This window comes from Erythranthe guttata, chromosome 7 (assembly GCF_056151865.1).
Source record: "Erythranthe guttata isolate IM_541 chromosome 7, IM_541, whole genome shotgun sequence".
Taxonomy (NCBI): domain Eukaryota; kingdom Viridiplantae; phylum Streptophyta; class Magnoliopsida; order Lamiales; family Phrymaceae; genus Erythranthe; species Erythranthe guttata.
In genome coordinates this window covers 13187452-13259540 of record NC_142539.1, presented here as the reverse complement: position 1 = coordinate 13259540, position 72089 = coordinate 13187452, and the positions used below count along the sequence as shown (strand labels likewise).

The 72089-nt window shown below is 37.1% G+C and overlaps 4 protein-coding genes and 2 long non-coding RNA genes across 9 annotated transcripts; 3 read left to right on the top strand and 3 right to left on the bottom strand.

The window, feature by feature from the left end:
- Positions 1–7028: 7028 nt before the first annotated feature.
- On the bottom strand, positions 7029–8035 carry LOC148769741 (metalloendoproteinase 1-like). Its single transcript, XM_088820323.1, has one exon. It carries the CDS (start codon positions 8019–8021, stop codon positions 7029–7031), a length of 993 nt encoding a protein of 330 aa, XP_088676449.1. The 5' UTR covers positions 8022–8035.
- An 18104-nt stretch (positions 8036–26139) lies between these two features.
- LOC148769740 (MATH domain and coiled-coil domain-containing protein At3g58270-like) lies at positions 26140–27260 on the bottom strand. The gene is made up of 3 exons (XM_088820322.1): positions 27055–27260; positions 26821–26963; positions 26140–26297 (listed from the first exon to the last, which is right to left on the bottom strand). The coding sequence occupies exons 1-3, from the start codon at positions 27258–27260 to the stop codon at positions 26140–26142; spliced, it is 507 nt and encodes a 168-aa protein (XP_088676448.1).
- Positions 27261–36412: 9152 nt separating this feature from the next.
- On the bottom strand, positions 36413–38252 carry LOC105953882 (ubiquitin C-terminal hydrolase 12). Its single transcript, XM_088820321.1, has 5 exons — positions 38146–38252; positions 37569–37738; positions 37215–37488; positions 36969–37117; positions 36413–36579 (listed from the first exon to the last, which is right to left on the bottom strand). The coding sequence occupies exons 1-5, from the start codon at positions 38250–38252 to the stop codon at positions 36413–36415; spliced, it is 867 nt and encodes a 288-aa protein (XP_088676447.1).
- A 1490-nt stretch (positions 38253–39742) lies between these two features.
- On the top strand, positions 39743–41169 carry LOC105953883 (F-box/kelch-repeat protein At3g23880). Its single transcript, XM_012977564.2, has one exon. The coding sequence runs from the start codon at positions 39743–39745 to the stop codon at positions 40889–40891; it is 1149 nt and encodes a 382-aa protein (XP_012833018.2). The 3' UTR covers positions 40892–41169.
- A 1665-nt stretch (positions 41170–42834) lies between these two features.
- On the top strand, positions 42835–44440 carry LOC148769739 (uncharacterized). 2 transcript variants are annotated; one of them, XR_016032282.1, is made up of 3 exons: positions 42836–42976; positions 43515–43588; positions 44004–44440. It is a non-coding gene; the product is annotated as an uncharacterized LOC148769739 (long non-coding RNA). The 2 variants fall into 2 exon arrangements; XR_016032281.1 differs by lacking the exon at positions 43515–43588 and having other exon boundaries at positions 42835–42976.
- Positions 44441–45043: 603 nt separating this feature from the next.
- LOC148769738 (uncharacterized) lies at positions 45044–56248 on the top strand. 3 transcript variants are annotated; one of them, XR_016032279.1, is made up of 4 exons: positions 45044–45140; positions 54739–55193; positions 55271–55358; positions 56006–56248. It is a non-coding gene; the product is annotated as an uncharacterized LOC148769738 (long non-coding RNA). The 3 variants fall into 3 exon arrangements; XR_016032280.1 differs by lacking the exon at positions 45044–45140 and having other exon boundaries at positions 54650–54976; positions 55067–55193; XR_016032278.1 differs by lacking the exon at positions 45044–45140 and having other exon boundaries at positions 54650–55193.
- The last annotated feature ends 15841 nt before the right edge of the window (positions 56249–72089 follow it).

The following is a 72089-nucleotide window of genomic DNA, read 5'->3' as shown; positions in this document are numbered from 1 at the left end:
TATTTTGGTTAAATTTGTATTATTTTATATAATATCTATGAATATTTACTTATTTTGGAATTTTTTTATCGGTGTCTCTTAAAAATAATATGAGATGATGCCATTAATCTCCAAAATATTTAAGTGCAATGCATTAAGATTTTTTTGTCATGCTTAAAATATGATAAAACTATAATATATATGCTATTTTAATTAAAAAATTATCAATATAAACTTATTTTTGCTATATCTTGTGAACCTAAAAAATTTTAGTTAGCCCCCCCAATATTTTGATCCTGGTTCCGCCCTTGCACACGGGTGTAGTACTAGTTTACCATTCAAATTATAATGATATGAAATAATTTGGGGCTAATAACTGTCAGTACCTCTAAGAAAAACATGACAAAAAAAGACGCAAACCTTTTAAGTAAATTATACAAAGGCGAAATTTGCTAGACACCCCTTATTTTGGACTTATATAGGTAGAAATCCTAGTTGCTAGATGAATATAGGTATAGGTCCTTTGACCAAATAAAATAATATAAATAAAATAAAATAATTAGTATATAGAAAACAAATCTCAAAAATCACTCATTCTCTCTCTCTCTCTCCAATCTCACGTTTCTCTTACCCTATATTTAATCATCAATCTCTCTTTGTATCTCACGCGTCTCTCTCTCTCTCTAGTTCTTCTATGTTTTTCTTTTCTTTTTCTTTATTTTTTTTTTCTTATGAAGAAATATTATAGAGAAGGAAAAAAAAAATTATGAGATGATTTTTTGGTGAAATAATTAAAGAGGACAACAAACATCCCCTCCCCCTCCCAAAAAAAAAAATCAGAAATTCAAAGCCCTAGCCAAAATTGGTATTGAGTTTTTCGTATGTAGAACCTTCATCGTTTGTTGTTAGCAATTTTAGTTTGCAGGTTAACTTCGTTTGTTGTTTGAAGAACTGCGTTGGGTGTGGAGATTCGATTCCTCTAGTTTATAATTTGTAAGGTATGTCTTAAGTTACATTTTACAAACACTTCGTTTAATGTTTTTGTTGTTTGCAACGAGTTCGATAAGCAATTTTTTTGTTAATGTTTTTTAATGATGCTAATTTTTTTTCAGTTTGCTGTTTGCATTTGATGAAGTCTTTAGTAGTTTGTTGCTTGCAATTCAATATAGCAAGTTCTGCTGATTTTTTTTACAGTTTGCTGTTTGCATTTGGCGAAGTCTTAGGTGGTTTTTTATTTGCAATTCAATTAATGCAAATTCTGGAAAAAAAACCAGTTTCTTGTTTGCATTTGGCGAAATCATAGGTATTTTGTTGTTTGCAATTCAATAATACAAATTCTAATTTTCAGTTTGCTATTTGCTGTTAACATAGTGAGTCGGAGTTCATGAAGTCATAGGCAGTGGTGCAACGGCGATGGAGTTTTTAGAGTATGAGTTTGTAAAATAAATAGTATTTTTTTTAACGAATTAATTTAATTTTTTAGTTAATATTTGGAAGAGAGATGTTTGGAAATTTGTTTTGATAGAGAGATCTTTTGGGATTTTATTTGATTTGATTAAGGGTATTTTTGCCATAATATATATTATTAATTAATTAAAATATGGAAACTTTGACTTGGATTTATACACATAAATTATAATATGGAGGGACCTATAGCAAATTCCCCGTATACAAAATGAAATAAGACACATCACAAAAATTGATGTTCCAATGCAACAAAATGATGTTTAAAAGGCATTATCCACTAGAAAATATTGAAAATATATTTTGAAGTATGAAATATAGGATACACTACAATTGATTGAAATGATACGAAACTTGTTATTTATTTAAATTTTTGTCAAATCATTTTTTGATTTATATTATGTTCAATTAAAACTAATATATATATATATATAATATATATATATATATATATATATATATATATATATATATATATATATATATATATATATATATATATATATATATATATATATATATCCCTATTTTTTTAATAATAATAATACCAACATAAAATAATATTAATATGTAGGAAAATCGAAATTTTAAGATCAATTGCAATTTTTTGGAGAATTTTTGAAAATTGAGAGAAAATGTGAGGTATAAATGGATTTGTAGAGAGAAAATGTTAAGAGTATAAATGGATTTGTAGAGTTTTGGAAAAGATATAAAAAAATTGATGATTTTGGGAATCGAACCTATGACTTTTCATACAAAATTTTAGCTACTTACCAGGTCAATTGTCAATTATTTTCGATTAATTATCACGTATAATATAATATAACGATATATATATGTAGGGAATTTTTTTTTTTTTTTAATTTCAAGGGTGTGGAGCTGCACACCCTAGACTTATAGTAGATCCGTTGATATTATGAGTAAAATACACACAGGAAATATGCAATACCCCCTCAAATGGAAAATATTATGAGTAAAACCCATTTGACTTTTAAGACTTTTGCCTACACCCATATTCTAATTTTAATTAGTGAGACCTCCTTTTTAAGATGGGATAAGACATAATTACCCTTAACAACAGTTTTTAAAATAAATCAAATATATATTTATAATATTTTTCCATAACAGTTTCCTTGTTTGTAGTTGCACATAATTTTCTCTGCGTAAATACGTAGGCGTGATTTTGGTAGATATAAGCAAGTATTTTTGGGCGAGATCGAGGTGCCCAGTCGTCGTCTTTGTAGCGCTATGTGCTTAGTGTTGAAGAAAGGTTGCATGGAAAAGATGAGAGATTGTTTGGAATTGTTTTTTTTTTTTTTTTTTTTTTTTTTAAATTTAGTCTATGGATTATAATGTTTGGTTCACAATTTACGAACGTTTGTTTTGTTTAGAACAAAATATATGGGTTTGTGTCGTTCGAGTTGTATCTGATTTCATTTTATCTCGATTTACAGAGTAGTCATATAATAGTCATATTCTCACTGTTCTGTTAATAATTATGCTATGATTTTCTCAACGTGAATCCAAAGGCGTGATTTTGGTAGATATAAGCAAGTACTTTTGGGCGAGATCGAGGTGCCTGGTCGTCGTCTTTGTAGCGCTCTGTGCTTGGTTGTTGAAGAAAAGTTGCATGGTTGTTTGGAATTGTTTTTTTTTCTTTTTAATTTAGTGTATGGATTATAATGTTTGGTTCGTAATTTACGAGCGTTTGTTTTGTTCAGAGCAAAATATATGGGTTTGTGTCGTCCGAGTTGTATTTGATTTCATTTTATCTCAATTTACAGAGTAGTCACGTGATAGTCATATTCTCACTGTTCTGTTAATAATTATGCTACTACTGTCTGTTAATTTTCACTGTCAATTATACTGTTATACAAAGCATAGTCACATAGTAGTCATATTCTCACACCTTTTGCAGGTTCTTTGGGCTTCGAATTTCACCTAAGGACTTTGAGCCACCTCTTTTCTAGCCCATATATTTTCTCTTGTTGATAAGCCATTTAGCCACCAATCATTTTTTTTTGCTATTTAACACGTGTATTCTGTAATTTAATTTTGGATAAATTCTACTTTTCGCTCTTTACTTTGCTCGATATCAAAGAAAATACTCACGTAATAGTCATAATCTTATTGTTCTGTTCATAATCATGCTTCTAATGTCTGTTAATTCTCACTGTCAATTATATTGTTAAACAAAGCATAGTCACATTATAGTCATATTCTCACTGTTATGTTAATAATCATGTTTTAGTGTGGGGAAAGCTAGTTGGCCGAATACAGTCATATTTGTACATTGTAAATCATATTTTTTTTTGTCAATAATAATAAAATGTCAATACTAATAGCATAAGAATTAATAAACATTTAAGTATGCTTTTTGATGCATACAAAAAAAAAAAAACACAATGAATGTGACTACTTCAACTCTAATCCAAACAGACAAAAAACTCGTTTGCGTTTCGATGATGCGTTCTTCTTCATTTTCATGATATAGATTTGAATGTGACTACGTCAACTCAAATCATAACAGTATATGACTAGTAATGGGCGAAGGATGGATGCTGCTGCACCAAATGTGTTCGATTTTAGTATGCAATTGCAGTTTTGAGCGTGGGATTTTTCGATTTCGAGGAGTTTTAGATTTGGGGGAGTTTTCATTTATGTGCGTCTTCTTGAGTGATTTTCTGTGATTTGATTTATTTTTTCTTAAGTTGGAAGCAGTTGTTTTAGGGAAAGTGGATATTAATGCTAATTAATTGGGATTTATGTATCCATATTGTTAGGGATTTCGAAAATCTGATTAATTGTTACAAAGCGTGATAATTATTGGAAGGGTAATATTGGGAATAAAATTTCTAGGGGTTTATCGCAAAGAAATAATTATGGTATGGGCATATCACTATTTATTATCTAAATGAGTGGCTTATTGCTAATGACCCTATATATATATATATATATATATATATATATATATATATATATATATATATATATATATATATATATATATATTAATTGGTCGGGTACCCATCACTTTAAGGGTAAAATCATAATCATACCAAAATCGTGACGGTTTGCATTGCTTTTAACAAAACCATTATTAAACCCTAACGGTTTTGGCATCGAATTTTAATCGGAGTGGATACCTCATCAAGTATAATATTCATATAAATGGTATGCATATAAATTATAGGGAAAATTGCACATCACTCCTTAAAAATTTCTAATTTTCGCACTTTACACCATCAAAGTTTTAAAAAGTAAATGTCCCCTTCGAAATGTTATTCTTGTTGCACATTGCCCCGATAGTAAAATTTCGATGAATTATTCACTGGCATTTGAGTATTTTTGTTGCATATTGCCCCTTTATAAGTTACTTTTGTTGCACGTTATCCCTTAAAAACATTATCTTTTTGCACATTGCTCCTTTAAAATGTTATTTTTGTTGCACAATGCCCATAAAAAATTGGCTTCTGGGGCAAAATGCAACCAAAATAATATTGAACGCAGATTATCCAGTATTTTAATTTTTAGGGTAGAAAATGGAAAAATGGGAAAATTGTAGGGGGTGAAGTGCATTTTGTCCTAAATTATATACTCGATTTGTGTAATTCTATATTTCTTCATCAGTGTGTATGGGCTATACACACACACACACGTAAGGGGAGAAATAAAATGGATTAATTACATGAACAAATCAAAACAATTAATTGAGGATTAGCTAAATCTAATCAAATTACTTAATTAAATGGGCTAAACAGTTGCCCGAATATTTAATAAAACAAAAACTGAGACATTAAAATTACTAAGTTTGTTGTTAAAAAAAAATCAACGCCGGCGACTAGAAAGAAAGAGGTTCAGAAAAAAAAAATTCAGAAAAAGAGATGTTTTTAAAATATTTTTAAAATGGGGTGAATGTGATATTTTATTAAATATGGGTCAATGTGCAATATTGATAAATTTATACCTTAATGAATGTAAGTGATTAGAATTATATCATGAGGGCTATTTTAGCCAAACATTATGGGGCTGGATTTATTTGCGAAACTGTTTTTCATTTTTGGACGTACACATTTAAATCATTCTCATTTGGGTATGCAATTCACCCATATAAATATTCAACAAATATAATATAACTTTTAGTAATCTATAAAATTAGGAGTAAAATGCAAAACCCAAACCACTCCAAAAATCCTGAACGCCAAAAAACCGCCAAAAATTAAGTGGTCAAAACCCCCGATAAGTGATAAGTGTTTAATTAAGTATACTCTACCCTTTTCATTTTTATTCGTTGACCGCTCGCGAAAAGATAAAAAAACCTAGATAAATATGTCCAACTTCTAGAATTTTATAATCCAAATAAATTTTTCAAAATTTTCAATTCAACCCGTAATATTTTCAATTAAGCTCTCTTCTCCATTTGACATAATAACACTATAACACACAAATACACACTCCGATTTTAATCTCTCTGGCCACACACACCTCACCCCACCAATGCCGCTGCCTCCTTCATATCATCAGAAAAATCTCAAACCCACTCGAGATTCAACCCATCCGTCTAAACCTTCAACCCCGCCACCGCCACCGCCACCGCGGACCACGAATTAGCGGCGGTGAAGACGACGATTTTGAGAAGAGTTTACGGTGGGTTTTGTTATTTATAAGAAATATTTTTTATAGCTAAAATGATATTTTGCTTTTGGCTATTTGGTCAAGGTCCATTTTGATAGTTTACTTGGAGAGATTAGAGTCTAATCCGTAACGGCTATACGGTGAGTTCGCCGGAACTGCGTCGGAACGGGCCGGAAAGGGAACGGTGCTCTCCGTTCCGAAATCCGTAACCAGAACGGTTTTCACCGTGACTCACCGGAACGCCGAGAAAACGGTTGGATGGGCGAGATGGAGCCACGGAACGGACATCACACGGCTGGAACGGCGCAGGGGCATGAAAAAAGAATTTGAAAAAAAAAAACAAACCAATTTGAGTAAAAAAAGATAAGAAAAAAAAAACATAAAAGAAAAAAAAAAGGAAATAATAAGATGGTGGTGGTCATGTTGGAGAATGAAGATTCCCAAGAATCACGGATGTTTGACATCACTTTCAATTATAGCTTACACAATTCTAATTCGGTATTCTATGTGGTATTAATATTGCTTGTATCTTCAAAATGTTCTTTGTAATATTTATTCTTGAAATTCTAATAATATTTTGCATATTATTGAATTGTAATGTTGTTATAAAAAACATATTTGAAATATATTGTATTTTTTTAGAATTTTAATTAAATGTGTCAGTTCCAGTCGCGACGATGCAACGGAACTGGAACGGTATGTCCGCGACAATGCACTCTTCCGTTCCGACGAACCATGGATTAGAACCTAGGGAAAAAAAAACAATATATGAATTATAAAGTTTACTTTTTTAAATCTCATAAAGAGAACTTCTTAATACAAATACATTACAAAGTTTATTTTATTAATTCTCACAAAGAAAACGTACCCTTAGTACTAGGGAAGTGTTATTGCCATATATTTATCTATGCATATGGATATATATATAGAGATAGAGATAAAGAAGTCTTCTAATTTCCCCAGTTTCGATATAAAGCTTTGATCCCATTGATATCATCTTCATTGAAATTTGTTTTGTTCATTCCATAGTCAAGATAGGCGTACATGATCGCAGCCTTAACGTCGGAATGCCCAAGCCCGAGAAGGTGCCCGATTTCATGCACCGCTATCAACTCCAAGTCCATAGTGTCTGGTGCGGGGCCGTCAGACCATTTCTCATCCGCATCGTAATGTAATCTCCCATTGGTAGGACCGAACGCATGGGCTGTGACTCCACCGGGCCCGTCGAACGGGTGTCCGTCCCGATGGGACCTTTTGAAAAATCCGATCACTAGATCGGCGGATTTACCGCCTAGGGCCCCCGAGAAACTGAAAGCGCTGATGGATTGCCACTTCTGGAAGGCCCGCGAAACGGGGTCCACCGCGATCTCGGGAGTGTTGGGAAGAAACCGGTAAGTGAGATTAGCTTTGGACCGCGGCCATCTACGGTTTATTGGGACGATGAAACTGTAGTGAGACACTGTATGAATATCGTTTTGTGAGTTCGAGTAGTTATTACCCTTATTAGGTTGCATGGTGTTGATACCATTAACGATATCAGCATAGCCACATCGAGGGGTGGTCATTTTGGATACTGTCGTAGCATCTAGTACACCCGTGGGGGCAATATGGTAATTTTTTTGGTAGGTTTTGATGGCAGATTCTAGGGCATCGTTGAATTCGTCGTCGTGGGGCTCGACGACGTGGTTTAGGTTAATTAGGTTTTGGTTGTCGAGATAACCAAATTGATGGAGGTAGTTTTTGATCTTGTTGATGCCTTCGATTTTGTTTCCCTTCATAGAACCTTCTAATTGATTGATGAAATCGAAAGCGGAGCGTGGTGGTTTTTTGTCACCGATTGGCGGCATCATCTCCCTCTTGGCGTCGCCAAGTATCGGAGAAAGTAATATTAGGGAAAAAAGAGAGATGGAGAATAAAAAGTGATGAACAAGTTGAAGTGCCATGAGTGAGTTTTAGTATCAAGAAATATATGGTGAATGAAGATGGTTTACAATTGTTATTATGATCTCTATTTATAGACATATATTTGCATGCATGGGAAAAAAGAGGAGGGTGGAAGAAATTAATGCCATCGTACTTGTGTGTGATGGTAGAAGGTTCAATTAATGAATAATATAGCACGAAAAATTTGTAGTTAGGCCGCCGTACAATAAAATCAAGTTACTCGATATACAGTTCTAAAAATTCGTTGAAACCTCGTTTGAGTTTAATATATGAATATCATATTTTCGTTCGATAGCCTTTGATGATCGACTAGAGCTTGTTTAGGGGAAACAAATCGTAATAAATGAATAAAAAAATTAGGCTACTCGAGCTTGATGGGAAAATTACAGTTTATGTCCCCAAACTTTACCACTAAAACGATTTATGTCCTCAAACATTTCAATCCACGAAATATGTCCTCAAACTTGCCACTTTTGATCACTTTATGTTCTGCCGTTAACGTCGACAGCTAACTTCGACAGAAATAGCACGCGTGGCTCACGTGACGTCTATATGGCCGATAAATGTCGAGTTGTACAACCCCCAGTGCCTACTTGGCCGACAAAACATGATGTGGATGCGACACGTCATTCTTCTCCCCTATTTCTATTCTAAAATCCCTAATTCTCCATATCCCCAATGAACCCGTAAATCCAATCTCTAAAACCCCATTTCGAATCCTTCAATTGAGGTGAAATTCGAAAAAAGCAGAATCGTCTGTGAATCCATGGCCATTTTTCCTGGTGTTTTACCAGCAAAATAGCCCAATAAACAAATGTCGAATATTTCCTCGATTTCACTTTCATCTTGGGGCTGAAATATCATGTCTTCTTCCACTTCGTTGGGGAAGTCGGGGAGCTAGAATCCATTCTTAGGCACTCTATTCTTGGTGAAAAAAGAATTATATGCAGATTTGACAGGTGCTGCATGTTTTTTTTTTCCGGAATTGGTTCAGACATTTTGTCGAACAGCTTCAGGGCAGGTTCTGAAACTGCTGAGTTGGGTAGAATTTGTGCCATCTTCATATCCTTGTGCTCGCTTCATCGAGACCACAAGGGGCACAAGCATCAGCAGACGAAGAATCACACGTTTACCTTCTTCCTCTCGATTGCAGGCATGTGTTTGCACGTGAATCTGTTGTTCTTTGAGAAGGGAATTCAAATGTGAGAATGTTTGGATTTTTTTATGGGTTTATAAGTTCGATTTTAGTATGGGTTCGAGCAAGAATGCAGATTGGATTGAAAATTTGGGAATAGATTGAGGTGATTGAAATTGTGAAATGTGGGAAAATTAAGGTTTATGGGAATGAAGCGTGATTTGGGATTTGGGATTTGGGATTTGAGAGAGTGAGTTAAAGGAAATTAGTATATTCTTGTGCCACGCCAATATTTAATATTCAATATATTATTCCACGTCACATTTAACGGTCACATAGACGTCACGTGAGCCACGCGTGCTATTTCCGTCGAAGTTAGTTGCCAACGTCAACGGCATAACATAAAGTAATCAAAAGTGGGAATTTGAGGACATATTTCGTTGATTGAAATGTTTGAGGACATAAATCATTTTAGTAGTAAAGTTTAGGGACATAAACTGTAATTTTCCTCGAGCTTGAATCGTTTGGGTTCGATTATAGTTCATACTTCATTCGACCTCGACTCGATTGCTTATCAAATAAAGGTCAAATAAAATTTTGAAGGAGAAATTAGCCGGAGGTCCCTAAAATAAATTTTCTATATTTTATAAGGACACAAGCATTTTGTCATTTTCCGAAAAGCCCTTGTGGGCTCCCCTCTAACGGAATCGCTTAGGAAAACTAACAGTAACGGCGACACAATGATTTGCAATTATGTGTAATTATGTGTGTGCGCCTGTGTGTGGCTGTGAAGAAATTTTCAACGATGGCAGCGGCGGGGAGTAGGGATGGAACAGATTTAACGGAATACAAAGGGGGTTGGACGGGATTTGACGGAGTGTGTGGAATCTGAAAAACACAAGACTTTAAGCAAATTGCAAAAGTGGGTTATCCTGATTGGAAAGACAATTAGAGTTCATTGGTGTTTAGCAAATTGTCCGAACTTTGAAAGATCGATGAAAATTAAAATAAACTTGAACAAGCATGTATTCGGCTCGACTCAATTATTTGATTACTTCCCCACTTGTAGTCCGTGCGACATAATTTTACGATTTGTTTGGCGTATGTAGGAAGTACGGAGTTCGCTAAGTTACTAATGAGTTTGGCATTTCATGATGACTTTAAAGAGAGATACGATGAGGAAACATATGATATGATATCTAGTACAAATGAAGTTATATGAGCTTTATACGTATTAAGTTTGTAGAGTGGCCCTCAACTATACTTTAATTTGGTGCCAACCTTTTCAAATTCAATTGTTCATACATTCTCCCAAAAGGACTAAACGAATATAAATGAACTAGCCCACTGAAAAAATCGTTAAATTGTGGCCAACAAATGCATAATTCAGTTAAGTTTGGATTTCTTAAGATCAAGAATATGAACAGCGTTGCTAAACAGCCATGAGCTCTAATTACCTTTCAAATTTGGGCATATCAACTTTTGCAATTTGCTAAAAGTCCTGCGTTTTTTAGATTTTGTTCAACTCTGTTGCATTTCGTTAAATCTGCTCAACCCCTACTCCCCGCCACTGCCACACAACCACACACAAGCGCACACAGATAATCACACACCTACATACGCACATACACAACCACACACTCGCACACATATATGATTTTGCTTACACTCATTCATCTCCGCTGTAACCTAATAATAATGGAAACCAAATCGAAAAAACATTAAAAATTGTTTGGAGATGGTAATGTTCGCACCATAGGTTTAATTTTCTTCCAGCTTATTTAACTAAATTTTGCTAACCACCGCGTCGCTGTTGCTATTAGTTTCCTAAGCAATACCGTTAGAGGGCGCACAAGGACTTTTAGCAAAATGGCAAAATACGCGTATCCTTATAACTATAAAATATATTTTTTAGGGACCTCCAACTAATTTTCCCTTTATATATAAGTAATATAGAATAATTTTAATATTTTATAATCTTCAGCATTAAATACAATTAAAAAAATATTGGGCGTACATAGGAGTAGGAAGTTCCCTAAGCTAGTAATATGATCAGTTTGGCAAGTCCTGAACTTAAAGAGAGAGATGCCTGAGGACACATAATTACTTGAGGAACAAAAGTTTAGTACATGTATTAAGTTTGTAGAGTGGCGCTAAACCATAATTTAATTGGGATTATTTTAGGGACCCGAAAATTATATATAATTAACAACCAAGCAAATTACATTCTGGTCCATCCTTAAGTACCTAAAATGTCATTTTAAAATTATTTTAAAATTCTAGTCAACTCACAGATCCAAATCCCGCCCCTATAGATCTCCAACCGGTGAAGTTGTTTCCCGGAGTCATAACTCTGTCTCTCTGGTGGTCGAAATTCGATGGTTTAACTACCGTTGGATTCCTGTCGTCGAGCTCTTTCCTTTTGTAGGTGATTTCATTTAGTTTGGAGCACTCGATCTGTCTCTACAATCCTTTCCCAGTCGGCACGTATTTCGACGACGGTGGGTCTTGCCGGAGGTGCAATTTGTGTTCCGGCGGTCGGAATTTGACGGACTACCAACCGTTAGATTCTTCTCGTCGAGATCTAAATATTGATGGCAATTTCGTTCATTTTTTAATTGTCAGATTTATATTTATATTTTTTTTCATTTGTAAGCGCGGGACCTTGGGTGGTTAGCAGCGACTAGGGTTTTGGTTGGAGGCGCTTGGGGTGGGGAGTCATTGGCGGTTTGATCTAAAATTCGTAGTATTTCGCAGCTATGGCCTCTCTCGATCTCGTAGTATTTGTTGATTTTTGAGTGTTTTGATGTGTTTTCATTTTACAATTGCAGCTTACTGAAAGTCATTGTTCCTCTCTTTGAAGGTGTCAAAAAATTTAGTTGAAGTTACATCTGTTGTAGAAATGTTAAATGCATAACCAGAAATGCTAAATGCATAACCAGAAATGCTAAATGCATTTTGGTTAAAAATTGCATATAAAGCAGTATAGTACTTTCGCCTCTTTATGGGAGTATACCAAATAATGATTTTGACTTGAGTTTATCCCTAGATTATTAGACACTACTGGTGCATATAAAATAAGCCCAATTTAATTTGGTGCCAACTTTTTCAAATTCAATTGTTTTAAGAAAAGAAAAAATGTATATTTTAGTTTTATAATACATTCTGCAAACGAAGGCCTAAATGGAAATGTAGAGCAAATCCAGTTCAGTTTGAATTTCTTAAGATCAATAATATGAAGAACAAATATATATATATATATATATATATATATGCAAATTGATCAGGGAAAAAAGTTTTTGTTCACCTGAAACACTGAGGTTCAAGCCACATGCAGATGCTCCGACGCTCATGTTCATTGGAGGAAGAGAAAATAACTTAAGAGAACTGATCAAATTCAGTTTCAAATTAAAAAAAAAAAAAAAAGACATTGAAATTTCAGAAATTGGAATTAAAATTGTGTTCCAAATTGAATTGTTTGTTAGTAAGGAAATTTATCTTATTAGTTTTGAATTTCCTCTAAGAATGAGAGCAATTTATGGCTATATTTGTTTATATACCAATCTTAGCATTTCAGGTCATTTATAAGTATAAGAAAAAGTGAAACTACTCCACCGAGTTTGATTTCTAAAATAAAGCTCGTTTGAGTTCAACTCGATTAACGATCAAAATAAACTCAAACGGAAAAGAAGTAGCACAAAACCCCACGTGAAAACTAGTCAAAGCCAAGAAAGACCCTACGAGCTCGATGCACAATACACTCGCGGTTTGTGTGACTGGGCATGTGTTATTTGGACATTAAAAGACCGAAATACCCTTTAATTAGAAATTTCAAAAATTACAAATTCACCACAAATTTTTCATAAGCCTAATGAGGTTTCCAAATATTTAATTCAGTCCCAAACATTTTCAGAAATGCCCCTCTTCAACCTCAATATCAAAGCTTTCCTCTCCGGAAAAAAAATTGTTCACCACACCTTTTCATAGATGTAAAGTCGCATTTACAGTTTTAATAGAAAGCGCTTAAACGCTTTCTATCGATAATATGTAATTTCTAACTATACTTAATAGCGTTAGTTATAGTTATTAGTTACTTTATAATAAATAATGTGTAGAAGATAAGCTGAAACCCAATTTCATTTACCAAACTAAAACAAATTCTCGAAAAAAAAAAGAGGTTATCAAATTAAAAGCTCAATAGTGTAATCATGAGAAATAATAACATTATCATCAATAACCAAATTGCTTAGTTAACAATTTCATCTATAGTCCATGGTAAAGAATTACGTTTATCGTGCAACAGCTTCGACGGAGATTTCTATATCGAGAAGACAACAATTTTTCTCATTAATAAATCTTTTTTATAGGATCGTTAATAGTCGCAAGCTTTATGAAAGAATCCCATCCCCATTTATTGGACGTCGAATCTGAAAACCATTGAGTACCTGCAAATAGACAATGACAATTAGATTGGAAAAAGAAAACAATAATATATTATCTCCCATTAACATTTATTCATATTATACGGTCGAACTTAGAAATTTAATTAATTAGTATAATCCCATACGTTTTGATTTTATCGAAGAGTTGCAATGTATGGCAGTGGATTGCAAACATGAGCAAGTGAATGGAACAACTTACTACTTTTTTGTTTGTGTTTTTCGGAAACTTGGTTTTTGATCCGTATAGTAAAACATGCTTTGACACTCTCGGAACCAACGTAGTACAAAAAGATAGATACGCCTTTGCCCTTTGCTCCTCCACATCCTTTAGGATGAAGCGAAATATTCCTAATTTGATCAAAAAAAACTCAAGTTAGTATGTATTCCAAGTGCAAGAATAATACGCAAAGTTCGAAAAAAGAGAGGGCAAATTACGGCCACCCCCTGAGGTATGGCTAAATTACGAAAAAACCCTCCTTGTTTGGGTAATTACAGTTGCCCCCTCCTTTTAAATATTTATACATAAAATTGATGTAATTCATATGTAACGAACTAAATCGTATATGCAGTTCAGTAAACAGTATGAAATGTTGGCGTACCGAAATTTTGGTTCGATTTTACCGATTTAACATCTCTAAATTTACCTCTGGAGGGGTATTTTTGTAAGATAATACATAGTTGAGGGGGTAACTGTAATTACCCAAACAGGAAGGGGGTTTCGTAATTTGACCATGACTCAATGGGGTGGCCGTAATTTGCCCAAAAAGATAATTTTGATTCATTATTGTTGGGTGCTAAATACCTAACACGCAAGTGCACGTATCGCAAACAAGTAGTAAAAGTGGACTCGTGAGAGTCGGATGTCGATCCCACAGGGAATACTCAAATTCTCTAATCCTAACTACCAAATTCTAACAACTATGATTTTTATCCAGCCTACGCAAGTTTGTCAAATTAAATCAATTAAACAACTAACCTAATTAAGAAAGCAAATAACACGAGAAAATATCAATTAAAACGGACCTAGGATTTTATCTTCCCCCTATGCAAGAATTGCTCACCCAAAACCCCTCAATTATGAAATATATGATTCATGATTATTAACCCGAGACACTAATTTACTCATAACCCGCGTGTATTATGAGTCTATTTTTCATAAACGGTTCACTATATGTCTATGCAAACAAATTATGAATAAAGCATTAACTAACAAGTCTCGTAAATGGCTACCTAAGGTGATATCTGTATGTCTACGACACCACATGCAATTGACACACTCATTTGGTGAAAACTACTCGAAGGTTCTTCTACTCACCGTCTAACTATCAAAATAGCTCTGTCGAGTCAATCCGAATAATCACAGATAAAGCACATAAATTGATCAAGTTCATGCACTAACAATCATAACAAGTAGAAGAAATAATCATAAAATCATAATTGCATAATCTCAAGAAAACGGGTTCACCATCCCCACATAGGGTTCCAACAAAATCCTAGATTAAAAACTTAGCTACTCATAACGAAAAACATAATAAAAGTAATAAAAGTCATAGATTAAGAAAAGATAGGCGAAGAAAAATTATGATGAAGAGTTGTCAATTCTCCGTCTTCGATTCTTCGTTCTCTCGCTCCTCTCGCTTCAAGATTGTGTCAAAAAGTCCTTTAATTCGTGCTTGGTTTGCCCTTAAATAGATGTCCCAACTTGGTAGATGATTCTAGGTTTCCTTGTGTGTTTAAAAGTCCAAAATTGTGTCTAGCGGGTGTTGGCGCGGCCGCGCGAAAATCAGTGCAATTCTCGCACGGCCGCGCGAGAATCGCCGAACATTCTGCCCAAATTCTGCATTTGGCACGACCGTGCCAAAAATAGGCTAATTTTGGCACGGCCGTGCGGGCCTGTTTTCAGCTAATTTTCAGCATATTTTAATTATTTCACTTTTGGCCCATATTTTCTCCAAAATTGCAGTTTTGACCCCAAACTTTTCCAATTCTTCAATTTGTAGCTAGAATACAATAAATCAACTTTTTAAGAACCAATTATCGTTAATTCACACAAAAAGCTCAAACAAAAAGATACGATAAAGTATAAAAATATATACTTAACAATTATAATAGTAAAAAATTTACTGCATTTAGTACCCTTGTATTATATCGAATTGCTAAAAAATATCTCGTGATATAAATATTAGCAAAACCACCCCAACGTTTTCCCTGGGGTAGATTGTTAATAAAATTGAATCACAGGGGGTTTTGCTAATATTTATAACACGGGAAGTCTTTCAATATTTATAGTAAACACAAGTGTTAAACAATATTAACCCTAATAGTAAAACATACCATTTTTTGCCTCGTGCTTTGAATGTTTCGGACTTCCAAACGTCTACCAATTTGGAGAAGTTTCGAATCTTCCAATCACGTTTGTAAGGCGTTACGGTTTTCGTCAGAGACAAACATCCGGTCAATGCATTAGTGTTGACCACAAAAACCTCAGCACCAAACACACACTTGTCATCCACTAGGTATCCGTTCGACCGTTCAAACATAACTTTCATGGAGATAAATTTAGAAAAACCCCATTCCGACTTCATTGTTTGGAAACGTCTTGTTATTCCTATCCAAGGTGACATGGGCAAATAAGTAAATTCATACTGTGACTGAGGCACGTTGGTTATTATTTTGAATAGGCACTCGATACTTCAATAGAAGAACAATAATAAAAATAATAATACCTAGTGAACAAAGATAATTGCCAGAATTTTGATTAAAGAGAAAGATGCTAAAGACAGCATTAACTATCCGGTTTGCGGGTAGTGAACTTTTTTCCACCATACCCAAATATACGGAAATATGGGTTTTATCATTTCCGACATTGTCGTCTCCATTAGGATAGATTATTAGTCTCCTGTACAAGTTTCTTAGGTTAGATTTTCACGTTAAACAACTAATTAATGGAATTAATTTAATTTCATAATTAATTAATGACTATACATACCACTTGTGATTTTCAGCGACAAATTCCTTAGTCTCGTATTTGTGAATCCCACGACTTTTCGAGCAAGGAGAACGATTTAATCTTGAATAAAAAATGTGCAGGGGGAACTTCTCTTGTTTCCATGGTGTTGGCGCCAGATTTCCGACTATTAAAGATCGAGGAAATTCGCCAGTTTTTGGAATTAAAAGATTGGCAAAGATTAGTTTTCCATGTTTATTTTGGAATTTATTAGAGTCCTATTCTTATAATACTTCTATTAGAACTTAGATTTATTTCCATGTATTTTATTCTAGTTAGGTATCTTTTGCACTTATCTAGAATAGAAGTATAAATCAACTAGGATTCTATTACCTAGTTAAATAGATTTCTTGGGGTTCAAGTTAGGTCTTAGAGGTTATTTTCGTGGCTATATAAGCCTCCAAGACATACAAGAACCGTGTGCATTGTTTGGAAGAAAAACCACTTCATAGCATCGAAGGTTTGCTAAGGCGTTCTGCGGAGCAGGACTGTGCCATCGTTGCACTGTGCCGTCGCTGTGTGTGCCAATATATACAGATCTGTTGTAGATCTCAAGGGAGATCAACCGCGTTTCTGAAGGGAGTTCGAGGCACGCGGTGTGGAGCTGCTGTTGGAAGAGTCACAAAGTTCAAGTTGTGTACAAGAACGGCATAAAGAATTAAAGAGGGAGTCTTAATTATTTTAATAAGTCCTATTAATGTACACTGTAAATCTGAACTAGTGAAATCGTGTTTGCAGGTCCACGTGGATGTAGGGCACATTTGTGTCTGAACCACATTAAATTCTTGTGTTTGTTTACTCGCTTTCAGTAGTTTATAACTGTGTTAACACAAGAATTGTAGTTGTAACTCAATACTGTTCCCACAACAACTGTTACAACTTAGGTTAACAGATTTTCATAGGCATCTAAAATCAACAATTGGCATCAAGAGCCGGTCACTAGATATACTTAGTGTCTGATTTTGGGAATTTGATTTATTTGCTTTACTTGTTGTAGGATGAGTATTCACAAGGAAGGCAGTTCAACTACACGACCCCCGTTGCTAGATGGAACGAACTATACGTAGTGGAAAACTAAGATGAAGATGTTCATCAAGTCAATGGATGAAGATTCATGGCGTACAGTTCTAACAGGGTGGACGAGACCAGTGGCCAAAACCAGAGAAGGTGTTGAGTATGAAAAACACGAAGAAAACTGGAGCAAGAAAGAACAGGCAGTGGAAAATACCAATTCAAAGGCTTTAAATGCTATATTTAATGCGGTTGACACCAACCAATTTAAATTGATATCTGGTTGTGAATGTGCCAAAAGGGCATGGGATATTCTTCAAACTGCGTATGAAGGAACAGCCTCAGTAAGACTGTCAAAACTCCAGATGCTTGCCACTCGCTTCGAAGATCTTAGAATGAAAGAAGATGAGACCGTAGCTGACTTCAATTCGAAATTGTGCGACATTGCTAATGAAGCTCATGGCCTTGGAGAAACATATCCTGAAGAGAAACTTGTGCGCAAAGTTCTAAGATCTCTTCCAGATCGATTTGCATACAAGATAACTGCAATTGAAGAGGCTAATAAAGTTGATGAACTCCATCTTGACGAGCTCATAGGAAACTTGCAGACATTTGAGAACAAGCTGAGTATGAGTAGAATGGACAAAAAAAGAAATTTAGCTCTGCAGTCAACCAATGTTCCAACTTCTGTTGTTCCGACTACTGTGGTTTCGACTCCTGTTGTCCCAACAATGTCTGCTGTTGAAGTAGAACTTATCAAATTAATGGCACGTATTGCTGAAAATTTTGATAAGATGGTCAAAGTAAATGAGAATCCTTCAAAGGCTGACACACACCTCAAGAAAAGAAGAACTAAGTGTAAAGAATGTCAAGGATTTGGTCATACTCATTACGAGTGTACCAATAGACTAAAGAAGCGGGGAAAATATGTTACTACTGCCAAGAGTGATGACATGAAAGACTCCAATGAGGAGGAAGACAAAAAGGATGGAAACCTTTTCTGTGGGACTAGCACGATTGTTCAACCAATAGCTGAGGCTACAGTGCCTGTGCAGACATCCGCCAGGTATGAACAGTCTCTGTCTGATCACCTTGTTAGTCTAAACTCTTCTTTTAATACAGGTGAAACCAGCTCAGATGATGAAGATGAGATCACTGCAGAAATGATTCAGCAACAACAAGATGAATTGCTCAAAACATGTCTTGCTGTAGATGAAATGAATAAGGTCTTGAAGACACAAGTTGCTGAGCTCGATAAAGATAGAGAGGTACTTTTGTTCAAATTGAATATTTCTACAAAAGATGTTGAGAAACTAAAACAACGGTTACAATTAAAAAAATCTCAACCTCCTGCGAGTAAGAAAAAGCATGTGTGTAAGTTTGACAAAAAGGTTGATTCTAAAAACACTTTTGTGAAGAAAACTGATTGTCTTAACAACTCGAATGTCTTAACAAACCAAAAGTTTTCTCCTAAAACTAATGGAAAAAAGTTTGTTCCAAATTGTCACTTCTGCCATAAATTGGGTCACATCAGACCAAAATATTTTTTAAGATGGAAGTTGATAAATAAGAGTTTGTCACAACATTTACCCAATTTCGCTGCGTTGCAACATGCTCCTAAGATGGGACACTCTGATATAAAACAAAAATGGGTGAAAAAAGATGACATTAACTGTTTTTCCGCTGCAACTACTCTTAATGCTTGTGCTAGTAACTTGTGGTACTGTGATAGTGGTTGTTCTAAGTATATCACAGGTAATCCGAAGCACTAGAAGGACTATCAGAAATGTGCAAGTGGACATGCAACTCTTGGTGTTGGCACTAAGAAACAGGTAAGAGGTAAAAGAACTATTAATCTTGGTAGAGATCTAGTTGAACAAAAGGTTGTGTCAATAGACTGTGTGTCAACAGATAATCAGTTTGTTGATTCTTTTACAAAACCTTTAGATTCCCCTCGATTTGATTTCTTGCGTAAATCGCTTGGAACTTGTTGTGTTCATAAATGAACAATGAAATGATAATGTAACCATCCTTCTGTTATGTCCGGGTTACACTTGAAAGTTTGATAGGACATACTGAGTTACCACACATATCTTGTGGTAACATGTTTCAGCATTTGTTGATCCTTGTTTTACTTTGAAAGGTTTGATTGTTTATTCTTGTTATCTGAATTTGGGTCGATAATTTTTGTGGATTAATTTTTTGTTCCTGCGAAGACTCTAGATAGAAGAGAGCTGCCACCCTCTATCGGGAGTGATCAATGCCTATGACCTCATTCATCTCAAAGATCATACTTCTATAGGAAGAATTATGACATTAGCATATGCATTCCCGACTTCTAATTAAAAGCTATGTGAATTCTTAAGAAGGTTGCTCTCCTAATATTTGGTTGAACTACATATCAAGAATCACCAAACAAAAAAAAAAAAAAAAGAGAAGATGTATCTGCCAAAATCTACGGACTGATATGATATTAAAAAAAAAAAAAAAACAAAAAAAAAAAACGGGCAGAATAAAACAAGGGTGTGATTTCTTGGGATGTTGTTCAGGTATTTATTAGTGAAATTCTTCTTGAAGTTCACGATCGAATTGCTGTGTTAATCGCATATGCATTCATTATCCCATTAAAATACCTAATTTATGATTTCTTGAGTATGGTCATGAGGCTATAGGTATATCGTGCATCCAAGAGCTTGTTGATAGCCTTTTATCTAGTTTCTTTCAATGTTCTTTTGATCAATCCTTGAAAAGAATCTTCCTATTTGGCTAACTTGGTCTACTTGATTTCCCTCATTTTTCAAACTTGGTTCATACTTGGGCTGATTTTCTTTTGTTTTTCGAAAATATTTTAAATCCCAGATTTATGAGGATTTTCGAATTAAGGGGATCTAGATATTTTGTATTTTTTGAGGCTTACCTTATTTGCTGACTGCGTGTCTTAACAGACCTTTGTTCTAACTAGGACCCTAAGTCTATCTTTGGCACAAACTGATCAGAAAGGGGGAGTAGTAACAACCTCTGCAATAACAACTTGCGTTGTGATTTCCTACGCTTTGAATATTTTTATTTGATATGTCGTGTGTTTAAGTTTATATTCTGACATTGCAGGAACATTTAGTTGGTTATGACACTTTTATGTCGAAAAATTTAGTGTCCTAACAGTCTGTGTTACAGGGGGAGTATATCTCTTTTGCAGGGGGAGTATTTCTATTTTGCAGGGGGAGTTTTTGTTAAACATGGATTCTGACCAATCTATGCCAGAGGGGGAGATTGTTGGCGCCAGATTTCCGACTATTAAAGATCGAGGAAATTCGCCAGTTTTTGGAATTAAAAGATTGGCAAAGATTAGTTTTCCATGTTTATTTTGGAATTTATTAAAGTCCTATTCTTATAATACTTCTATTAGAACTTAGATTTATTTCCATGTATTTTATTCTAGTTAGGTATCTTTTGCACTTATCTAGAATAGAAGTATAAATCAACTAGGATTTTATTACCTAGTTAAATAGATTTCTTGGGGTTCAAGTTAGGTCTTAGAGGTTATTTTCGTGGCTATATAAGCCTCCAAGACATACAAGAACCGTGTGCATTATTTGGAAGAAAAACCACTTCATAGCATCGAAGGTTTGCTAAGGCGTTCTGCGGAGCAGGACTGTGCCATCGTTGCACTGTGTCCTCGCTGTGTGTGCCAATATATACAGATCTGTTGTATAGATCTCAAGGGAGATCAACCGCGTTTCTGAAGGGAGTTCGAGGCACGCGGTGTGGAGCTGCTGTTGGAAGAGACACAGAGTTCAAGTTGTGTACAAGAACGGCATAAAGAATTAAAGAGGGAGTCTTAATTATTTTAATAAGTCCTATTAATGTACACTGTAAATCTGAACTAGTGAAATCGTGTTTGCAGGTCCACGTGGATGTAGGGCACATTTGTGTCTGAACCACATTAAATTCTTGTGTTTGTTTACTCGCTTTCAGTAGTTTATAACTGTGTTAACACAAGAATTGTAGTTGTAACTGAATACTGTTCCCACAACAACTGTTACAACTTAGGTTAACAAATTTTCATAGGCATTTAAAATCAACACATGGCCAACAATAGAATCAAATAATTCGAGCTCGTACCGTACCTATATCCATTTAATATAAATATTAGGACAAAGAAAATTAATAGACCATAATGTGAGAGTTGTCGTATCAGAGATATCTTGGTTCTTTTCAAATAATAATTGTTTGTGCCCTAGTTTATTCAATAAGCTTTTATTCAAGAAATCATCTTCAAATAACGACTGGTTATTACTTATTTTCGGATTAATTTGCAAAGGAAAGTAATTAAACAACTAAGGAAATAAAATCCCATGCATGCAAAACTAATAACTATGGAAATCTTCGTGTACCATTTGAATCATTGAAATCTTGAAATATTGTTTGAATATCTGATATAGTTTTATGTTTATTTGACCAGGTAAAAAATTAGAAAAAAAAAAAAAAAAAAAAAAATTGAAATGATGTTTACACAATGAAAATTTGATAGGTCATTGAGTAATTTCAATATTTATTAATTTTCATATTTCAGAACCTTGCTTTCTCTAAGACTAGATCTCCCAAGGACCCAAGGAAAAAAATATCTCGAGGCTAATTTTCGATTCATACGATAACAAATTTGAGATAAATTTTATGTTAGAATTTATTTCGTGCATATATAAATTATTTGTGTCAGATTCAGTTTTTCGTTACTGTTGCGTGAAGTGTTGCAACAGTTCGTGAAGCAGTTCGTAAAAACAGAAATAAACGAGACACAAATTTTAATGTGGTTCGGATACAATTGTACCCTACATCCACGGGGACCTGGAAATAAAATTTACTAATTTTTAGTTTTACGAATACAATAATAGGACTTAATCAAAATACAAAGACTCCCTCTTTGTTGACGCCGTTCTTGTATACTACGCTGAATTATAAATCTTCAATTTGCAGCACGTCCCTTGCTCCGCACGGTTGAACTCCCTTCAACGCTGAATTCCTCAGTCGGCGGATCGATCTCCTCCCGAGATCTATTTAAGCCCCTCTCCCGAAGAACCGATCTTCTTTTTATAAAGAAGAAGCAAACTTGTGATACTCCTTGAATCTTGGTGTCTTCACCACAAAGCCTTGAAGCCGGTATATTTTCTATGAAAATCACGTATCACGATGGAACAATAAAAACGAGAGCCAAGAATATTATCTCTGTATATTTTCTCTCGGTAAAAAGATGTTCCAGGCGCAACAATAAAGAGAGCAGAAAAATATAATTTTTCTCTCCAACAAAAGGCGTACAGTATGAGGCGCCGTTCTACTGTATTTATACATCTACGGGTGATAAGAATCCTACAAGGAAAATAGAGTCCATTAGGGTTAGGAAACTCTTAATCACGTAGGAAATAATATTTTCAATACAAGGAAACTCTTTAGAAGAATAATTCATATTATAAATCAATTAATGACAAATTAAAAGAATTAAAAGCTGCAAGGACTCTTCCCTTCTTTAGCTCACGATATATGCAAACTTGTGGCACAAGTTTTATTTAATTCTTGTATAATAGAATCTAATGGATTCTAACAATCTCCCCCTTTGTCGTTTATTGATTATAATCATTTTCTCCCCCTGATTAAAAAACCTGAAAATAAAAACAATCAGATGATAGACGGAAGCAATAAACTAAAGATCATCCTTAGCATTAAAGGAACAACCATCAACAAGAGTGGCATCAACTGCTGCAATAGCAACTGCCACAGTTTCAGCAATTGTTCCAACAACAGTAGCTTCGGCAGGTGGTTCACAACGGAGTCAGCTCCCCCTGCATGAGTTTCTCCCCATGTAAATGATCCTTAGGCAGCTCCTCTTGTAGGTGACTTCATTTTTCCCATTTGCTTACTTGGGTTGGTAGACTTGGAGGGCGGTCGATGACGACGTGGTAAATTATCCTCTCAGCAAATAATGTCAGCATTAGCTCCTCCTTTTATACTCCTGTGAAGACCTAAACCAATTAATGACAATAAACACAATATTAGAAAAAGTGAAATTCCTTCTATTTAAGGATAACTCTTTCATGTGATTAATATGGAGAGATAATTTATTTCTTCTCAAACTATCTAATGAGATAACTAAGGAAAATATGTTCCTCGTATTAATACACATCTGCATAGAATTCCACTTCGTGTTGTGGACTTAGAATCCCACCGAGATTCTAACACTCTCCCCCTTTGGCATTGATTGGTCAGAATATTTACTCCCCCTAAATATATGATACGAGATAAAAGGATATGCGGTAGCAGGAACAACTTCTCTTCACAATGCTCATTATTTGTCCTGTATTTCTGCACTATTCCAGCAACTGTCTGAGGCACTGTCTCAACAGTTGTCTGAACTCCCCCTGCATTCATGCACTGTTCCAGCAACTGTTAGATGCACTGTCGCAACAGTTGTCGGAACTCCCCCTGTGTTCATGCCATCGTTACTGTTCTTTTCTCCCCATTTCTGGGCAATCACCATGCATAGATAAATCAACATGGACTAATGATCTTGATGTGTCGAGCAATCTGTTCAAACACTTAACAAAAAAAATCAAACGTAGAGAGAATTTTGAAAGTAAGTAAGAAGAATCACCATACATGACGAGCACACAAAATCCCAAACTCAATACCACACGATAATTGCAATGCGACAATCAAAAGGATAGTGATATCAAATCCAGCATTAAATAACAAAGAATACAGATTGTGCCAGACTTCATACGAAACGCGGAAATGTGAGTAGTAGGCCCAATAGATCCGGTTGCAACAAAAATCAAATTTAACCGGCACATAAACAAAAATCCCGTCTCTCTCTCCTTTTTTTTTTTTTTTTTTTTTTTTTTTTAAATGCCTAATGCAAGACAAGAAGTAAACATGAGAAATAAATATGAGTGAAGAGACATATGTGAATAGGATACTGCATGGACCAACAAAACATATGGGATTTATCTTCACATTCACGATAAACGCAATCCCCAAAAATCCAACTGCCAATGCAACCAATAAACTTAATAATCCCAAGTCAAACACAAAGATGCTCTTATTAGATAGCGAACACACACGTCTAATGGTAGTTTTTTCCCATGAAAAACAGAGCAATTAAAAGAAACGAGATTATAGTGGTCGTGCAATGTGTAGTTCCTTGGGCTTTCTAATTGAGCCTTGTAGTGAGTGTTCGATCAAGTGGTTTACTGGCTCGACTCAACTAGGCTTCGAACTATTCACTGACCATATATATAATTTATATTGGCCGTGCAATGTGTAGTCCCCTGGGCTTTCTAATTGAGCCTTGTAGCGAGCTTTCGGCCACGTGATTTACTGACTCGACTAAAAAAGGCTTCGAACTATTCACTGACCAAATGGTTGCATATGATTGAGACAAATGTTAATTTTATACTTCGTGTACCTCTAAACTTTGTGGGAGTAGAACTTCACCAATTCCCAAAATGATTACTTAAAAGCCCAATTGTATCCGAACCACATTAAAATTTGTGTCTCGTTTATTTCTGTTTTTACGAACTGCTTCACGAACTGTTGCAACACTTCACGCAACAGTAACGAAAAACTGAATCTGACACAAATAATTTATATCTGCACGAAATAAATTCTAACATTTTATATTTATACGACTCTTAAATTATGTATCTCTCGAATTAACAAAAAAAAAAACAACCAATTATGCCATTTCGGTGTTGTTCAACACGGTACCCGGTATTCAGTTTTTTTGTTTTGTTTTTAAATTCCATGTTGTTTAACATGGAATCCCAAATTGCAGATGGGGATTTCGTGTTGACAAACACGAAATAACCAAAAACAAATTCTTCCAAAAAAAAGAAGAAAAAACCTTATCTGGAAATTAGAATAATCGTTGTCCATTTGGTTTATTGTCACTTCCTAATTAATGAAATCCGAAAAAACGTAACAATTTGATAGATTGAAAAGGAGAGAATTTGTTAAATTTTAGGAGTTTTTGGAATTACTTTGGAACCTATCAAAAGCTCTTCTGCGTCTATCAAGCGGCCCTTCAAAACAACATTCAATTTCCGGCGTGCACAATCACAATTCACAAGTGAGCTATGACTATACGATAATCAATTCTATGTATGGAACCTTAGAGATGAACTTTGTTCACTTTGGAACAAGGGGAACTAAAAGAAGAATCGGGCTAAACACGAGGGACCAAAAGTAATTCTCCCAGTTTCTGTGTTGATGAAAAATTAACAATATATGTTTGTTGTAGGCAAGGGCGTACCCATGTATATGCGTGGGTAGCCCCTTAAAAACATTATTTTTTTGCACGTTGCCCCTTTAAAATGTTATTTTTATTGCACAACCCTTCAAAAATTGGCTTACGTTGCAAAGTGCAACCAAATTAGTATTTTGAATGGGGGAGTATCCTTGTTTTGAATTTTTGTGGGCGAAAGTGCAAAAATAGGAAAATTATAGGGGGTGGGGCGCATTTTGTCCTAATTTCAATATTGAGTAATATCTTCGACAGATGAGATTTCAATATGTAGAAGACAAGAGTCGTTGACAATGAATCCTTTTTTAGGATCGTTCATAGTCGCAAGGTCAACGAACGAAAGCCATCCCCAACCAGTGCTGGTAGATGTAAACCAGTGATCAGTAGCTGCAGGACAAAGAATGTAGGATTCATGAGAGATTACAAAAACACTAATTATATAAATCTTGTTATATGGACGAATGTTTTAAGAAGCACAAATAGACAATTAACAAAAAAATGAAGAGTAGTTAGCGAATTTATATTTATTGGGAAAATTACAGTTTTCACCCTTCAAATTTGAATTTATTTTACATTTGGTCCCCCATGTTCATGAAAAACACATCTAGTCCCTCATGTTTCGAAAATTCAACACTTTTAGTATTTTCCATCAATTTTTCGCTAGTACTAACGGAATCAATCATGTACCCATCACTGCCTTAACTTTCAGACTAACGGTAAATTGACGGAAATGACCAAAAGTGTTAAATTATTGAAACTTGAGAGACCAAATGTGTTTTTTGTGAACATTAGGGACCAAATGTGAAATCGGTACAAACTTTAAAGATGAGAACTATAATTTTACCTATATCTACTATATCCTACAAATGCATCGATGAAATATGCCTCAAATATTTGATCTGTAACTTACTAGTTTGCTTCTCGTGTTCGGAATCTTTAAGTTGATCTTTTATGCATATGGTGAAAGATGCCTTGACAATTTCGGAACCTACATTGTGAAGAAAGATGGAAACATGTTTTCGCCCATTTGCTTTAGGGTTGAGACGAATCATCCTATAAATTTATCAACAAAATTAAATAATCATGTCATAATAAATCAAATATATATATGAGCAAAGTCATTTGTAATAGTAAATTTTTTTACCATTTGTGGCCTCCGGCACTGAATTCGTTAGATTCCCAAACATCTTCCAATTTGGAGAAGTTTGGAATCAACCAATCGCGTTTGTAAGGAATGTCAAAATTCTTCAAACAAAGATATTCAATTACCGCTTCTCTTTTTAGGACGAAAACCTCAGCACCAAACACACAGCTGTCGCGGAATAGATACCCGTTTGATGGATCCGACATAATTTTCTTAGAAATAAAATTAGGCAAGCCCCACTCTGATTTCACTCCTTGGAAACGCCTTGTTCTCCCTTTCCCATGTGACGACTTTTAAATTAGTATTGTTCGTCGTATAAAACACTACTTCGCAAATTTAAATAAACTAATTCATTTATTGGACTAAAACTATAAAGACATGCATCAGATATAAGAAAAATAATTTCGATAAATAAAAATATAAGAAAAATAATACCTAGTGAAGAAAGATAATTGCCGGAATTGTGATTCAAGAGAAATATGCTAAAGACCGCGTTGACCTCCCAATTTGCAGGCAGGGAACTTGTGTCCACCATAGCCAAATATACAGAAATATAGTCTTTTCCAACAATATTGTCGTCTCCATTAGGATAAATTATTAGTCTCCTGTACAAGTTCAAGCATCGTTTAATTACTTATTTATTTTAAAATATAAAAGTTCCACATTTCTTCTATATAAGATGGACAATTACATTATTTTGCCTGAAATTAAGGGAATTCGTAAATTACAGTTTTCACCTATCAAGTTTGCACGAATTTCACATGTGGTCCCTAATGTTTACAAAAAAACATATTTGGTCTCTCAGGCAGTGATGGACACTCATTTGATTTCGTTAGTACTAACGGAAAATTAACGGAAATGACTAAAAGTGTTTAATTTTTGAAACATGAGGGACCAAATGTATTTTTTGTGAAGATAAGGGACCAAATGTGAAAGTGCAAACTTGAGAGATGAAAATTGTAGTTTTCCCGAATATGTAAGCTTTAAATATCATGAAAATAATGAAATAATAAATAAATAAATCCATCAAAGGCTTTAAATTTTAGTAAAGAATGTGCATGTATACCACTTGTATTCACCAGCAGCAAATTCTTTAGTCTCGTATTTGTGAATCCCACACTTGTAGAATGATTCAATCTTGATCAAAAAATTCGCAGGTGAAGCCTCTCTTGTTTCCGTTGGCAATTCTGACAGCAACATAAAGAAATTAGAATTTTATGTACACATATAGATGTTTGTATGTATATAATACAATATTAGCAAAAAGAAAAATTAAATAAATAAATGTTTTGTGAGACGTCATACCATCTGCTGCTTGAGTCACAGACATAGTTGTTCCTTCTTCAACAAATTGCTTGTCTCCTAATCCCTATTATATATTTATCCTTTTGTAGTAGGTGTTTTTTAATTTCAGTACAATGAACTTTGGTTTACTTGCTTTCTATAAAATTCGTGCATAAGGCTTTCTCACTTCCCAAGAACGGCTTTCTAACTTCTAAGGAAGTTATAACTTCCCAAGAACGGTATTAGTGGCGATTTAAGAAAAATATTGGTTTCTAACTTCTAAGGAAGTTATAATTTCCCAAGAATGCGATTTAAGAAAAATATTGCGGGAGCCATCTCACCCCTATGTCACGGACTTGTTCCCTCAACAACGAACTGTGCGGCCTTAGCTCTTTCTCGCCCCTCGCGATAGCTAAGTCAGCCTCTCCCGAATGTGTTGCGAATACTTAAGTGATGGAAACGAAGAAATAAAATTAAGAAGACAAGAGAGTTTGGGTCAAAATTAGCGGGCCGTGACATCCTCCCCGCCAAATTCGGCGACGTCCTCGTTGCCTCGAACAAGTGGAGACGATCTTGAAATTGCCACAAGTCTTCCTTCGCCTCCCACGTTGCCTCGGACTCGGGTAATCCCTTCCATAAGGCTCTAGTAACCCTGCCGGCTGTTTATTCTCCACCTTGTCTTGTTGGCAAACAAGACAAGTCTTCACAGATGCATCGACACCGTCCCGCATGTGAGGCCAAAAGTAGGCCGTCTCGAGCAACGCCATTGTCTTCCTTTGGCCCGGATGCCCCACCCACTTGGTGTCGTGGCATTCTTTTATGAGGTCCTTCCTCAAGCTGCCCCACTTCGGAACGAAGAGTCGCTGCCCTTTCGTGTAGAGTAGGCCATCCTCTACCCAAAATTGTCTCGTCTTGCCCTCCTTGATGAATCGAATTAGCTCCTTGGTCATTGAATCATGTTCGAGCCCTTCTCGGATCATGTCGGCCAAGTTCCCCCTTGTCGAGCTAATCGCTGCGAGTTCGGCCTTTCTACTCAAAGCATCGGCTACAACGTTTTCCTTCGATGGTCGGGTCTTCCCTGTCTCGACCACCTCATTAAGTTGCTTCCGGAGTTCCTCGGGCTTCGGCGGTGACATGCGATAGGGAGCCAAGGCGGGTGGCTTGGCTCCCGGCTCCAACTCGATGGCATGATCCACCTCCGTCCTAGGTGGAAGTTTGTCGGGTAAAGTTAGTGGCATCACGTCTTGGTTGGTCTCCAAGACGGTTCGGATGATCGGTGGCACGTCCTCCTCTTTGTTGACGGGTGGGTTGTCCTCCTTTAAAGCGGCTAAGAATGTTGGCTCCCCCCGTCGAACTCCCTTGGCAACTTGCGTGGCCGACAGTTGCCTTGGTTGTGTGCTTTCTTCCTTAGTGGTGCCGTTGATGGCCGGCACCATGCAAGGTGTCCCCTTCTCTAAGATGCAAACCGAATTGAAACAAGGCATCGGGATAGCCATTACCTTGCGGAAGAAGTCCATGCCTAGTACCACCTTGAAATCATCCATCGGTGCTACCGAAAAATCCACTTGGCCCTTCCAAGTGCCTAAGTGTAGCTCCGGGTCTCGTGCTACATCGTTGAGCGGTTGTGCCTTAGCGTTGACGGCCTTGAGCCAACCGTCTCGTCTGGTCCACCGTAGACCAACCCTCTTGGCCTCGTCCTCGGTGATAAAGTTGTGGGTCGCTCCCGTGTCTACCATCACCTTTGCTGGGGTACCGTTGATGCGGGCCTCCACGTACATCAGCCCCTTGCTTGATGTTGCCGGCATCGGATTAACTTTTAAGGCGTTCAGAAGTTGGAGCGATCCCATATTGCCTAGCCCCTCGTTTGTGCCTTTCTCGGCCTCTTGTTGTAAGAGTGCCGACAATGACCCCATCTTGGGACATTGACTCATCGCGTGCGGCCCCTTGCACACGAAGCATCCTCCCTTAGGCACAAACGACCTCTTCTTCTCTTCAAGTTGTTGGTGTGAGGATGGCTTGTCTCCTCCCCTCGAGGTTGACGCTCGCCTTGGGTCACGGTTATCTCGATGGTCCCTACCATGATCGTCCCGTCTCTCTCCTCCGCCTTTAGTTGGGTTCCACTTCTCTTTTCGCAACGGCTCTCTCAGTTGATACTCGGTTAAAGACTCGGCGGCGACAATAGCTTCATCGACGGATTTGATGTCTCGTCGGTGGATTTCTTGCTTGGCCCAGACTTGTAACCCATCGGTGAAGTGGAAAAGAAGGTCCTCCTCGGAGAGGTTGGGAATTTGAAGGGTGAGGGTGGTGAACTCCTTCACGTACTCGCGGATTGAACTTCGTTGCTTGAGTTCCCTCAACTTCCTTCGAGCCTCATAGACGACGTTCTCCGGGTAGAAGTGTCGCTTGAGTTCCCTCTTGAACTCTTCCCAAGTATCTATTCGGCAAATGCCTTTCTCGATATCGGCGTGCTTTCTACGCCACCATAACATTGCCGTATCGGAAAGGTAAAGGGAAGCAGTTCTTACCTTAGTCGTCTCGTCGACTAGACCGATACCCTCGAAATATTGCTCCATCCTCCATAGAAAGTTCTCAACTTCCTTGGCGTCCCTTACGCCGTTGAATCCCGTTGGCTTCGGGCAGTCCACCCTTGGACTCGAAGTAACACCAACGCTACCGTTAGCGGCGGCCTTTTTGCACAAGGCCAAGTCGTCGCGCATCCCCTCGATGCTCTCTTGGAGGGATTGGATGATAGCATCCAATCGATCCAACTGTTCCTCCCGCAACGTCTCATTGTCCCAAAACAAATCGAGTTACTCGGCGACGTGATTCTCCAACACCTCTGTATCGTGCTCGAGCTTCTCGAATCGTTCGCTAAGCTCCGCTATGGCGACGTTATTCTCGAGCCTCTCGAGTCTTTCGCCATGATCCGTTAGCACGGCCTCATTAACGGTACTCTCCCCACGAGCCTTGTTGTGGTCCCTCTTCTTCTTGTTGTTTACTTGGGCCTCCCTGCCACGTCCCTTGGTTACGTACGAAATATCTTCAACGTTCGCCATCGTTGAGAATTCGATCAGCACAAAGCCCTTAGCCGGGCTCTAATACCACTTGTCACGGACTTGTTCCGTCAACAACGAACCGTGCGGCCTTAGCTCCTTCTCGCCCCTCGCGATAGCTAAGTCAGCCTCTCCCGAATGTGTTGCGAATACTTAAGTGATGGAAACGAAGAAAGAAAATTAAGAAGACAAGAGAGTTTGTACGAAAGTACTGCCTGAGTGCTTATTGTATTCCTTGAGTTTTTGTTGGATGATTAAAAATGAGGACCCTACCTCTATTTATACAAGACCACCTCCTCAATGGACGGTGGAGATCGATATGATCTAACGGTTGGGAGTAGAACACTCCAAAGAATCCCTAAAATGTCTCTACCTACCACCACCTACCTCTACCTACCTCTATACATTTGGGCCAACTTGGGCCTAACCCTATTTGGGCTAAGTCTTGGTCTTCCTAACCTCCCCAACCCAAGGGAAACTGGCAAGGGGTTGCGTCAAAATTAGCGGGCCGTGACACCTAGCTCTATATTGTCTCCACGACTTACTGAAGCTAATAGTCCGTTAGAACTCTGCCGGAATAACGTATCCAATGCATTATCCCGTTAGAGTTTCTAACAATGTTTCAGGGGTTATTGTAATTATCGATACGACACGGACCTTAAAGTTATTTTAGCATACCTCAGGGGTGTACGTGAATTTACCTTATAAATATGCTTTATAAACATGGGTAAATTACAACCACCCCTGATGTATGGTCAATTTACTGAAAAACTCTTCTTGTTTGGATAATTACATCTACCCCTCAACTATGATTTTTTCTTATACCTCCACCTTTATGATGTCAAATTCAGTATATGAAAAATGGAATAGGAGAAAGAGAGAAATAATAATACGTAATAGAGAAACCCCCATTGTATTATGGGTTGATTTACATGGAATATATATAGAGAAATAATACGAGGTAATAGAGTTTGACTAGGTAACTAAATCCTAATTACTAATGTTAGCAAGGGATTGTCCAGTCTTCACGTCCGTCACGTTTCGACTGCGGGGGCGTGTTAGAGAATATTATATTATAGAACTCTTGTAATATTAGGATTCTAGTATGATTCGGTTACCTAGATTAGTTAGGATTTAGTTACCTAGTCAAACTCTATTACCTTGCAATATTTCTCTATATATATTCATGTAAATAAACCCATAACATAATGGGGGTTTCTATTATATTACGTATTATTATTTCTCTCTTTCTCCGATTCTATTCTTCCTATATGGTATCAGAGCACCAGGTTTAGGTTTTTTTTAACCTAGCCGCCATGGAACTTCTCTTCTCCATGTCGATGAAAACCTAGCCGCCTTCCTTCTCCATGGCGGCGACCACCCAATTTTCTCTCTCCCCCGGTGGTGGTACTCTTAATATCTTTCTTCTCTTTCTTTCTATGAACACCACCCGAATTTTCTCCCTCCCCCGATGGTGCATCTTCTCTATCTCTCTTCTTCTTCTTCTTCTTTTTCTTCTCCATGGACTAAAACCTAGCCGCCGCTTCTTTTCTTCTCCATGGCCGGCGACCACCAAACCGAATTTTCTCCCTCTCTCGGTGGTGTATCTTCTCTATCTTTTTCTTCTTCGTCTTCTCCATGGCCTAAAACCTAGCCGCTGCATCTCTTCTTCTCCATGGCCGGCGACCCCTCTCATATCTTCTCCCTCTCTCTCTCTCTCGATTCATACATACAAAAAAAAAAAAAAAAAAAAAATATCTCCACTGTTATTATTATTATTTTTTTTTCTATTAATTTGGCAGATATTTTCACCAATGATTTCACTACTGTTGGATTTCGTGGTTTTCTGTCCAGTCATCACATTTGAAGTTTCCAGTCTTCACGTTTGAAGCTTATTCGTTTTGAAGTTTATTCGTTCCGACTGTGGGAGCATGTTAGCAAGGGATTGTCCAGTCTTCATGTTCGTCACGTTTCGACTGCGGGGGCGTGTCAGAGAATATTATATTATAGAACTCTTGTAATATTAGGATTCTAGTATGATTCGGTTACCTAGATTAGTTAGGATTTAGTTACCTAGTCAAACTCTATTACCTTGCAATATTTCTCTATATATATTCATGTAAATCAACCCATAACATAATGGGGGTTTCTATTATATTACGTATTATTATTTCTCTCTTTCTCCGATTCTATTCTTCCTATAACTAATGTAGGTAATCAAATCATAATAGAATCCTAATATTCTATAATATCTAATAATATAATATACTCTAACACGCCCCCGCAGTCGAAACGTGACGAACGTGAAGACTGGACAATCACTTGCTAGCACGCTCCCGCAGTCGGAACTATTGGAGATATTAATATTAAATGATATATTTCACTAACAGCTTAAGCTTTTGGTTGAGATGGTCATTCAACATGGTATCAGAGCCAGGCCAAATGAAAGGTCATGAGTTCGAATCCCACAGCCACCCATTTAAAAAATATTTCAAGTGCAAGGCTTCAAATGTAATTCACCTGCACTTGAGGGGGCGTATTGGAGATATTAATATTAAATGATACATTTCACTAATAGCTTAACCTTTTGGTTGAGATGGTCATTCAACAAGAACGAATAAACTTCGAAAGTGAAGACTGGACAAAAACAGCGAAACACAACGCTAGAGAGCAAATTTTTATTATTATTATTATTATTATTATTATTATTATTATTATTATTATTATTATTATTATTATTATTATTATTATTATTATTATTATTATTTTTGTTGTGTATGATTCGAGAGAGATTGAGAGAAGATATGAGAGGGGAAGAATAACAATTAAAAGAATGGTAGAGAAAAAAAAAAGATTTGAGAATAACCGACTAGGAAGAAGAAGATGTCGGAAAAGAATATAGATTGGAAGAAAATAGTACCACCACCGAAGGGAGATCGTTGGTTTGGTGGTCGCCGGCCATGGAGAAGAAGAGAGGCGGCGGCTAGGTTTTAGGCCATGGAGAAGAAAAAGAAGAAGAACGGAAACGATAGAGAACCACCGGGTGAGGGAGAAAATTCGGGTGGTGTTCATGGAAAAGATAGAAAAAGAAAAAAATATTAGAGTACCACCACCGGGGAGGGAGAAAATCGGGTGGTCACCGCCATGAAGAAGAAAGGCGGCTAGGTTTTCACCGCTATGGAGAAGAGAGGCGGCTAAATTAAAAAACCTAAACCTGGTGCTCTGATACCATATAGGAAGAATAGAATAAGAGAAAGAGAGAAATAATAATACGTAATAGAAACCCCCATTGTATTATGGGTTGATTTACATGGAATATATATAGAGAAATAATACGAGGTAATAGAGTTTGACTAGGTAACTAAATCCTAACTAATGTAGGTAATCAAATCATAATCGAATCTTAATATTCTATAATATCTAATAATATAATATACTCTAACATTCAGCATAAACATCTTGATTTCGTGGAATGTGTTCTAGTTTGTACTCGTTTTGTACAAAAATACAGTTTCTGATGCACCACAATCTGATATATACAAGCCAAAAAACACATATTGTGATTATGTTGCTTCAAAATATGGAGCTCGAGTGGGATAAAACGGGTACAAAAGTGATAAGATTCCATATAATCTCGAAGATTCCACTAAATTTGAAACCACAAGGGTGAACGTGTAAGAAGATTTATAGTTGAGGGGTGGTTGTAATTACCGAAACAGACGGGGGTTTTCGTAATTTGACCATACCTCTGGTGGTGGTTGTAATTTACCCTATAAACATCTATAAGTTTTTATTTATCTATAAATTCTTTTTATATATTTTCATAAACATATTCAAAATAAAATTTGCTTTCAACTATCAATTTGTAATTGATCATTAAATCGTGTAAACAATTAGGAAAACAACAAAAATGTTTGAAAATTTGCTATTCAAACATATTTCTAACCTTTTAAAAATTGCAAAATGACCCACAAGTCTAGCTGGTGTCCTCGAGTGTCCGACACGAAACATGTCCGAAACACGAAAACATTAAGAAGTTCAAGTTGAAGTTTCCGTAAGTATACATATATTAAATAAACCAAGATAAATAGCTCATGTTTTCACAATCTCGGACTGTTATGAGAAATAATTTGGCAAACTAAAATCCAAGAAAAAAAAAATCATCATTCAATCATATACACTTTATATAACCTTTTTTAATCATATAATACCGGTCGTTGTTCTAAGGCTTGCCTCCCTTATTCACCAATTACCATCGTCAAGTACAAGTGAGAATAAACTTTCTGTGTAGACATGCGCTTCACGAGCACGGTCGTGGAGAGAAAAGAGAGCGGCGGCGGTAAAGAGAAAGAGAGAGGGGAGGTAGTGGCTGTTGAGAAATAAAATAAAAATAAAAACAGAAGCAGCGGAGGGAGATGGGGAGGAAAGACTCTTTAATGGGATAACAATGTTAAATGGTTTGAGCAAGGATATTGTAGTGACATTGCATTATTTAAAGGGGCAATATGGCAAACCCCTGAGTTATGGTCAAATTACAAATCCATCTCATGTTTGGGTAATTATAGTCATCCCTCAACTATTTATTATCTTACCAATAAACCCCTCAGGAGGTAAATTTAGGGATGTTAAATCGGTAAAATCGAACCGAAATTTCGATACGCCAACATTTCATACCGTTTACCGAATTGAATATACGATTTGATTCAGTAAATAACTGAATTACATAATTTTATGTAAAAAAAATTTAAAAGGAGGGTGTGGTTTTAATTACCCAAACAAGAGGATTTTTTTTCGTAATTTGGAGGGGATGACCGTAATTTGGCCTGAGTTAAAGTAATTAAAAAATGCTTTAGATTAATCTTAAAATTAGAAAAATAAAAAAAATTGGGCTCATCTTAATTGCAAATGTATAAAGAGACCACTTTGTCAAATAACCCGTAAATTATTGGCATCATCAAAATAACATTTCCTTAAACAGCCATGAGGCTTAGTTGAACAGCAATACATGATGAGGGAGATCATCATTTCGCAAGGGCTTGGACTGATATTTCAATATTTAGAAGACAAGAATCGTTCACAACAAGTCCTTTCTTAGGATCGTTAATAGTACCGAGCTCAATGAATGTAGGCCATCCCCATGCTTGTTGGGAAGAATACCAGCTAGTGCCGCCGGAAAACCAGTTAGTACCTGCAAAGACAAAAATGTAGTGTATTTATGAGAGAGAGTGAGAGAGATTAACATTTCTGCATTCCTATCTTAAATATTTCCTTATTTGCTTTCAGTTTAGCGATACAAGTTATTTAAGATATTAATATTAAATGATACATTTCACTAATAGATTAACTTCTTGATTGGCATGGTCATTCAACATGGTATCAGAACAAGACCAAATGAAATGTCCTGAGTTCGAATCTCACCTATTTCAAGCAAGGGGCTTCAAATTAAATTCGCTTGCACTTTTGAGGGGCGTATTGGAGATATTAATATTAAATGTGACATTTCACTAATAGCTTAAATACAACTTTGAAAAACTCTGAAATACAACATAGAATATATCTTTGATGTTGTGGACTTACCAGTTCTTGTCTCTGGTTCATCATTAACCTGGTTTTTGATACATATGGTATAACACGCTTCCACTCTTTCATAACCGAGATAGTCCAAAAAGATGGAGACATGGCTGCCAGTTCCTTCTCCATTTCCTCTCGGGTAAAGACTAATATTCCTAATATTTATCACCGAGTTAAAAATTATGTCAAAGTACTAAACCGGTTATGGGTACGTACATGCTTATAGTATTAAAACTCAAAAATGAATTATACCATTTGTGGTCGTCAACAATGAATTCTTCAGATTGCCAAACATCCCCCAGTTGAGAGAAGTTTGAAATCGTCCAATCACGCTTATAAAGAAAAACGTCTTTCTTCATTGACAGATATTCGGTGACTGCTTCTCTTTTGATGACGAAAACCTCAGCACCAAACACACATGTGTCATTAACGAGGTACCCGTTTGATTGGTCCAAGAGAATCTTCTTAGAGATAAACTTGGACAAGCCCCATTGGGACTTCATTCCTAGGAAACTTCTTCTTACTCCTGTCGAATGGAATATTAAGTACTATAGGACTAATATGCATTGTGGCATAGAAGATCATAAGGGAGAATAAAAAATATACCTAGCGAGGAAAGATAATTTCCCGAGATCTGATTAAAGATAGAGATGCTGAAGAGAGCATTGACCTCCCAATTTGCAGGCAAAGAACTTGTGTCCGCCATAGCCAAGTTTACAGATACATACTCACAATCTTTGTCGTTGTCGTCGCCATTAGGATTGATTATTAGTCGCCTGTACAAGTTCAAAAATTGTTCACTATACAAACTTTTTTTAGGGCAAATTGCACATCACCCCCTGTAGATTTATAATTTTTGCATTTTACCCCCTCAAAATGTTATTCTTGTTGCACATTGCTCCGATAGCACAAAATTCCGATGGAATATTCATCGGAATTGAGTATTTTTGTTGCACGTTGTCCCTTTAAATATTTTTTTTTGTTACACAGTGCTCCTTAAACACTACTTTTTTGCACGTTAAAGTGCTCTCTAAAAATTGGCTTCTGAGGCAAAGTGCAACCAAAATAATATTTCGAAAGGGCAGCATCCATTTTTTAAATTTCCATTTTTGTCCCTTTTCTTTTATCGTTCAAAAGTTAAACAAGTTATTTAAATTAACCAAAAAGGGAAGAACATACATACCAATCGTATCCTCCAGCAGCAAATTTTTTGGTCTCGTAGCTGTCAAGCAAGGAGAAGGATTCAATCTTGATTAAAAAATGTGCAGGTGGTATTTCTCTTGTTTCCATGGTGCAAGCAACCGACTTGTAAAATAAATTATTGATTCTTCGACTTAGTTGATTTAAAGAAGAAAAAGAAAAACAAAAAGAAAACAAAAGAAAAATGAAAAGACAAATAAACTTTGATTACATTCATTGGAAACTAAAGTTGATAAGGCTTTCTCAGTTCCCAAGAGTGCTATTATATTAGATTCATGGAAGTTCTATGGTTACTGATCGATACAACAGTTGTAATTGTTTTAATTGAAAAAATAAAAAATTGAATGGACAACGTACCAAACACCCCTTAACTTCAAAATTTTGCTATCGTAAATGGCCGTAGCAAATACTTTTTTGCACGGTGAATTCTAGCATTTACTACGACTCCAAGGCACGGTGAATTCTAGCATTTACTACGACTCCAAGGCTATTTCATAGTAAAAGGTACCTTTTGTTACGACTTTTTACCGTAGCAAAAAAAAATCGTAGTAAAACGCCATTTTTCTACCAGGGGTTGTAATTTGCTTTATAAATATCGAAGTTAACCATAACAAAACTCTATTATTCCAGAGTTACCTACCTATATACAGTTAAACCTCTGTAAATTAATACAGTCGAGACCAACCAAATTATATTAATTTAGCGAAACATTAATTTAGGGTTAATCTAAAAAATGTCCATAACAAGGGCACTTAATTAAAAGAGGGACATCCAAACTTTTTTCAAAATATATTTAAAAAAAAAAGTTTAACGCAGTCGGTCTGCCATGGCAAAAAATAATTTCATGAAAAAAAATTCAAAAAATATAAAATAAAAAAAAGTCAAAATCGGATTTTTGGTGGCAAAATTTGTGTAATTGCAGTTTAAGTAGGGCTTACAAATTACAATTATGAATCAAGTTCGTAAGATGTAATTTTGTCATAAATATATTGTATTGATATTTTGAGTTTGTGAATCAAATATTTCGATATTTGCAATTAGCAGCTTCCCAAAAATTAATAAATGATCAGCCACACATGTTATTATATATAAAAGAAAAAAAACATTAGGTAACCCTAAAAAATCCTAATGGTATTTCTTTAATTATTTATTTGTAATATTTTTTCTCTATTAATTTTCAACAATTATCAATCTCTTATTTTTCATCAATATATCTCAAATCTTAAGAGATAAAATAGAAATTCGATTTGTTAAATCTAAATCTATATATTTGGATTATAAATCTTAATATGTAAAATTTAAACAAACTAATGTTATATAAAATATGAATAATACTACATTATTAAATTTTACTATGTTCGTCTACAATATTTTATTATTATGTATGAAATAATATCCGGTGCATAGCACGGGAAAGATTGCTAGTTATCTTAAATAAATAGAAAATGAACAAATCTAGGGGCTTGGACGTAAATAATAATTCGTGGACTCTGAATCTTTGAATAACTACAAAAACCTAGTCTGCCTTTTGCTCGTACGCCAATAACCTCAAAAATTTCAACCCACAGCTGCTACTGCAAATGGAGAGCGAAAAAATTCCAGAAGAAATCACCATCGAAATTCTGTCGAAACTCCCGGTAAAATCCTTCTTGAGATTCAAGTGCGTTTGCAAATCATGGCATTCATTAATCTCCACCAAACACTTCATCAAAACTTACCTAAAAAACTCAACGAATAACGACACTCTCGACGACAGCACCATGATCATCGCAGCCCCTTCGAGAGTTTCGGGATCTCGTGGGGGAGTAAAGGCCTGCTCTTTGTTCTCGTTGCTCACCGAGCCGGTTACTCGCGGATTACCTCTCGATTTTCCGATTAACCCTTCTAGAGATTTACTTATTGTTGGTTCTTGCAATGGTTTGGTCTGCGTTCTTATGGTGAAGGAATGCCGGTTTTTCTTGTGGAACCCTAAGAAAAGTGAGTGTAAGGAATTGCCCGATTTCTTCGCGGGAGTGGATCACACGAGCAGAGGTCAGTGGTTTATCGGTAGACACGGCTTTGCGTTTGACGAGAATAGCGGTGATTACAAGATTTACATTGTTTTTCGTCTGATTCTGAATTCGATTCCTGCTATATCCGTTGCAAGAATGTATAGTTTGAAGGCCGATTCGTGGGGAGAACCTGTGCCCGTTGTGGATGGATCTAAGTTTGAGGCAGGGAAGTTTGTGAGTGGGAAACTTCACTGGAGAAGCGATTTACGAACGAAATCGAAATGGAAGATTGTTTGCTTGGAGTTGAAGAGTGTAACGTTTGGAACCGTTGAGCAGCCGAGTTGTTTGTACAATTACTTCAGCCCGGGATTGGGAGTTCTGAAAGGATCTCTTTGCTTGTATTTTGACTATCCTCATAATATGGATGTCGGGTTCGATATCTGGATTTGGAAAAAGTACGGGGTGGAAGATTCTTGGGCTAGGTTGTTGACTATTCCTTATGAGTCCGTTTCTTGGGGGCCTTCGTATTCGACATTAATGCATGATGACATAATCCCGTTGATTGTTTTGCCAAACGACGAGGTTTTGTTTACAATCGAGTCCGATTTTTTCATTTACAATCCGAACGATGATTGGGGTAGGAAACTGGACACCGTTGACTTTGACCTCAAAAGTGCTCGTGCTTGTGAAGCACATGTCTACACAGAAAGTTTAGTCTCGCTCGCTCGCCGTACTTGACGGTGGTGATTGATTTAGTGATGATTTATTGTTTTCTCGTTTTATTGGAGTATGATATTTAGTGATGATTTATTGGCATAGTTGTTTCTACTTATATCTCGTACAATTCGATTGATTAGAAAGATTGGTCATGATTAATTAAATAACTGGATCTTACTTTGTGTTTAGTTAGTCGAATTATTTTTCGTATGAGCCCGAGCGATTGTGAAAATATGAGCTATTATCTTGGTTTATTTAATATATATTATCTTAGGCGAAAATACCGAAAACTCTCGATTAGAGAATTTTACATCCAAAAAATCCCGAAAGAAATTTTCAGTCCAAAAAGTCTTATTCGCAAAACATTCATACGAATTCGTCCAAGCACTCAACTTTTAGGTAATTCTGAAGGAGTGAAGGCATATATTGTTATATTATATGCATAAATGATCAGATTTATTCTTTGAGTTTCAGATTATGAGTACTATTGTCAATATCAATTTATTATGTAATTTCAGAATTTTTATTAATGAAACACATTCATTGAGCTTGAGACTGTTAATGATCCAAAAAAAGGATTCATTGTGAATGTTATCCTTGTTGTACAACAAAAATTCAATGGATTATTAACCAGAATTGAGTGTTTTTTCGTTGCACATTGTCCTTTAAAAACATTATTTTTCTGCACATTGCCCGTTTAAAAATGCAATTTTTGTAGCACAATGCTCACCGAAAATTTACTTTTTGAGCAAAGTGCAACTAAAACAATATTTCGAGGGGCTGTTATCCCCTTTCTGAATTTTAAGGTGGAAAGTGCGAAAATGAAAAAAATTATAGGGGGTGAAGTGTATTTTGTCCAAAAACAATTCGGAGGGCGCTGCCCCTGAATCCCTGTAAACTTTCCGTTAATCCACGGTCCCCCTATGAAATGTTCCTGGCCCCGCCTCTCCCTTATCAAGCAGTTCTAAACCAAGCATTATGGTTGTTTAAGAAAATTTTATTTTGACGATGCCAGTAATTTATTCAGTTGTACTACCTTGTTAAAATAATATGCTTTTCCGGTCCCAACTCGAAGACAATGTGTTAAAAAATATTTCGTTAAATTAATGGGCGAATGGTAGAAAGGTCCATCACAAGGGACTTAAATGCACATTGGTCCAAAAAAAAATAGTTTTTTAAATAAACTCATCCCAATGTCTTTAGTCTAAAATATCCTCCATAATATAATTCTTATCAATTACATCATTTATGCTCTAACTTCCTTAATATTACACATTGACCCTGGATTTAAACAAATATATCACATTAACCCTCAAAATAATAATTTTTTGAAAAAATATTTTTTTTTTAAGAAAATAATTTTTTTTCTGAGATTGTTTTTTTCCTGCCAGATTCCGACGTTGACTTTTTTTTTTAAATTTTGTTTTTTCTTAGAAAAAAAATATTTTAATCAATATTACTTTCTTGACTGCTAAATTCACTACAACAAAAATTATCTATTACGACATTTTGTTAGGGACACTATTTTATAAGCGTCCCAAATATAGACTATTAGGACATTTGATAAGTTGTATCTAATTACCAAGGGATTATTTGACAAAACTCCCTCATATGCATTGTCCAATTAAGGTGAGTCCATATTTTTTTTCTCTTTTTAAGAAAAGTCCAAAAAATTATTAATCACCATAAATAATATAATTTAATTATTTTAATACCATTATACCCTTCACCCTATATTCATTCCACGATCTTCTTTTTATCTTTCGTTTTCTCTCTTCACTTTTCTGCCTCACCCCTGCAAATTCTCTTTTCGCTTCTTTTTCTCTTCACGATCTCTTTCTCTTTCTTGCTTCTTTTTCTTTTTTTCTCTTCACCGCTCACCCCTGCAAAAATTCTCTTCTAATCGTTTCGCCTCCAGCGCTGCAATTTGCAGGGGTGAGCGGTGAAGAGAAAAAAAGAAAAAGAAGAAAAATAACATTTTTATTATTTGCAGATGGATTTGGCTGTAGAAGACGATATCCACAACTCATAGATCCCTTTCGTATTTCTTTTGTCAAATCCCAGCAATATTAGTCTTCTCTCACCGTTACACAACATAATAAGAAGGTAACGATTGTTAGATTCTTTTTAGGGTCAATGATTATCAATTTGTTCTTTTGTTTTCTTTTATGTATTTGGTTCAATTAAGCCATAGGGTTGGATTTAGATTTTTTATTTTATCTTGAGAAGGGATATGTTGGATTTGATTGATGTTTTATTGTTTGATTGTTTAAATAATTTGTATAATTATTTGTTAATTTTTTTTTACAATCTGAAGTTAAATTGGGAAAGAATGAATATATAATGAATAGGAAAAAAGAAACACTTTAATTGGCAATTTGTGAAGAAATAATGGACCGTTATTGTACTGTTCTTTTTTTTTCCTTCTATATTTATTCTGAAATATCTCTCCCTCTCTCACAAACAATAAAGCAATTAAGTTTTGAAATGAGTTTTTGGTGATCTTTGACTTGATATGCCATGGGATTTTATCAATAATAAAAATGTTATTGTGATTCATATTTACGTCTCTTGATTTATAATTTAAAAAACAATTATGTAACTCTTGTGGACGAAAAATTGATATATTTTTGCCGGTATGCAGGTCTTGGTTACACACACTCGTCGAACGAATATATATTGTTGGCATCGTAATCTACTACATGATTAATAAATTTGGTATAGTTTAATAGTGGATTTTGATAGTTACATAGTTGATTACGTAAATTTGGTTGGGGAGTAAGTTAATTTTCTACAGGATTTTGATAACTTTGTAGTGGATTTCAATAAATGGATTTCGAAACTATATAGTGGATTTCGATAACTTTATAGTGGATTTCGATAACTTTGTAGTGGATTTCAATAAATGGATTTCGATAACTATATAGTGGATTTCGATAACTTTATAGTGGATTTTCATAACCATATAGTGGATTTAAATAACTATATAGTGGATTTCGATAACTTTATAGTGGATTTTCATAACCATATAGTGGATTTCGATAACATTTGAGTGGATTTTAAGTTGCTTTGAAAAGGGATATTTTGAATGGATTGAATTGACATGTCTTTGATTTCTTTTTCTTTGTTATAGTTTCTTGACAGGCGGAGCGATGTCGGTGGGGAGGGATGTTAGATAATGCGACCAGGTTAAGGATGTTTTGTGTAAACGGGGGAAAAAGGTTGCAGAGGCCACTAAGGAGACTGGAGACTTGGCTGGAAACATGTGGCACCGCTGTGAGTTCCACGGGAGAGGTGTTTTAATTGAACCCGTGTTTTGGTCGTGCGTGAATGACACTGAAGTGGTGGTGTTGCCGTAGTATATCTCCCGGAATGACGTCGTGCGGGCCTTTTTGGGGTTGGTGGTGTTGCACTTTTCCGTGGACAAAATAGTGGATTTATGTTTTGAATAGTGGATTTGCGACTTTATTTGTTGTTATTTTTTGAGTTGTGTTAATTGTAGTGAATTACGTTCCTTCGTAATGGATTACGTATGTTTTTAGTGGATTTTGATAAGTTTGTTGGGGACTATGTTGATTTCACAGTGAATTTTATGGTAATTTTATAGTGGTTTTCAAAAATTTATAGTGGTTTTCGATAAGTATATAGTGAATTTTAATTTTCGTAATCTTGGTGGAAAAAAAAGTTAATTAAAAAAATTTGAATAAAAAGCAAAAAATAAGTAAATAAATAGGGAGTTAAAATTATATTTTTTAAACCCGGTGAAAAAATAAAAAAATTAAATAAAATTACAATTATATTTTTTTTAAAAAAAATTGAAATTAAAAAAACCAAATTTTTTTTGAAAAAATTCGAAAAGAAAGAATGAAAAAGAAAAAAACTAAATGACGTAACGTGAGATTTGTGGGAGTAATTTGAGAGAGAGAGTATATTAGGGGCATTTTGGATAATTGAGCTTGGAAGGATTTATGTCAAATTTTGGATTAAAAAATGGATTTATCATGAAGTCAAAATGGAATGAGGGGTGTTTGTCATATAGCCCCAATTACCAAACCTCTAGGGACAATTATACCTCCATACTAAATTACCGTAAAAAATAATAAAAAAGAAGTAAAGAAATAAATATAAAATTTCCTTTTTTTAGAGGAAAGTCTTATTTATTAGTTTATATCTACTTTCCACCCCATTTCATCTCCCAACACTCATTTCGTCTGCACCTAACATCACATCTTCTCAAAGCAGAGATTTTATTGAGTAAAAAATTATGAAGGTCAGTTCCTCTGTTCTCTCTTCTCTCTTCTGATTCTCTCTCCCCCAATCGTTTTAATCTTTTGAGATTAGGGTTTACAGACAATTTACGTTCGGCAAAAAGAGGTTAGGGCTAGGAATGTTTGCCCCCATTTTCGATTTGACGGCAATCGATTTTTGTCTTTCTCGCATATGTGTTAATCATTTGAAACTAGGTTTTAAAGAACATTTAAATTCGACAAAAAAGATACCGGAATAGGATTTTTGCATCATCTAGTCAAGGCTCTTTCTCTGGAGTCTACAATTGAATTAGTGATTTTGGATTTGTGTTATAATACAGTGCTCAATTTTGATAATACTGACTATTCTTTTGGCAACTGAATAGTCACCACTCTAGCAGGTCCGGCCCAAGCATGGTTCGGTCTGTTACCTGCCGGAACCATCCGATCTTTTGAACAACTTGCCAAAGCTTTCATGAACCAGTTTGCTAGCTCGAAGAAGTGTAAGAAGACCTCTCTGTCACTATTTAGCGTTCGTCAGAAGGAGAAAGAAAGTCTCAGAAACTATATCAAACGATTCACTTCGGCTACCTTAGAAGTCCCCACTACCAGCGACGAGGTGCTCATGGCAGCTCTTTCGCAAGGACTGAGAGATGATGAGTTTTTCCGAGCTTTGGCGCTGGAACCTTCGCCCGATTTTGACCATCTCCTAGAGAGGGCATCTAGGTTCATTAACTTAGAAGAAGCCCGGCAGCAGAAAGTAGAAGAATCTCACCAACCCGCGAACACGTGAGCCAACGAAGTAAAAAGAGTCAAAGAACCACTGTTACCTCGGAGGGATGCTAGTACCCCCGGCCGAGGTATCGCCTCAGACGCTAAGGGATCACGATTCCAATCGTATCAGCCCCTTACGGCTCCTCTGTCCCAGGTGTTGTACGCGATCGAGAAGAGAGCCGATCTGCGGTGGCCTCGAACCGCTCGCGGAGCCCCCCGTTGAGATCCGACATTGGGTACTTTTTGCCGTTTTCATAATGAATACGGACATACGACCGACGACTGCGCACATCTGAAAGACGAAGTGGAACGTCTCATCAGAGATAACAAGATCGGGGATTTTGTGAAGATAGATTCACCTCGGGGACAAAAGCGTGAAGCCCAGTTCGGGAACCCGCCACGAGCACCGCCCCCACCGCCAGCGCCGAAGAGAGGGTACATTCAGATGATTTCAGGAGGCCCTACGGGAGGAGATACTCACCGGGCTAGGAGACGTCATCTCGGTAGCCTCAAAAATAATCATGTTACATACCTTTCGGGCAGTCCCTTCGACCATTCATCAAAAGCTTAAGTTTCCAATTGATGGAATGGTGGGAGAGGTCAGGGGCGACCAAGCCCAATCGAGATCGTGTTATGTCGAAATGGTTAAGATAGCAGAGAAAGGCCGGCGCGATACCCTCACCAAAGAAGATTTGGGAGACGAGAAGCGCCCCCGAGTTGATCCAGAGGATAAAGTTAATCATGTACAACCCATGGACGAATTGATGACAATCGACCTCGTCCCCGGGATGATGAAACAAACCCGGATAAGTAAGGATTTAGAACTACCTCTTCGGGACGAGTTGATAGCGTTATTGCGGTCTAATGAAGATGTTTTTGCTTGGCAACCAAGTGATTTGACCGGTATATCACCGCGAACTGCTGTACACAGGCTTAATTTACGACCCGAATGCAGGCCCGTCAAGCAAAAACGGCGACACTTCGGTACAGAAAAAGACGAAATCATACTGAAGGAAGTTCAACGACTTCTGGAAATCGGACACATCCGGGAAATTCAGTTCCCTACATGGCTGTCCAATGCGGTGTTAGTACAGAAAGCCAATGGCCAATGGCGAATGTGTATCGATTTCAGGGACTTAAATAAGGCTTGCCCGAAAGACGATTATCCTTTACCTCGCATAGATCAGCTTGTAGATGCCACTGCTGGATGCGAGCTACTTAGTATGATGGATGCCTCGCAGGGATACCACCAAATTCCGCTAGACGAAAAGGACCAGCCAGCAGTAAGTTTTGTCACCGCCACGGGGACTTACTGTTACGTGGTGATGCCTTTCGGCCTGAAAAATGCAGGAGCCACGTATCAACGATTGATGGATAGGATGTTTCGGGCCCAACTCGGACGCAACATTGAAGTTTATGTTGATGACATGTTGGTTAAAAGCAAGAGGCGCTCTACGCATCTCGCAGACCTAGCTGAGACCTTTGCAACTCTTCGTTTATATGGAATGAAGTTAAACCCTGCTAAGTGTGCATTCGCAGTACAAGCTGGAAAGTTCCTGGGATACATTGTTAATCGGGAAGGCATCAAGGTAAACCAAGATAAAGTGGAGGCCGTACTTCAGATGACACCTCCTCGTTCCATCAAGGAAGTCCAGTCCTTGGCAGGAAAAGTTGTAGCCCTAGCTCGGTTTATATCGCGAATGGCTGATAAGAGCCTGCCTTTCTTCAAAGTACTAAGGAAAACAGCTCAGTTCGAATGGACCACCGAATGCCAGCTCGCATTCGAAGCATTAAAACGATCTCTTACTTGCCTGCCGATTCTTAGCACCCCTGAAAAGGGCGAAACCCTGTTTGTATACTTGTCAGTGGGCGATGAGTCCATCAGTTCGGTTTTGTTTAAGGAAGTTAATAATCAACAAAGACCGATCTACTATACTAGTAAGATCCTCACTACGTCGGAAAGCCGATATTCTGAAGTCGAGAAAATAGCGTACGCGCTGGTCCTCACTACGCGACGACTCCGGCCTTATTTCCTGTCGCATACCATGGTGATTCGCACAAGCTTACCCCTTCGGCAGACCCTAGGTCAACCTACCGCGTCAGGGCGAATTGTTAAATGGGCCATCGAGCTGGGACAGTACGAGATTCAATATCAACCCCGTACCTCGGTCAAAGGACAGGCGCTGGCAGATTTCATCCGAGAAACCACCAGGATACCCATCGAAAAAGAGTGGAAAATTTACGTGGATGGTTCATCTACGACCTCGGGAGCGGGGGCAGGGATAATAGTTATTGATCCCACTGGAACGGAAGTCGAGTTTGCCGTTAGGTTACCTCGGGTCTCCAATAATGAAGCAGAGTATGAAGCTTTTATCCGAGGTATGGAGATCGCTCAAGAGCTCGGAGCGCGAGTGGTGCGAATATACTCCGACTCTCAATTGGTAATACACCAACTCGAAGGGGACTACGAAATAAAAAACGATAGAATGAAGAGTTATGTAAATAAAGCCCGAGCTGTACAAGAAACTTTTGAGGTCTGTACCATGCATCAAATTCCGAGAAACGACAACCAGCGAGCTGACTTCCTCGCTAAAGTCGGCTCGTCAGTCGTCGATTGTATTGAAAGAAAGATCACTATCCTTATTGCCCCTACCCCAACACCGGGCATAATGGTAATAGACGAAGAGCCCGATTGGAGAACGCCTTTGTTCAAATACTTCAGAGGAGAGCGAGCTGGCACCAAGAGAGAACAGCACCGCTTGGCATATAAGGCAAGGCACTTTTACGTACGGCATGGGACATTATATAAAAGGAACTTCACCACAGTAGATGCAAGGTGTCTGGGAAAGCAGGAGATAAAGCATGTTCTGGATGAAGTACATCGAGGTGGTTGTGGTGAGCATGGAGGAGCTCGGGCCCTCATGCAGAAATTGCATCGGGCCGGATATTACTGGACTGGCATGAAGAAGGACACGCACCGATATGTTCAACACTGCGTACAGTGCCAATAATATGCCTCGCTCATCCACAAGCCGGGGGAGGAAATGACCATCATGAGTGCTCCATGCCCTTTCGCCCAATGGGGAATCGATCTGGTGGGACCATTCCCTCAAACTACTGGCCGAAAAAAGTTCATCATTGTTGCGGTAGACTACTTTACCAAGTGGGTTGAAGCCGAGGCCTTATCGAAAATCTCAGAAGACGAGGTCATGCACTTCATTTGGAAAAATATCTGCTGTCGGTTTGGCCTACCTCGAAGCCTTGTATCGGACAACGGCACTCAGTTCAACGGCAAGAAAATTCGAGCGTGGTGCGAAGAGATGAAAATTGCACAAAAATTTGTAGCAGTAGCGCACCCCCAGGCCAATGGACAAGTGGAGTCCGTAAACCGGACCATTGTCAATGGGTTGAAAAAAAGATTAGACGAGCTAGGTGGAAGTTGGGTAGACGAGTTGCCCTCCGTCCTCTGGTCTTACCGGACCACAACCAAAGCAGCTACTGGCGAAACACCGTTCCGGTTAACCTATGGAACTGAAGCAGTTATACCGGTCGAAGTGGCAATGGACACGCTCCGCATCGCCGCATTTGACGAAGTAACAAACGATGATGCTTTAAGATCACAGCTGGATGAAGTTTTCGATCTCCGGGAAACGGCGTATTTGCACATGGAAAGAAGTAAAAACTTGATCAAAGCTCGGTATGATCAGGGGGTGCGGTCCCGCTCATTCCAGATCGGAGACCTCGTCTTGCGACGAGCTGACGCGCTAAAACACACGGGAAAGTTGGAGGCTAATTGGGAAGGACCATACACAGTCACCAGGTGTTTGGCCGGCGGAGGGTATGAGTTGGCAGACATCAACGGGAAGCCGTTACCTCGGGCTTGGAACATAATACATCTGAAACGCTTCTTCGCGTAAAAAAAAAAAAAAAAAAAAAAAAAAAAAAAAAAAAAGGGGGGGCAGGTAGTCAATAAGATTGAGACACACCTTGTACGCACAAAAAACCATTAATAAACATCCATTTTCCGATCTGGGCTAGGCCCCGTGGTTTTTTCTCTCCTTATCTGGAGGGTTTCCACGTTAAAAAAGTACTTGTGTTATTTACTTAAGTTATAACTGTGGCGTTAACTCGCGTATCTCATTGTGGCGTTAATTCGCGTATTTTATTGTGGCGTTAAATCGCGTGTTTCATTGTGGCGTTAACTCGCGTGTTTCATTGTGGCGTTAAATCGCGTGTTTTATTGTGGCGTTAAATCGCGTGTTCTTCTGTGGCGTTAACTCGCGTGTTTCATTGTGGCGTTAAATCGCGTGTTTCATTGTGGCGTTAACTCACGTGTTTCATTGTGGCGTTAAATCGCGTGTTTTATTGTGGCGTTAAATCGCGTGTTCTTCTGTGGCGTTAACTCGCGTGTTTCATTGTGGCGTTAAATCGCGTGTTTTATTGTGGCGTTAAATCGCGTGTTTCATTGTGGCGTTAACTCGCGTGTTCTATTGTGGCGTTAAATCGCGTGTTTCATTGTGGCGTTAACTCGCGTGTTTCATTGTGGCGTTAACTCGCGTGTTCCATTGTGGCGTTAACTCGCGTGTTTCATTGTGGCGTTAACTCGCGTGTTCTATTGTGGCGTTAAATCGCGTGTTTCATTGTGGCGTTAACTCGCGTGTTTCATTGTGGCGTTAACTCGCGTGTTTCATTGTGGCGTTAACTCGCGTGTTTCATTGTGGCGTTAAATCGCGTGTTCTATTGTGGCGTTAAATCGCGTGTTTTATTGTGGCGTTAAATCGCGTGTTTCATTGTGGCGTTAACTCGCGTGTTTCATTGTGGCGTTAACTCGCGTGTTTTATTGTGGCGTTAAATCGCGTGTTTCATTGTGGCGTTAACTCGCGTGTTTTATTGTGGCGTTAAATCGCGTGTTTTATTGTGGCATTAAATCGCGTGTTTCATTGTGGCGTTAACTCGCGTGTTTCATTGTGGCGTTAACTCGCGTATTCGTAAGCAAAATATTAAGATTGGGTACTAAGTTAAAATATAGGAGTGGTACAAGATTGAACTGATGGATAAGCTTAAGGGATAAACACTACTGAAGATCAGTGGGGATATTGACAGACTAAGTCTGAAGTCCAAAACAACACAGACATAAAAGCGAATAAAGACATCTCAAGCATATGGAAAAACGGAGAAATTGTTAAGGATACATGGCGAAAGGAAATAAAGAGAGTAATGTTTAAAAATACATAACCAAAATGAAAGCAAGAAAATGGCTAAGTTTTTGGCAGTCTTCACTTCGGGACCGCCGCGTCTGTTTCACTTCGATTCTCAGCATCTGGAGGGGACGGTGAGACGAGTTCCGGCTGCACATCGTTTGGAATGGTCACTGTCCCAAGGGCCCCAATGTCTCCGGCGAAGTCGGTAATGGCCCCTTGACGGGAGAACTCTTCGACGAGGCCCTGGTAAACCGGCCTCCACCATTCCAAATTGGGATCTTCATTAACATCCCCCTCAAAACCCGGAATCACGTCATCGGGGAGGTCCTCAGCCAATTCACTTTCCACCAACGGGAACTCGATGCCCGCACCACCCAGCCTCTTCCGTACAGCCGCAACCGCCAAAGAGAAGAAGAAGCGAGCTAAACCCGAAGCCTCCCGAGTGAAAGTAGTCGAACGCCATAGCCGGTGAAAGAAGCGACGAACGAACTCCTCGATGAAGCGAAGACCCTCGGGCGACCCCGGGAACAGCCTCTGTCCCTCCTTCACCCCTTCGGTGAAATTAGTGGAAGCCTGTACTCCGGCCGCGAACAACTCGTTAGACAGTCCCTTAGCTTTCTCCTCTAAGGTGGCATTGTGGGATGCAAGGGAGTCCTTTTCAGCCTCAAGAATCTTCTCCCTCTCCGACAGCCTCTTCACTTCGGCAAAGAGCCCCTCTTTCGACGACTCTGACATCGCCAAACTCTCCTTCAGACCTCGAACTTCTTTTCGCAGTTGAGTCACTTCTTTTCTTTGGTTGTCGTACGCCTCGCGCGAGACGTCGTCCCATCCCAAAGGACCCGAGAAGGCGATGGCAAATTGCTACATACGTAAGAGATTCAAACAAAGTTAACCCTGAATAAAGAGCATGAAACTAAGGAATTGGTTCGCATAATCCGAAATAAGACAAACCTGCGTAATGTTGTGAAGAAGTAGCTCGAGACGGTCGCCTTTACTCATCTGCCCGAAATGGGCAATGTCGGTGGGAAAGGCCAAAGACCGACATGCAGCAATGGCATTCTCCGCGTTGCGGCAGAGATGAAGCCCAAAACCGGCAGGCAAGGACGACCCAGCCGCCCCAAGGGCCAGGTCAGTTCTCCGCTTCTTCGGAGCAGTTTCTTTTTCCACCGTTTCTTCGGTTGAAGGAGGAGGTGGCGACGAGGCCAGAACTATGGCAGAAGACCGCCTGGGAGGTTCAGAATCCTCAGTACGTGGTCCACCTCGGGCGCGAGGAGGCGCGGCGCTTTTCTTGGAAGGCCTGGGTCTTAAAGATCCCTCCTCCGAGGAGTGCTTTTCAGGTTCAGCGACCAGAGGACGCTGGAACTCGAATGCTTCGAACCCAGGCTCCGGCTCGAATGGACGAGTAGCCGGTTTGTCACCTCGGAACATCCTCTTCATCCTTAAATCTGTCCACAAAATTGAAAAAATAGGATGAGTAAATGAGGCGCAGAATAAATAGACGCGGAACTAATGAGACGACGAAAATACGTATCCGAGATAACACAATAAACCGGGATAAAGGCATGTATCGCAACCAAACCCACCTAAATCTTCCCGGGTTAGGGAGTACGTGCCGTTGTCGTGAAAGTAGAAGTGGCGAAGCATCGGCGGAAAGCTGGTGAGGCTATCCGGGACGCCGTAGCTCGGTTGAAAGTGGGATATCATTTTTAATAAACATTCATCAATCACTAAAGGTTTCCCCCTTTTCTTCTCGGGCAGGGTGGCGAGCCAAGGACACAAATAGGGGGTGTCAACAGGGTTCCTGGCAAAGAAATAGTGACCTTGCCACCCATCGGTTTTGTTAGGTGGCATCAGTATTTTGAAACCCGGACGGGCCGAGATGGAGACATGGAAGGGACTCGAATTCTTTAAAACCATGACGCTCCGAAAGCGAGCTGGTGTGGGAGTCACCCCCGACCAGGCGCACAGCATGCGAAATCCGGTCATGATTATTATAGCGTGAGGGTGGAATTGGTTGAGGGATACATTACATAGTTGGGCAATTTCAGAGAACCAAGGCGAGATGGGGAAAGAAAGACCAAAGTAGAACTGCTCGGAAAACCAAGTACTAAAGCCTAAAGGAGGGTTTAGAGGGCGATCATCTCGCGAAGGCAGAATTAACTCGACATCGGTAGGGAGGCCTATGTCACGAACTAAGTTAGCTAGATCTACTTCGCTTAAGGTACTAGGTCCCCACTGGTCATCCGGATCCCGTCCTTCAGATAAGGAAGGAGAACTACTCCTCGCAGAAGACGAAATCTCTTTTCTGCCCCTCTTCTTGGGCCGTTCTAAAAGTTTGCCCGAAGGGGAGAAGTAAGGTCCCTCCTCCGACGAGGAAGAAATAGAAAAAGCGGGGTTTTCACCCCCCTCCCCGGAGGGCACTCTTTGGCCGAAAGGATCGGGAGAACGGGCAGACATTATCAATTCGAAGAGTAAAGGCGGGGGTAATAAGAGATGGGGGAAAGAAGTAGTACCTTTGTCAGGGTAGAAAATGGGCACGAAGGATAAGATCTCTGTCTCGGAAAAGCAGGTTCGCCGGAGAAGAAGTAATAAGAGAAGAGAAAGCACGAGGGTGGAAAAAGGAAAAATCTTAAAAAAATGGCAAGGGCCAGGTATTTATAGAAGAAGGAAAAGGAGAAAGCTCGATCGTGACCGTCTATTCGGATGGACAAGATTCAAAGTAGGTCACCCCGAATCCGATGCAAGAGGCGCCGATTGGAATTCCTCAATAATGACCTAGGGAAAAGGGAAGGTCAATCATAACCGTTTCTTCGGGCGGCCAAGATTCAATGCAGAATGCCTCAAATCCGACGCTGAAAGCACTGATTGAAATTTTTCCATGATGACCTGGGGAACTCGAATCGACCACACGGGATGTCAGAGTAATTAAATGGAGGAAAAGTGGAAAGGTTGCGTGCATCAACCAGACGTGAACCAAAGTCCGAGCTCGCACCTCGTACTCCGTACTTATAACACGAGGTAAGAAGGAGCAAACTCGTATTATAAATAAGGAGTAGGGGGAGTAGTTGATATGGGCTAGTTTGACAAGTAACAAATAAGCATAAGCCCATTAGGTTAAGCCCAATATGATAGGCCCATAATGAAGAACCCATGATGACTTAGCTCGGTACTATGAGCGAAGTCGTCATATGGCGCGAACCTCGGAACCACGTGGGAGTACCTTAACTCGCCAGCCCAATACCAAAACGAGGTAAGGCGAGCCCAGGACAATACAGGCCCAAGATACATGACTTGGGGGAAAAGAGAAACCCTAAAAAAGGAAAGCCTTGAAGGCCAAGCTTTCCTCATCTATAAATAAGAGAATCAACATACGCACACACACGAGAAATATATACACTAATTACTATTACATTACATATACGTCTTTGTTCCGATCACTGACTTGATCGTCGGAGTTTTCCCGCCGGGAACCCCTCCCGGCGTTGCAGGTCCATTAACCGGAGTACGAACGGAGCTGGCTTGAGGAAGACGAAGACCTACGGACCAAATCAGCAACCTATTTACTTTGTTTAAATTTTGATGATACTGACTATTATTTTGCAATCTATTTTTTTTATAATTGTTTGAAGATGTTTGGTTGCTACAGGGGAAGGCTGATAGTCAAGACTATTCAAGTATTATTTCGTTTCCGTTATAGTTCCTTATAAGGTTAATCGTTCATATTCTTTGTATTGTACTTAAGTCCTCAAGGGATGTCCATTATCATTTTCTGTCACTAGATTGTTTGTTGAACTTACCCATTTTCTTATGTTTTGTGTTATATGTCTTGCAAGAACAAAGTTTCAAGGATTTTCATTCAGACTAGAAACATGGCAAAATGATAGGTTTACTTTTGCATTCAGACTAGAAACATGGCTAAAGGTTAGGTTTACTTTTGCATTATGTTTATCCCTTATTTTGTTTCTTTTTGGCAGAAGGTATTGATTGAGTTGGAGCGTTTTGATATCCATTTGAACAAAGAGGCAAGAATAAGTTTCTCACACACATATGCTCAAACAATTGGATAACTCTTGGAATACATATTGATTGAACATTTTTTTGGTATGTTTTCTTTTATTTTCTCCTTGTCTTCTGCTTATTTTTGTTACGAGTTATTGAATTGAGATTCTTGATGTTAGGCAAAAAGAAAGAGACGAATGATTTCCTCCTGATATTCATATAATTGGAAAGGCTCTTCGAGTACATATCAATTGCCCGCTTTCATTGGTATATTTTCCCTTTTTCCTTGTTTTTTTAACTTGTTATCGATTGCCTCTTTCTTTCGTATGTTTTCTTTTTCCCCTATTTTTTGTAACTTATTTTCATTTTGTATATTATCATCTTATGTTGGTTGGCTATTATATCGAGTAGTCTATTAGATTTGGTTATCAGTTGTTTATACTTAAAAGAAAATTGATCTTTGGAGAGAGTTAATGTGAAGAATAATCATTTATTTGGATATCCTGCTCATTTTCCATTGAATCTCAATAAGGATAACTAGAACCTTCTGCCATGTTTTGCTTTTGCCGAATAATAAGAGTTGATCATTATTATTTGGTTGATACTTGGATGAGTCAAAGGGGGCAAGTTGATAAAGTAACGTTTGTAAATGGTTAAGAATACAAATAGTTTTATTAATCTTAATCTTTCAATACAGTTCAAATTCTTCTTTGTTTTTTCCATGTTTCTTCAAGTGCTTGTTTCGGTATAGTATAAGTTTTCTAATTGTTTGTGGTACTTATTGATGAGAGGTACACTTTTGTGGGATATCTTATGTTACGTTTTGTTTTTATATGTTTACTCATTACTGAAAGTATTGTTATTATAACTTGGTTTTTTATTGCACTAAGTAATGTGTAATTTTGTACCTGCAGGTTGCTTATGCAGTTGCTTTGATTGATTAGTTTCATTGTTGATCCAAGCCATCTAGAATATGATAGGGAGGGAATCATCCTCATTAAGTTTCTAGTGTTAGAGATAAGAATATTAGTTAATCGATTAATCCTGATATTCGGATTCTATGTTATAGGATTATGATTCTTATTATGATATTCAGTACTATGACTTGACTGATCAGATACATTTGAATTTTTGATTAATTAAAGTCGAGAGTGTTATATTTTGTTTGTTGTTTACATTTATATTTCGTGTATATTTTAATAATCCTAGCAGGATATGCAGTATACATATAATGTCATGTATAGTGTCCTAACATCAAATTATTGCAACATAAATAAATGTCTCTACGTCTACGTAAGTGTCCCAAAAGGATAATTAAGCAAAAACATGGATTTATTAAGAGGATACATATTTGTGTCTCAAAAACAATTTATTGGGACATATATGAGTGTCCTCAGAAGATAAACTTGTAGGGACATTTAATAAATGCCCCACAGGCTATTGCGACACACAACTACGCGACATATGTTTTATTTGCCCCTAAAAGAATAAATGTCCCAAAATAATATATATTGGGGCATTTTTTTGTGTCTACAAAGATGTTTTTTGTTGTAGTGATTACTGTCTCAGACAGTAATATTATTGTTTGGGACAGTAATATTATGAATATTTTATTTCCGAACAGTAATATTACTAATATTACTGTCCCAAACAGTAATATTACTGTGTGAGACAGTAATTTAGCAGTCAAGACAGTAATATTAATACAAAATACTTATTTTTAAGAAAAAAAAATTAAAAAAAAAAAAGAAAAAAAAATCAATTAACAGTTAAATTACTATCTTCGACAGTTAAATAACTGCTGGAGACAGTAATTTTTTTTCGAATTGAAATTTCGTGTCGGTCTGTGGCATTGACTTATTTTTTAAGGACAATTCGATTTTTATTCTCACCATTGACCCGCCAACAGAGTAATATTAATATCGTTGATAGTAATATTATTGTCTAGTATATTAATTAATATTATTGTCAAGCACATTAATATTAAAAAAAAATTGGTTTATTGGTTAACATAATAATATTACGGTGTTACAAACCAATATTATTTTGTAACATAATTGTGTCACACATAAATATTAGTATCTTGCGCTTTTTTATATTAATATGTTAGACAATAATATAGTAATATTACTGTGTTTGACACTACTGTGTTTGATATTTATGTGGAATACAGTAATATTACTGTTTTTATAAGGTAAGATATGTTAAGAAAAAAATTTGATAGAACAATGAAAAAATAATAAATCTATGCCACAGACCGGCATTGACCGACGTCAACGGCGGAAAAACTGATATCAATACTAATATTCATACTAATACAAACACTAATACTAGTAATAATACCAATTAGACTATTGTTAATACTAATACTAATACTCATACTAACACTAATATTGATGCTTAGTATGAACATTAGCATTAATATTAGTATTTAATATTAGTATATACTAATATTAATGCTAATGTTCATACTAAGCATCAATATTAGTGTTAGTATGAGTATCGATATGAATATCAATATTAGCATGAATACCACTATTAGTCTAAGTACCAGTGTGAGTACGAGTATTAGTGTCAACGTCAGTGTGTGGATCAGTGTTAGTCTTAGTATCAACATCAATATCAATATCGATATCAGTACCAATATCAGTAGCAATATCAATATCGTATCAACATCAGTATCACGAGTATATGTATCAACATCAATATCAATATCAATCTCACTATCAGTATCTGTATCATGAGTATCAGTATAATCAGTATAAGTATCAGAATCAGTATCATGAGTATAAGTATTAGTATTAATATCATGAGTATAAGTATCAATATTAATATCATGAATATTATTATTAGTATCAATATCAGTATTAGCATTACTATCATGAGTATCAGTATCAGTATCATGAGTATCATCAACATTTGCATCAATATAAGTTACAGAATCAATATTAGTATAAGTACTAGTATTAGCATTAATTTTACCATTATGATTTGTATTAGCATTTAACATAATAGTTTAAGCATTTACATTAACATTAGCAAAAACAACAAATTGCTTTGTAGCATATCAACTTTTGGTCGCACTATTTCGAGTAGTAAATTAACACTTCATGTAAGAAAACTAAAGTGACGCAGTACATGGAAATTAGCATATATATATATATATATATATATATAAAAGTTATTGTTTTGCAACAGCTAGGATAGAGATTTCAATGTCCAAAAGACAAGAGTCGTTCACAATGAATCCTTTCTTAGGATCATTCATAGTTGCAACCTCAATGAATGAAGGCCATCCCCAATTAGTATCGGAAGCTGAAAACCAGTTAGCAACTGCAAAACAAAAGTGTGTATTTAATGAGAAATAATAATTCAAGAAACACTTACGAAACAATACTAATTAATGTACACTTAAAACTTTATAGGACTAACAAAATTCTATTAATTTAGTGAAATATTAAATTATCGAACTAATCATTTAGTAGGTTTTTACTAAGCCGGGATCAGAAAAAAACTATTATTAAGCGAGATTATTAATTTATCGAGGTTCTACTGTAGTTAGATAATGAAGTGCAGTTTAATCCCATTATCCCTATATGCTCTAATATCGACCGTTTATTCAGACAACAAATAGTTCCAGGAAATGCAAAAACATATATAAATTGATATTAAGAATAGTCAATTCAGAAACTCCGGGAATTCAATTTCGACTAGTTAATTTATAATCTCGTGTTCATAATGTGGTATACTATAAATCACTGATGCAATAACTTACTAATTCGATTCTTGTGTTCATCAGAAACCTGGTTTTTGATCTTTATGGTATAACATGCCTTGACACTTTCCAAGCCAACATAGTATAAATAGATAGATACTCCTCGTCCAGCTGCTTCTCCATTACCTTTAGGGTAAAGACAAATTTTCCTAAATTTATACAAATTAATGTTAATCATGTCATATTAATTACATTTTTAGAAAATTAATATAGTAGTAATGTTAAAAAGACGGTACCATTTTTAGTCTCCAGCGATGAACTTTTCAGATTCCTAAACATCACCCAGTTGAGAGAAGTTTGGAATCTTCCAATCGCGCTTGTAAGGATTATCAACATTCATTAAACACAGACACTCAGTGACTGTTTCACTTTTGATGACAAAAACCTCGGCACCAAACACACAACTGTCGTTAATTAGGTATCCATTTGACGGGTCCAATAGAATTTTCTTAGAGATAAATTTTGGAATTCCCCATTCGGATTTCATTCCTAGGAAACGTCTTGTTCTTCCTGCCACATGTCATACTTGGCAAATAATTAGTACAATTATAAATCATACTACGGAAATTATACTATAAAGAGGAAGAAAAAGTATACCTAGTGAAGAGAGATAATTGGTAGATATATGATTAAAGAGAAAGATGCTAAATACAACATTGACTTCCCAATTTGCAGGCAAAGAACTTGTGTTCGCTATAGCCAAGTGTACAGAAATATAGTCGTTGCAATCTTTTGTTTTGTCATCATCTCCATCAGGATAGATTATTAGTTTCCTGAACATGCAATTAGTTCCAAATTAAAATCAACTAATTACTTTTCTAATTTGCAACCATATGAACTAATGCTTAATAGAGAATATAATATATACGCACCACTTAGATTCTCCAGTAGAAAATTCTCTAGTCTCGTATTTATCGATTCCGCACTTTTCAAGCAAGGAGAAGGATTCAATCTTGATTAAGAAATGTGCAGGCGATGCCTCTCTTGTTTCCATGTTGGCCAATTCTAGTAAACGAAACAGAATCACATACATATACAATTAAGACAATGAAATAAAAAAAATAGATATAATTTTGTTAAAATTATCATACCATCTGCTGCTGTTGTCACAGACATAGTTGTTGAATTGAAAACTAATTGATTGGCGGAATTGTGTGTTCTCTAACGATTTTTGTCCTGGTAGAAGTTTTTATACCATTATTCTAATGACCTTTGGTTTGTACTTGGCCTTTATTGTATTCATTGGATACATCAAGGCTTTCTCAATTCCCAGGACTGTTATTATTAGGTCAATTGAAGTTATATGGTTAGTGACTAATTAATTATAATCAAGCTCACATCAAAATTGAAAAGGTAAATCAGATTTTGCCTTAGTTCGTACTTTGAGGGCATACTGCAGAGTCATTTTACCCTGGATCACGTAAAGCAATTGTAAAACTGCATCAAACTCCAATACTATAAGCTGACATCATGCATTAGAAGTGTAAATCCCATTTTGCCCCTGATGGGGTCAGTTTGGCAAGATTGGGCCAAACTTACCCCAAAGTCGGGCTCTCAAGACGAAATAAAGTGATCCATGAGAAGTAATAGGATTTAAGGGGTCGACGGGCTATTATCAGAAGTTATAGACAGTAAAGAGCTCGCCACTAGGAAAGAGAAGAGCGCCAAAAGAAGAGTTCCTCGGACGCCAAGGAAGTGGGCTTGGACCGCACCTTCAGAACTGAGCTTATTGGGCCAAAAACTCAATGAAGGACAAGAACAATGGCGGGCCAGATGTTAGCCGGTGAAGAGCTTAACATTATAGAGATCGTTGACATATAGCTTGCATGGGTAAAGTACATAGCTACGTCTCAGCTCGAATAAAAAGAGTAGTAGGAAGTGGTAAGTGCGAAATGAACGAGAACCGTTAGAAGCAGAAGACTCGGAGATACTGTTCCCGAATAAATAAGGAAAATATGTAATTATTATTAGTAATGGAGCAATTAATGTAAATCTCAACGCAATTAAAGTGAGTTAAAATAGGAAGCAAGATCTTCCTATATAAAGTCTTGTAATAAGTTCGATTAAGGACACGATTTAAATAATCATCAATAACACTTTTATACTATCTTCCAAACTCTGGCATGAACACAGGGGGAGAAAATAACAACAACGCTGGCATGAACACAGGGGGAGTTCCGAGAACTGTTGCTACAGTGCATCCGACAGTTGCTGGAACAATACATGAATGCAGGGGGAGTTCAGACAACTGTTGAGCAGCTGTTGGAATAATGCAGAAATTCATGAGGAATTCATTCAGCTATTGGCATAGTTGACGAGTATTGTGAAGGGAAGTTGATTCTACTACTTCATATATTTTTTGTGGGAAGTTGATTTTGTTACTGCATATCCTTTTGTTCCCTGCTTATTTGAACCATTTTGAGTATCTGCTTTTCTAGGTTATTTTTGCTAAGAGCTCATACAGTTCGATGAACTGTTGCAACAGTTTATATGTGCAGATGTTATTTTGAATTTGCTGACTCTTGTTCATGCATATATATATCATATATTTAGGGGGAGTAAATGTTCTGACCAATCAATGCCAAATGGGGAGAGTGTTAGAATCTCGGTGGGATTCTAAGTCCACAACACCAAGTGGAATTCTATGGAGATGTGTATTAATATGAGGAACATATTTCCTTAGTTATCTCATTAGATAATTTGAGAAGAAATAAATTATCTCTCCATATTAATCACCTGAACGTGTCTATCCAAAATAGAAGGAATTCCATCTTTTTATTATTATTGTGGTAATTGTCATTAATTGGTTTCCTTGTTTGATTTCTCCAGAGCTTCACAAGAATATAAAAGGAGGAGCTAATGCCGACGTTATTTGCTGAGTCTCTTATCACGTGGATAATTTACCACGTTGTCATCCACCGCCTTCCAAGTCTATCAAGCCGAGTAAGCAAAGGGGAAGAATGAATGCATTTACAAGAGGAGCTGCCTAAGGATCATTCACAGAGGGAGATACACATGCAGGGGGAGCTGACTCCGTTGTGAACCACCTACCGAAGCCACTACTGTGGGAACAGTTGCTGAAACTGTGGCACTCACTATTGCAGCAGTTGATGGGACTCTAGTTGCTGAAACTGTGGCACTCACTATTGCAGCAGTTGATGGGACTCTTGTTGCTAAAAGAGATGGAGATGATGAGTTTTTACTCAGCGGTAGTAAATGATTATAATCAATCAACGACAAAGGGGGAGATTGTTAGAATCCCTTGGATTCTAATTATACGAGAATTAGATGAAACTTGTGCCACAAGTTTGCACATACAGTGAGCTAAAGAAGGGAAGAGTCCTTGAAGCTTTTAATTCTTTTAATTTGTCATTAATTGATTTATAATAGGAATTATTCTTATAAAGAGTTATTCTTATTTTAACCCAAGACTTTCTTGTGTGTAGGTCTCCTATTGTTAGAATCAAAATTGGAGTCTAATTATTCTCAAAGTCTTGGGCAACAAGTCTTCCATGTTGCCGTGTGTTTTTAGAAGAAAAGGGAAGAAGTGGTTTCCTTGGTTTACATGTTGTCATTAATTAAGATATTATTTTATATGGAAATTAGAATTAGATTATGATTTAAATATCTTGTGATAAGGCATTATCCCATTATTAAATATCTTTTGTGATTCTTATACGTCTTTTAATTATTTGAATCTTACAGGTTCTCATATGACGTATAAATAAGGGAGCAGAGCACAACAGATCTTACGCTTTTATTTTGAGAGAAAAAGATTTCTCTTTTCTTTGCTGCTCCCGGAACGTCTTTGATCGAGAGTTCACAGAAAATATTTTTCCTCTCGTTTTTTATTGTTCCATCGTGATACGTGATTTTCATAGAAAATATATCGGCTTCAAGGCTTTGTGGTGAAGACACCAAGATTCAAGAAGTATCACAAGTTTGCTTCTTCTATATAAAAAGAAGATCGGTTCTTCGGGAGAGGGGCTTAAACAGATCTCGGGAGGAGATCGATCCGCCGACTGAGGGATTCAGCGTTGAAGGGAGTTCAACCGTGCGGAGCAAGGGACGTGCTGCAAATTGAAGATTTATAATTCAGCGTAGTATACAAGAACGGCGTCAACAAAGAGGGAGTCTTTTTATTTTGATTAAGTCCTATTATTGTATTCGTAAAACTAAAAATTAGTAAATTTTATTTGCAGGTCCCCGTGGATGTAGGGTACAATTGTATCCGAACCACATTAAAATTTGTGTCTCGTTTATTTCTATTTTTACGAACTGTTTCACGAACTGTTGCAACACTTCACGCAACAGTAACGAAAAACTGAATCTGACACAAATAATTTATATCTGCACGAAATAAATTCTAACAATTGGTATCAGAGCCTGTCACTAGATACACTTAGTGAGATTTTGGGATTTAATTTTTTTTATTTTTTTTGTGCAGATATGAATAATCATCGGGAAGGCGCATTCCTACCACCTGTCTTGGGTGAATTGAACTACTATGATTGGAAAATAAGGATGAAGATGTTCATCAAATCTATTGACGAATGGGCTTGGCGCGCGATTCTAATTGGTTGGACACCTCCTACCTCAATGAATGAGTCACACGAGATCATTCAAACGCCAAAAGAAAAGTGGAGTGATGAAGAAGTACGAATAGCAGATCATAATTCCAAGGCAACCAATGCTATCTTGAGTTGTATCGATGACGACCAATTCAAATTGATATCAATGTGCAAATCAGCAAAGGAGGCATGGGATGTTCTACAAGAGGCCTACGAAGGAACTACTCCGATAAGCGAGTGCAAAGAAACTGTCGCTGAAACTGTTGTAACAGTTGGACAGACAGCTCAGACAGAACTTAGGTATGATAATTTGCATTCAATACATGATAAAAGATTAACTCCGTTAAATCTTGCAGGTGATGATGGGGATTCAGAATACAACAGCGATGATGACGTGTCAACCTTGGAAGAAATAAAGCAATGCTATGAGAGGATGTACGAAAAATTTCTTCAGGTATGCGAGTCAAATAAATTCTTAGAAAAAGAGAAGCTTGTCCTAATTGAGGAAAACAAAGTATTGAAGGTACGAATTTCTACTCTTGAACAAAATGTTATTTCTGCTAGTAGAGAAATAGGTAGTTTGAAGGCTAAATTTGCTCAAACCCAAGATGCTATTTCTAAGTTTAATACTGGTAGAGTAACTTCGAATGAATTTTTGAACAAAAATCAGCCGAACTATGGCCATCTAGGTAGATGGGGTAATAAACTATCTGATGATGCTTTGAAACAGAAAGAATATCCAATAGGAAAAATCAATTTTGTTAAACAATCCACTGTTTCACAGACTGTTGCGACAGTTGCATCAACACAATCATCTCAAAGAAAACGTTTTGTGCCTATTTGTCATTTTTGTCATGTTTCTGGTCATATACGACCCAGGTGTTTTAAGTACTTGAAAATGGTTAAAAGAATAATGGCCCGCTCACCACTTTCCGCTAAAATTGATCACACTTTTGTGTCGTCTCAAAAACCCAAGATAAAGGTTGATTTAGTGAATAAAACTCAACAAAAAATCTGGGTAAAGAAGTCTGATCTTAATTGTTTATCTGCCATTACTTCTTTAAAATCGTGTGATGTTAGTACTAACTGTTCCAACAGTTCTGTTGACAAAATTGGATTGGGGCATAAGAAACTTGATCTTCTGAATTTTGATAATTTGAGTGCGAAAAATAATTCGATGAATCATATTCAGCATTCGAGAACTAAGCTTACTGATATTTTTCATCGTTTCATAAGGGGCTTGGTTGAAAAGGGGGTTGTCTCAATTGATTATGCTGCAACGGAGAATGAATTAACTGATGCTTTTGCAAAAACCCTTGATGCACAGAGATTTGATTCCTTGCGAAAATCGCTGGGAATTTATGTTGTTTAATCTGATGTAGTTGCATGAACTGTTGCAATAGTCTGTGTGTCCAGACTTGCAACTTTTAGTGGTAGGACACTTCATATGTTTTTGCATCTCATATAGGACCTGCATTAAGCATACTGCATATGATTGAGACAAATGTGAGTTTGATACTTCGTGTACTTCTAAACTTTGTGGGGGTAGAACTTCACCAATTCCCGAAATGATTACTTAAAAGGCTCCAACTTATTTATTTCTCTGAATAGTCTTGTCATGGTTGGATGTTTTTATAGGGAAAAGCTGCCTCTTTTAATGAGTGAAAGCTACTCTTAAACTACTGTTACTAATATATATATATCTACAACCATTTGGTCAGTGAATAGTTCGAAGCCTTTTTGAGTCGAGTCAGTAAATCACGTGGCCGAAAGCTCGCTACACGGCTCAATTAGAAAGCCCAGGGGACTACACATTGCACGGCCAATATAAATTATACATATGGTTAGTGAATAGTTCGAAGCCTAGTTGAGTCGAGCCAGTAAACCACTTGACCGAACACTCACTACAAGGCTCAATTAGAAAGCCCAGTGGACTACACATTGCACGACCACCATAATCTCATTCCTTTTAATTGCTCTGTTTTTCATGGGAAAAAGCTACCATTAGACGTGTGTGTATGCTACCTAATAAGAGCATCTTTGTGTTTGACTTGGGATTATTAAGTTTATTGGTTGCATTGGCGGTCGGATTTTTGGGGATTGCATTTATCGTGAATGTGAAGATAAATCCCATATGTTTTGTTTGTCCATGCAGTATCCTATTCACATATGTCTCTTCACTCATGTTTATTTCTCATGTTTACTTCTTGTCTTGCATTAGGCATTTTTTTAAAAAAAAAAAAAAAAAAAAAAAAAAAAAGAAAAAAAAAAAAAAAAAGAGAGAAAGAGAGACGGGATTTTTGTTTATGTGCCGGTTAAATTTATTTTTTTGTTGCAGCCGGATCTATTGAGTTTACTCCTCTCATCTCCACGTTTCTTAGGAAGTTTGGCAAAGTCTGTAGTCTTTGTTATTTAATGCTGGATTTGATATCACTATCCTTTTGATTTCGCATTGCAATTATCGTGTGTTATTGAGTGTGTGAGTTTGTGATTTTGTGTTCCCGTCATGTATGGTGATTCTTCTTACTTACTTTCAAAATTCTCTCTACGTTTGATCTTTTTGTTAAGTGTTTGAACAGCTTGCTCGAATCATCAAGATCATTAGTCCATGTTGATTTATCTATGCATGGTGATTGCCCAGAAAGGGGGAGAAAATAACAACAACGCTGGCATGAACACAGGGGGAGTTCCGAGAACTGTTGCTACAGTGCATCCGACAGTTGCTGGAACAATACATGAATGCAGGGGGAGTTCAGACAACTGTTGAGCAGCTGTTGGAATAATGCAGAAATTCATGAGGAATTCATTCAGCTATTGGCATAGTTGACGAGTATTGTGAAGGGAAGTTGATTCTACTACTTCATATATTTTTTGTGGGAAGTTGATTTTGTTACTGCATATCCTTTTGTTCCCTGCTTATTTGAACCATTTTGAGTATCTGCTTTTCTAGGTTATTTTTGCTAAGAGCTCATACAGTTCGATGAACTGTTGCAACAGTTTATATGTGCAGATGTTATTTTGAATTTGCTGACTCTTGTTCATGCATATATATATCATATATTTAGGGGGAGTAAATGTTCTGACCAATCAATGCCAAATGGGGAGAGTGTTAGAATCTCGGTGGGATTCTAAGTCCACAACACCAAGTGGAATTCTATGGAGATGTGTATTAATATGAGGAACATATTTCCTTAGTTATCTCATTAGATAATTTGAGAAGAAATAAATTATCTCTCCATATTAATCACCTGAACGTGTCTATCCAAAATAGAAGGAATTCCATCTTTTTATTATTATTGTGGTAATTGTCATTAATTGGTTTCCTTGTTTGATTTCTCCAGAGCTTCACAAGAATATAAAAGGAGGAGCTAATGCCGACGTTATTTGCTGAGTCTCTTATCACGTGGATAATTTACCACGTTGTCATCCACCGCCTTCCAAGTCTATCAAGCCGAGTAAGCAAAGGGGAAGAATGAATGCATTTACAAGAGGAGCTGCCTAAGGATCATTCACAGAGGGAGATACACATGCAGGGGGAGCTGACTCCGTTGTGAACCACCTACCGAAGCCACTACTGTGGGAACAGTTGCTGAAACTGTGGCACTCACTATTGCAGCAGTTGATGGGACTCTAGTTGCTGAAACTGTGGCACTCACTATTGCAGCAGTTGATGGGACTCTTGTTGCTAAAAGAGATGGAGATGATGAGTTTTTACTCAGCGGTAGTAAATGATTATAATCAATCAACGACAAAGGGGGAGATTGTTAGAATCCCTTGGATTCTAATTATACGAGAATTAGATGAAACTTGTGCCACAAGTTTGCACATACAGTGAGCTAAAGAAGGGAAGAGTCCTTGAAGCTTTTAATTCTTTTAATTTGTCATTAATTGATTTATAATAGGAATTATTCTTATAAAGAGTTATTCTTATTTTAACCCAAGACTTTCTTGTGTGTAGGTCTCCTATTGTTAGAATCAAAATTGGAGTCTAATTATTCTCAAAGTCTTGGGCAACAAGTCTTCCATGTTGCCGTGTGTTTTTAGAAGAAAAGGGAAGAAGTGGTTTCCTTGGTTTACATGTTGTCATTAATTAAGATATTATTTTATATGGAAATTAGAATTAGATTATGATTTAAATATCTTGTGATAAGGCATTATCCCATTATTAAATATCTTTTGTGATTCTTATACGTCTTTTAATTATTTGAATCTTACAGGTTCTCATATGACGTATAAATAAGGGAGCAGAGCACAACAGATCTTACGCCTTTATTTTGAGAGAAAAAGATTTCTCTTTTCTTTGCTGCTCCCGGAACGTCTTTGATCGAGAGAAGTTTTTCACAGAAAATATTTTTCCTCTCGTTTTTTATTGTTCCATCGTGATACGTGATTTTCATAGAAAATATATCGGCTTCAAGGCTTTGTGGTGAAGACACCAAGATTCAAGAAGTATCACAAGTTTGCTTCTTCTATATAAAAAGAAGATCGGTTCTTCGGGAGAGGGGCTTAAACAGATCTCGGGAGGAGATCGATCCGCCGACTGAGGGATTCAACGTTGAAGGGAGTTCAACCGTGCGGAGCAAGGGACGTGCTGCAAATTGAAGATTTATAATTCAGCGTAGTATACAAGAACGGCGTCAACAAAGAGGGAGTCTTTGTATTTTGATTAAGTCCTATTATTGTATTCGTAAAACTAAAAATTAGTAAATTTTATTTGCAGGTCCCCGTGGATGTAGGGTACAATTGTATCCGAACCACATTAAAATTTGTGTCTCGTTTATTTCTGTTTTTACGAACTGTTTCACGAACTATTGCAACACTTCACGCAACAGTAACGAAAAACTGAATCTGACACAAATAATTTATATCTGCACGAAATAAATTCTAACAATCTTCTCTAGCAAAAGACCCGCGTTCGGTGGATTTTCCAGTGGTCAAGGGGGTTGGGCTCGAAAGGAGATTTTGTGGATGTAGATCCTACACCATCAGCCCCCTTGTGTGTGGGGTAAAATAATTTAACCATCTACTATCAATTGTATCACTATACCCCTTTTATAAAAAGAAATTGTTCGACGTACATAAATCATCCGTTATCCGGACACACACTAGTTGTTAATTGTGATTATAAATTGTAAAATATAAGGTTAGCTTCTTCCATCTGTAATTACACGTATTTTTCATATTCTTTGCTTCTACACGCAACCATTAGCGGAGCCAGAATTTTAAGTTTGAGGGGCCGAAAGCATTAGTCGTTAATGCTATTGTACATAAATTCCTAATATTTTTACTTAGATTAATAGAGATTTGAGAAATGTTGGGGGGCCATGGCCCCCTCTGGCCTGGCTCCTGAATGCAACTCTTTCCTTGTTGAGTTTTCAAGAATTGCTCGAGTATCATTTTCTGAAAGTTGGTGATCTGTTTCAAGTTCGGCGATTTTTGATGTAATTGCGTCCTCAATGTGCGACTTAAGGGTGGATATAGAGGAGCTCAACATCACTTTTTAAAAATATGTTCTTCCAAAGAAAAAAAAAACGGATTTTTCGTCGTGAACTCTGAATTTCCAATTTTATTGTATAATATCTCAAAACATCATGCTCTGAAGGTGATTCAGGAACTATAGTTTTAGTTACAAATTTTTGATCATGTACTTCCCAAACTGAAACTAAAATTAGATCGGCATCACGAAAGAATAACAAAAATAGTTCAGTTCTCTTTCATATTCATAGTCAAATTTTATGCAACATCTTGGACAGATGATATTTCTACATCTAGAAGAAAACAATCTTTGACAACGAACCCTTTCTCGGGATCATTAATAGCTTCAAGCTCAATGAATGAAGGCCATCCCCCAATCATTTTCGGAAGCCATAAACGAGTGATCAGTAACTGCAAGACAAAAAATATTTCGTGTTTCATGAGAGAGGTTCCAGAAACACTAAGGTAATATTCCTTGTTAAGGACAAAAATTAAATTATCATCTTTCCCGCAAAAATATTTTAGCTTACCAGCCCGTTTACTAAGTTCAGGATGTTTAAGTTGGTTTTTTACGCGTACGGCAAAAGATGCCCTGACACTTTTAGAACCAACGTTTTGCAAAAAGATTGAGGCGTAACGGCCAGGTTTTTCTCCAGTTCCTTTTGGGGGAAGACAAATCTTCCTAAATTTATGAACAAATCAAGATCATGTCAAAAGAATCCAATCATAAACAAAATGCATTGTAATAATAAAAAATGGTACCAATTGTGGCCTCCAACACAGAATTCTTCAGATTCCCATTTGCCTCCGAGTTTAGAGAAGTTTTGAATCTTCCAATCACGCTTGTGAGGAACGTCAAAATTCTTCAGGCATACATATTCAATGACCGGTTCTCTTTTGACCACAAAAACCTCAGCACCAAACACACAGCTATCACCGTATAGGTATCCGTTTGATGGATCCCACATAACTTTCTTAGAGATAAATTTTGGAAATCCCCATTCGTACTTCACTCCTTGGAAACGTCTTGTTCTCCCTTTTCCCATGTCACGATTTTAAGAATTAGTTATTTTCCACATACAAAACACTACTTTGCAATTTAGATAAACTATAATCAACCCAAATCTACTAGAGTAGAGGTCTAGGGTTCGAATCCTATCCTCTCCTATTTTCTCAATTTGTAACAGGATTTGAATTTTTTCGTTTATCTTTATATAAAAAAAATATAATTTAGATAAACTAGGATAATTGTAGGATTAAAACTATAATGACGATAATCAAACTAAAGAACAATATATGAATATAATACCTAGTGAAGAAAGATAATTGCCGGTGTTAGAATTATTTCGTGCAAATTAATTATAAATTTGTGTCCGATAAATCCCAGATTCAGTTTTAGCTACTGTTCTATTGTTTTACGAAGAGTTGCAACAGTTAATGGAACAGTAATAAAAGGACACAAATTTTAAAGTGGTTCGGATACAATTGTACCCTACATCCACGGGGACCTGCAAATGAAATTCACTAATTTTTAGTTTTACGAATACAGTAATAGGACTTAATCGAAAATGCAAAGACTCCCTCTTTGTCGACGCCGTTCTTATATCCTACGCTAAATTGTCAATCTTCACTTTGCAGCACGCCCCTTTCCGCACGGTTGAAATTCCTTCAACGCTGAGTCCCTCAGTCGGCGGATCGACCTCCTCCCGAGATCTTCTGAATTCTCCTCCCGAAGAACCGATCTTCTTTTCGGTGAAAGAACTCCCGAGATCTTCTGAATTCTCCTCCCGAAGAACCGATCTTCTTTTCGGTGAAAGAAGCAAAACCTTTCTCTGTATTTTCTTCTCGGATTAAGATCAAAGGTCTGGGGCAGCAACGTAAGAGCAGAAAAGATTTTTTCTCTCAAAATAAAAGGGACAACGTATAACCACGTTGATGCTGCCCTTCTTATACTTCCTTAGGTGAATTAGTAGAGCCCTACAAAAAGTGGAGCCCATTAGGTTTTATCTCACGTAAGGAAAATAGGAGTTGTGTAACAAAGGAAATTCTTTTCAAAAGAAAATTCCTAGTTAACAAAATACTTAGGCAATTAAATAAATTAATGACAAAATAAGAGTTTAAAGAACTAAAGAAACTTCCCTAGTTTTTATACACGGTTTTCACACACATGTTGAAAACCCGAAATTAGAATCCTCTCGGATTCTAACAATCTCCCCCTTTGTCATCTATTTATTATAATCAAGTCCTCCCCCTTGATCAAATACCTGACAAAACATTAGACTGCATAATAGAGTAACTGTTAGAACAGTTAAAGAAAACAACAGTTAACAAAACAAGAAAAAAATGAAGCCTAGCAGACTATTGGAGGCCATTGTTCAGAAAATGAATTCGACAATCACAAAAAAACTGATCCAGAATATATTCAGCATCAACGAACAACTCCTCGTCATCATTCGTATCAACTTCAGCTGTTGTACCATCAACTGTTGGAACAGTTGGAGCAACAACAGTTGGATCAGTAGTAGTTCCAGCAGCTGCATCAGCTCCCCCTGTATGCGGTTCCTCCTGGGTTGATGCTTCGTTGTCAACTCCCCCTCAAGAATAATCTCCCCCTTTCTGAGCAAGGGCAGTAAAATAGTCGAGTTTCTTCTTCGTAAAAACGACTTCGACAATCAGAGACCCCACTAGGTAGGTTGGCATAAAAATCATGAACCACTTGACAGACGCCACCGGGTTTGATGCGCTCGGAGAAAGAACCGAGAATTGAAAGCATCGACAGCAGAGATAGGCACCACGGGATCCGGTGCAGAGTGACCTGCGGTGGTGCGAGTAGGAAGGCGAGGCAGAGTGAGTAACGCGTGGCGGTGCACACGGTGGTGGTGACGATTTGGGCAGCCGGCGAGTGTGGCAGTGGAGGAGATGGTGGAGAATAGATGAATGGTGACGACGGTGAGACTGGCGGCGACAACGGTGGAGAAAACCGAGGGACCAAAATGAGTGGCAGATTGCCAAAATTGTCGACGGAGGCGGCCGTGAGGACCGTCGTTTGGACGACGAGGATGAACCACCGATTTTTTTTTTTTTTCTTTTGCCCATGACGATGTTGTTGATTCCCTTCGACTGTGTTGAATTTTTGGGGTTTTGCTGCAAAAGAAGAAGAAGAAGCAAACAGAGCAG

What these genes read in the sequence shown, in the direction of transcription:
- LOC148769741 (XM_088820323.1), bottom strand. Translation starts at nt 8,021, where the DNA reads ATGGCACTTCAACTTGTTCATCACTTTTTATTCTCCATCTCTCTTTTT.
- LOC148769740 (XM_088820322.1), bottom strand. Translation starts at nt 27,260, where the DNA reads ATGTCGGATCCATCAAACGGGTATCTATTCCGCGACAGCTGTGTGTTT. An exon ending in AGTGCCGGAGGCCACAAATG is followed by an intron (nt 26,964 to 27,054) that starts GTAAAAAAATTT and finishes ATAAATTTATAG; the next exon opens with GATGATTCGTCTCAACCCTA. An exon ending in CGAACACGAGAAGCAAACTA is followed by an intron (nt 26,298 to 26,820) that starts GTAAGTTACAGA and finishes TTTGTCCTGCAG; the next exon opens with CTACTGATCACTGGTTTACA.
- LOC105953882 (XM_088820321.1), bottom strand. Translation starts at nt 38,252, where the DNA reads ATGGAAACAAGAGAAATACCACCTGCACATTTTTTAATCAAGATTGAA. An exon ending in ATTGTTGACGACCACAAATG is followed by an intron (nt 37,118 to 37,214) that starts GTATAATTCATT and finishes GATAAATATTAG; the next exon opens with GAATATTAGTCTTTACCCGA. An exon ending in TGAACCAGAGACAAGAACTG is followed by an intron (nt 36,580 to 36,968) that starts GTAAGTCCACAA and finishes TTGTCTTTGCAG; the next exon opens with GTACTAACTGGTTTTCCGGC.
- LOC105953883 (XM_012977564.2), top strand. Translation starts at nt 39,743, where the DNA reads ATGGAGAGCGAAAAAATTCCAGAAGAAATCACCATCGAAATTCTGTCG.